The sequence below is a fragment of the Dipodomys merriami genome, unplaced genomic scaffold, assembly GCF_024711535.1.
Source record: "Dipodomys merriami isolate MVZ:Mamm:240054 unplaced genomic scaffold, mDipMer1.0.p SCAF_31, whole genome shotgun sequence".
NCBI lineage: Eukaryota > Metazoa > Chordata > Mammalia > Rodentia > Heteromyidae > Dipodomys > Dipodomys merriami.
Genome location: NW_027204604.1, coordinates 169,221 through 241,309, shown reverse-complemented (window position 1 = coordinate 241,309; position 72,089 = coordinate 169,221).

The window sequence follows — 72,089 nt, the reverse complement described above, 5'->3', positions numbered from 1 at the left end:
AGTATGGCCTGTGGTCAGAAATTCGTTAAATAATGTGAGACAGAAGACAAAGCACAGGAGCAGGCAAAGGCTGCTGTGGGTTTGGATCTCAGAGTGGCCTCTATTAATCATATGGCTTTGACTTTATTTATCTGCAAAGTGGGGACAGGGGTCAGGCATGTTCCTTTGAGATGATTCACTAACAACCAATATCCAAACACATGCAGAAACTCACTGTCTTCCTCCATTTCTACACAAACATCCATGAGCACTAAAGAGCTGGAGGCCATGTAAATTTTTAGGCAATGGGAAAGGGCTGCCTTGCCTTCCACCACCTCTGCTGCTTTTCTCATCTTACCTGCCCTCTCTGATCTCCAGTGTCCTGTCATGCTGAACTCACCCTGTTTTAGCAATTTCTAAATCTGTGTGTCCAAATTCACACACATGCAGACCTTGGATGCCAACACAAACAGATTTGGAATTAATTAAGGTGTTTATTCAAACTATAAAATCTTGTAAGAAGTAAAGCTCAAAAATAAATAAACCAATACTTGTTAATAAACCAAATTAGTGCTGCTAGAGAAAATAGTCTTTCACCTGAGCTGGCTCAATCTAATGTGAATAAAACAAGAATGAACCAGACATCACTGGCTCACATCTATAATCCTAGTTATTCAGGAGGGTGAGATCTGAGGATCATGGTTCAGAGCCAGCCTAGTCAAGAAAAGTATATGAGACTCTTATTTCTAGTAAACTACCACAAAGCTGGCCATGGAGCCTTGGCTCAAGTGGTAAAGCATAAAAGCTCAAGGACAGCTCCCAGGTCCTGAGTTCAAGCCCCAGAACAGGCACAAAAATAAAAAAGCAAGAGTGGAATTAAATCAAAATTCTTAGCAATCAAGAAGAAAACAACAAGCTGTGGTGCTACCTGCCAGAAATCTCAGCACCCAGAAGGCTGAAGCAAGAGAATCATGAATTTAAAGCCAGCCTAAATAACATAGTGAGACTTTACCTCAAAAATAAAAAAGAGATGTTTTAATGTTTTATATTGTAAAAATAGTGTACAGAGGAGTTACAGTTACATGAGTAAGGTCATGAGTACATTTCCTATCAAGCATTGTTACCTCCTCCTCTGTTTGTCCCCTACCATCCCTTCCCTCCCCACCTCCCCAACTCCTCCTTCACCGCACCCCCCCCCCAAGTTGTAAAGTTCATTTTCAACATGGTGTCTTGTACATCTCATTGTTACAATGGGTCAACCTGTATTCTTATTTCAGCATTTTGTTATTTCCCTTCCCCTCCCCAAATTAGAAAAGTGTATATACAAGATGCAAGACTATACTAAAACTACCAGCACAGCTATGTTTATCGCAGAATTATTTACCATAGCTAAGATATGGAACCAACCCAGATGCCCCTCAGTAGATGAATGGATCAAGAAAATGTGGTATATATACACAATGGAATTCTATGCCTCCATCAGAAAGAATGACATCGCCCCATTTGTTAGGAAGTTGAAAGACTTGGAAAAAGAAGAGTTTTTTAAAAAGAAAAGGAGGAGGAGAAGGAGGAGGAGGAGAGGAGGAAGAAGAGGAGGAATAAAAGGAAGAAGAGGAAGAAATGAGTTGACTAGTTTGTCTAGACTCACTTTCATTAGTGCAACAAATTAACATAATCATTACATAACATCACTGAAAATAGCTCTTTATACCTTTCCCCTAGACCTCTCCTAGTCTTTTTCATTTTTCCTTCACTCTTATTCATGTGTGGAAGAAATATTTATTGAGCACCTACTGTAAGTCAAGCACTGTTCTAGATCCAGTAGTTAGGATCTACAGGAAGTAAAGCAAACAAAATCCCTACTCAGGGAATTTACATTTTGATAGAAGATGTGCCTGAGGACACATACTGGTCAGTACAAGAAAGAAAGTAATGAGATAGAAAGTGACTGAAATAGATTGGGTCACGTATAAATGAGGATTAAGGAAGACTATCTAGAGAACCCTATTTATCAATCATAAGAAAAACACATGGAGGAGAGAATACTACAACCCAAAGCTACAGAAAGCAAAGGCCATAAGTAGCAGCAGAGGCCAAGTGACAAGTAAGGAAGTGCAGAATGATGAGAAATGAAATCAGAGACATAAGACAGGGCACAATGACTTGCACCATGATTTAGATGTTATTTCTTTCACCATCTGTAAAATGCTTTTTGATAAAATCAGAGCAGTCCAATGAGGTTCTTTGTTTTTAAATTAAATGCAGTATGAAACCAGACATGACATTATAATTAAATAGAGTTTAAAATATTAAAAGCCTACAGCATATGCATTATTACATTTTCATACATCTTTTCAAAAAAACCTAACCTGTGGTTCATGGAGTTTTGCACTTGGGAAGTATACAGTAAGCTGTCAGGTACCCTGCACCTCTAATTCCCCTCCTGAAATATCTATCTCTACACACAAGAAAATAAGCCAATCTTTCCCATACTAAGCCCCAGGCTCCTAATTTCAGACCAGAATTGGAGCTCAGTTAAGTACTTGGGAAACTCTCTGGGTTTCATCTACTTTGAAGCCAGCAAAAGAACCAGTCATGATTTTTTTTTCTGTTTTTGCTAGGCCTTGGGGATACATTTGAAGAGAGTTCACATGATGTGCGGGCATTGTAATCATGTCAAGCCCATAGAGATGGGGGAGGAAGAGTCTAGTAGGGTGCCAAAAAAAGTGAGCTGAAATAAATTATGTAGTGGGCTTCATATAAAATCCACCATGTGCCCAGATATTGTCTCCTTCTTTAGTTTATGAAAAGCATTTCCTTGCATGTTCCACACCCAGGGCCCTTGGGATTTCCTAGCCAATCCATTCAACTGCAGCACTTCTGAATTAAGTTCCTTCTCCCCAGCCAAAGCCATTAAGCCTGTAAGACAGAGACCAGCATCTCCATTCCAGTGGCTCAAAGGGATTTCCCTCTTCCATTATTCTCTCCTCCTTTATCCCCTTATGATTCTAAACAAGACCCAGCTGCCCCAACTTTAACATATAATTCACATCATCCATTTACCTTGATAGTAGAGGGTGAGAGCAAAGGCTGGAGCAAGGCCATCAGCTTAGAAATGAACTATTCCAGTAGTCTCCCATGGGCTCTCCTTCCTAAACCTAACAACATCCTATCCCAGTTTCAAATAATGAGGGGAAAATATCAGTGTCCTGTGCAACCACTTGCTGTGGCTGGATTTCAGTTCATCCACCTATAAGACAATAATTAAATAGAGAAGGGCAAAAAAGAAAAAAGAAACCCAGTATGAAATAACATGGTCACTTAGTGTCAGAAAACAAAGCACAAGTTTTCATGTTTTTCCATATTTGGGGTTTTCTAAAGACTCTGGGTTAAAACATGAGGAATGGCAAAGAAGATTTGGAAATTAAACAAAAACAGTGGTCCAAGAACAGTTACAAGAGTCTCTCCACTAGAGTCATTTATTCATTTTGCAGAGGGTTCTGTCATTCCAGGGCCCTTCCTTTTATCTTTCCAAAGAACAAAGTCTTGTCACAGGAGGAAAGGAAACTGCTGAGCAGCTGCTTCTATGTGAACCCCAAGATTCATAATCCCAGAGTTCCTCTCGTTATTGCACATGCTCCCTCTTTGTACATCCAGGTGATGTCTACTCCAGCTTACCTCCCTGCAAAAGGAATGTGATGTACCAAGTTGTTATTAAGACAGTCTATAAGAGCCAGGCATGGGTGGTTCCTGTCTATTCAGGAGGCTGAGATCTGAGGATCACAGTTCAAAGCCAGCATGTGCAGGAAAGTTCATGAGACTCTTATCTCCAATTAATCACTAGAAAACCAGAAGTGAAACTGTGGCTTAAAGTAGTAGAGCAATAACCTTGAACAAAAGATCTCAGGGGCAGCACCCAGGCTCTGAATTCAAGTCCCACAACTGACAAAAGAGAAAAGAAAAAAAAGATATTCTACAAATATATAATCATCTGCCTCTGATCTGGAAAACTTGATTGACTACAAGGATAAAATAAGTCAATATAAATACAAAATATAATCTCCATGCTTGATTTCTTATTCAAGGAAGTCTGAAATGCCTTTTGGATCCATGCCTGCCTGACAGAATCTAGGCTGTTAGCATCTACACAATACAGTGGGGACTTCAGTTTAATCTCTATCAGGTGGATTGAATAGAAAAGAGAAATCTACTTGTTTTAGACCCAGAGGTAAGACCTTAAACTGAACCCTCCAGTTTTACTTAGACAATGTGGGAAAAATATAGGTTGGAAGAAAGCAAATTCCCACAACTAAATTATACATGTAACAATGGGGTGCTCAATTGTTTCAGGCATATTAAGAGGGCAAAAAAATTAAAATAAGCCTGGTTGTCATATCTGTAATCCTAGCTATTTAGGAGGCTGAGATCTGAAGATCACCATTTGAAGCCAGCCCTGGGTAGGAAAGTCATGAGACTCTTATCTCCAATTAACCATCAAAAAGCTGGTAGAGCTCTAGCCTTGAGTACAAAAGCTCAAGGACAGAATCTAGACCCTGAATTCAAGACCCAGAACTGGACAAAAAAAAAAAAAGAGAGGGAAAAAATTATCAGACCATCCATTGTTTGTTTGTTTGTTTGTTTTGTTTTTACTAAAGGAAAGAAACGTCCAACCAGATTGTTGTCCCCATAATAAAAGAACAGAAAATGATGCTTCTTTGCTGGACTGCAAGATGCTGGAAGCAAAGGGAGACCCATCCACTAATAACAACCAAAATCTTCAGGTTTTAGCAGCTGCCTTCTCCTGCAATGTCTGCTTTATATTGACCTCTGGAAGCCAAAGCTACTTTCCTGGAGAAGCACACCGCAAATAGATCTGTGTAGGGTTTGGTAGACATTTCTGTGATACTGAAAATGCCCTAGACCAAGGTCACCACATACAGACCAGCCCCATCAGTAAGCATACCAGTGAGTGAAACAAGCCAACCTGTCAGTGATACATTTCTCTTCTTTCTGGTGAGTTCAAGTTCCCAACACAGCTTTTCCCTCTGTCTTTGGGTTTCTGGTTCCCTTCAGAACAATTGTTGGCTGTCTTTTTGTATCAAACCTAGGGGTAGTGGGGGAGGGGGAGCCCTATTACCCAGCTATATTAAGGCTTTCTAGATCCAAAGTATAACCCTCTGCCCTGCCAGTATCCTTTTGCAATCTCTTCTGGTCTGCTCCCTCTTCTTACTGCTCAACCCAATTAGTTCAGCACTTGGCAAAAACAAAAACTTAGAAAAAACCCTGGTTTCTTTTATCAGCTCAAAGGCAGGTTTATTCTATGACTTTGGACAAGTCACCCAACCATTCTGATCTTTGTTCTTTCAAAAACAGAAGTAGCCAACATCAATTGTCAGCACACAGCGATCCATGTGTCCAGGGTTGGTGTTCAGTGAATCATGAAACCCTCTGGAAGGATTAGTTTCTACAAAGCAGGCAAATTCCAACCTTGAAGAGGTTAATCCCTTCATAAAATGGCATAAAAATACCTAGACACTAGGTATTCAAGCAGACAGAATCTGACTCTAGCTAGACTGTTGTGCCCTAAACCTCAGCCAATAGCACAAGCCAAATCACCCTTAATAATTAAGTACATTTGGATAAGACAATGGCTGGAGCAACTTCCTGCATGATGGAAAATAAATCTACCTGCAGAGACATCTCTGATTGCATGATGGCAGAAAAACTAGCAGGGCAAAACTATTTCATAGAGTAATTGACCAGTACACCAATAGATTATTTTCACTGAGTGTTGGGTTTGGTGTTCCCCCACACACACACCAGGAGCAAAATAAAATCTTAGTATCTTGCCCCTTTGAGGTTTCAATGGGATTGACCCCATCAATTGATACTATCTCCTAGGTGAGTCTTTTGGATGGCAGGCATGATCATTTCTGCCCATGGACCTGAGCAATGTGTATGCAGGAAGGACAGACTGATGGGTCCTTTCCCACATGAATCTGTCAACTTCCAGTAGAGTCGGCTGGCATCCTCAGAACTGACCTCTGCCACTTCCTGGGGTTCTTAAGTCATTGCAGCCAGTGGACCCTATCCAGCTCACATGGGAGGAGCAGCTAGACGCCTTTTATGCTTTCCTGGGTAATGAACACCATCTCTGTTCTCAAAAGCACACATACACAAATGCCTGCATCCCATTTTGCCTTTAAATGGGACCAAGGTAATACCATTTGCATTTATCAATCTTACATAAGTGTGTGATATGTGTGTACAGGGGAACTCTTTTATCAACGTCTTTATGAGCCAAGCATTCCCTTCCCACCCAGAGTGGCCACTTAATATACCAGGGCTACATTTTTAGAGAATTACTCTACCATATGGAAACAACAAATGAAGAACATAAAAAGCAGAAAGAGCTATGCCCTGGTGTATAGTGGTCTCGAGTTCACTCATAATTCATATAAAAGTAAGAAACGCAGGGAACAGGAGAAGGTCAGTGGGGTCCATGGAGGCCATTCCTTTCCAATAAGCTCCTTTTTTCCTAGGGCAGCATCTAATTGCTTCTGTGCTGCTTACCATTGGGCCTGAGATTCTGTTCCAAATAGTTGGTATTTTCAGAAGGACAAAAAAAAAAGGTGTTTCTGGTATTTGTTATGCACTTAGGTTTTTGAGTTTCAAAATTGGTTGTAGTTGTTTGCAGTGGGCTGTTTGCTGAGCAGCAGTGGGTAGGTGCAGAGGAGCTTGAATTCGACTTTGCAGACAGGAGGAAAATAGCTACTTTTAACCCCAACAAAGGCTTGTTCACCATTTTCCATAGAGGACATGATACTATAGAGTGGCAGAGAGGCAGTCAAGTGGAATGGGTATTTTTTTAAAACATGTTTCTTCTTCCACTAGAACAGAAGCATTAGGAGAGTCTTGTCCATTATCTGCTTCCAAGTGATGGAAGTTTCTCTTCTCTTTCTCTTCTCTTCTCTCTCATCTTCTCTATTCTCTTCTCTTCTCCTCTCCTCTCTCTCATCTTTTCTAGTCTCTTCTCCTCTCCTCTCCTATCTTTTCCTCTCTCCACTTTCTCTTTCTCCTTGTCTCTCTCCTCTCTTGCCCTCCCCTTCTCTTCCCTCCTCTCCTTTTCCTTCTCTTCCCTTCACTCTGCTCTCTCTCATACCTATTATCTCTCTCTAGTTTTCTTTCCATTTCTTCTTTTTTTATTATTATTTTTCTCTTTTTTAATATTCTGAAAACCTTATTAAGCTCTTGGCTTCCTTGTCCAGAGATCATTTCGGTGTCTTTAGTTCTGCTCTTGGCCTGTCTTACATATACTGTCAGAGGCCTGGAAACCTAACCCTAGACAACATCAAACTTTTGTTTTTCTAGTCCTGGGGCTTGAACTTGGAGCCTGGGCACTATCCCTGACATTTTATGCCCAAGGCTAGTGCTTTTCCACTTGAGACACAGCTCTACTTCTAGCTTTTTGTGGTTAGAGATAAGAGTCTTGTGAACTTTGCTGCCCAAGTTGACCTCAAGCCATGATCCTGAGATCTCAGCCTCCTGCATAGCTAGGGTTATAGGCATGCGTCATGGGCACCTGGTTTAACACCTAAACTTCTATACAGCAATCCCTTCAGCACTGAGGAAACCTCAAGTCTACAGCTACTAAAACTGGAGATATGCAAAGAATGTAACTCGTACCCACCCCTAACACAGCTTGCAGCCTTGACAATAAGCTAACATTCATTCATATCAAGCAACTAATTAAAAACACTTAATGTTACATTGATATCCTGTGCATAAACTCTGAATTAACTCATGCCACGCAAACATAAACTAAGGTTTTCAAGTTCAACAACCAGCAACTTCAAAATGTTGCAGGTTCTCCTCCTTCCCAGACATAAACACTAGAGGGACCCTAATTGCCTAATTTGTTTTTTTTTTAACTCCTAAAATTCTTTGGTAGCATTCTCACTCGGCATATGAAAGGCAACTATGTTATCAAATTGATTTCTTATTTGGATGCAACATGTCATAGAATGATATTTCTCGCCTTCCAGTAATTGAGCATTCATTATCCAGTGAGGTGCTCTGTTGTTCCTGAAAACAAGGTTTAGGCTACAGAAAGCACTAGCCCTGTACCTGAGAGCTGGACACTTTTTGACTACCATGTGCTGTTGCCTGAAAATCAGGATGGAGTTTCAAAGGGGGCTATTCATTGCCTTACAAATCCCCCAGTATGTCTGTCTTGGGTTTACTAGTTCAGTGAAATTTTGATGGATTGAAAAACATAAATAAATAACTGTTGTAAAATGTCTGTGTAGCTCTCACCCACACATGAACTGAAGAAATGAATAGGCTCTCGGGTTATGAACACAAATACACTCGAATGGCTTTGTTTGGTGGGTGATGACTTCACTCTGGAAAGTCCTGCTACTCTTGGATATGGTTTGATTTTTCTCCTAATAAAATAATTTTGCATTCAAAACGTTAGGACAGAGTGGCATCGTGCTGACTTGTTCCTCTTAAATTATCAACAACAACAAAAAGGAAAGTATGTTGTTAGAAATAAAACACATAAACTCAGCCAAAGCAAAGAAGAGAGATTTATGAATTTTCTGATGAGTTTATCCCAAAGCTTTGCCCATGCAAAGAATGACAAACATTATGTTCTCAGACTCTAGAGATAGTAGAAGAAGGAAGACAGGTAAAAGAAAGTTAAAAGCAAAATTTTAAATGAGAGATGAAGAAATAACTCCTGTGTTAAGGAATTAAAAGTGAACAGCGTCCTAAATTCAAACTCTTTTACCCATACATACCCTGGATTTGGAGGTGGGATTAGGTAGATGAATTATCTTAACTTCCAAATCCTGGTAGCCCATTCGAGATAAAATGTACCTCTAATTTCTTAGGGCTGGAAGAAAATGCTGAGAACTTCCAGTTCAAACCTCACATTTTACAAAATAAAGAAAATATGACTCAATAAAAGAGTGGGATTTTTTTCAAGATTTCCCTGCTGATGAGTAGAGGTAAGTCTCCAATCCAGATCTATTTCCAAACTTGTTCACATTTCTTTCTTTCTTGTGTTTTTATAAACCTTTATAATCTCTCTTTGTTTTCATGGCCTTCTCCCTCTTCATCCTATTTTGTGCGTGCGTGCGCACACACACACACACACACACACACACACACACACACACACTTCTTCACCAGTTAGAACAAGCTAGCAAGAAAGAGCAAGGAATACATGTTGACAACCAAATGCTTGCAAATTGAATGCAAATCCTATGTATAAGTGCGTGGCACGCCCAGCTATGACACATGCTCTAATGTGACCTTTGGGAAACTTCCGAAGGAATTCACCAGTTTCCATCTCCCTGAATCCACCAAGGCATTGCACAACCCAAATCCAGCTGTGTGAACCCACCCTAAGGAAAAATAAGGAGCTGGAGAGCTGGTAGCATTTCCCAGTGGATTCATTTTCTAAAGCAATCCTGCTGTTGCCACCCTGACTGGGAAGGAGCCATTTCTTCTGTTGGGTTCCACTGGCCACATAATGGAAACAAATGCTCCCAGTTCAAACTCTTCCCCTCTTTGGCACAAAGCTCTCCCTCCAACCCCTCCTCCCTCCATCCTTTTACCCTCACATGTTCTCTCTCCCCTTTGTTTCCTCTAGCAACTGAAAGACAAACCCAGTTACTTTGCTATAAAAAGTCAAAGAAAAATAGGGAAAATACTTGCACTCTAAAAGATTTTTAAAGGGTACTTGGTGAGTGTCAGGTGCTCTTGTCACTAGCAACCCATCAGAAGAGTCTACGCTTTGAGATGTTGCCTCCTAGATGTTTAACGTCATGGACAGAGGAGTGGGGGTCACGGGGAATTTGGTGTCTGTCATTAGACATGCAATGTTTAATAACAGAAAAGCAAGTCAGTGGCTGCTACTGGGGAAACTGAGGCAGAAATGATCTATTGAAACCAAATAGCTCAGTGCTAGCCCGAACAATCGATCAAAACCCCAATCTCTACAAATAATATAATAATAGAAGACCAAAAGTTTAGGTCAGGCATGAAAAGGTATTTATGATTGCTATACCGAAGAGGAAACCTTGACTGAAAACAGGAAGGTATTTCTTATGAGACAGAATTCTTTACTTTCTGTTATTTATTTCGCTAGAAGTTTATAACTGTCTGATCATACTCCTGGAAGGAAATCCTCAGTAAAGGGATGGAATAGAGAACTCAATTCCTCCCCCTTGCCCCCACCTCAAACACACACACACACACACACACACACACACACACACACACACACATGGTTATGGAAACTCCTGATAGTTGGCTGAAAACAGGGAACTATTACATGACTTTGGAATATATCAAACTTAATGGATCAGCAGAGGCACTAAAAACAGATTCATCAGCAGGATGAATTTTAGCCAACTGTGGAAGTCATCCCATCCGTTATATATTGTAATGAGTCAAATCTTTAAAGGCCATTGGTAATGAATAGATAAGAGTGCTTTACAAATGTCATACCAAATATATTATTTGCATTTTCAAATGTATGAACATACTTGAAAAGTTGGTTCCCTTATGAGCTAAAATTAGGGAAGGAATAATCCCTATTTGACAGAGGACCTGAGCTCTACATGCAATAATGTGTAAAACTGCTGAGCAGAACACCTAACATCGTGAACAATCAACAAGCACCAGCTAATTATCTCAATCATTGTTGAATTTCTCAACAGGCCATTTCTTGATATTCCATAGGCTGAGCACCCCGAAGTATCCTGGTCCTAATTTTCCAGTATCAACTGCAGCACTGTGTTGCTAGATTCAATGCTCATACATGATACACACTGGGGTCACAGTTTCTTGTCATGACCTGCGGGTAAAAACTTAGAAGAGTAAGCACGCACTGGGCTCCATTTTTTTTCATAAGAGAGTAATTAAAACTTTAGTAGGTACAAGAAAGAGGGAGCAACTAGAAAGCATTGGGGTGAGAGAGACTTTGTACACAGATTTTTGTGTGTGTGGCTAATTTGGTGTGTTAGCATTTTCTTGAAATTTGTACTGTTTTCCAGCTGGCTTTCAGAAATAGAGAATTGAGGGCCAAAACATTTAGTGACTCTTCTAATGAAAGAAATTAAACAATAACTGTTCTGGCTTTTAGAAACAAAGATATTCCAGTTGAACTCCAGAAAGAAAAGCAACTCTTTCTTACCCTCTTTCATATTTATAGGTCTAGTGGTCTAGACTAATGTAAATACCAAAAGCAGCACCCTGTACTCTGATTTCTGATTCCAGCATAACAGACTAGACCAAATTTATGACAGCTTGTGACCTATCTCCAAAGCAAGTACCAGAACAGATGGATAAAGATGAAAAAACTCCTATTTCAGGGAAACAAGCAGAGCCTAGACCTTGAGAAATGTTCTGTGCACTATACAAGTTTACTGTACCAATTACTAGACATGGTCAGAAGAAAACAAGACCCAAGTTCTCTCTTCCAGTCAATGAGACCTCAGGATAATGGAGGAACAATTACCAAGCGGTATATGAATCTTATATTCTATATTAGCAGGCCATGGAGTGAGCAGAGGGAGCAGAAACACCAGCCTATTATGTGGATATGCAGGAAGGTACCTTGGAAGAAAACAAACTTCACTGATCATTAAATGGCAGGCATAGTCAAGCAGCTGAGATGGGTAGGTGGCCAAAGAGAGGCATTATATGAAAAAACAGATTATAAACAAAAGCTTTGTGTTGCCAGAGGCTCACACGTATAATCTCAGCTTTTGTTGGAGGCTGAGATAGGGAGGGTCATAGTTTAAAGCCAGAGTAGGCAAAAAGAAAAAAAAAAAGTTTGCAAGACTATCTCAACCAATACTTGGGCTAAAATTGGGAAGATCTTGGTTCCAGGCCAGCATGAGCAGAAAACTGTGCAAACCTCTACCAATGGAAAGAAATTGGGTATGGAGGCAAGTGTTTGTCATCCCAGACAAGACAGAAAGCAAACTCCAGGAGGGTTATGGCCTACCCATGGTCTAGCCAGGCAGGATTCAAGATTGAATCTCAAAGATACAGAGTCCAAAATTAACCCACCAGAGGCATATAGCTCAGTGGTAAAACACCTGCCTAGCAACTGTAAGGCTATCATTTCAAAATCTACCATTGAAAGAAAGAGAAAAAAAGGCAGAGATTTGAAAACATGACATACCTAGCAGACTATCCCTATAATGTCATCTGGCTTTGTAAAACAGACAATGTGGATACATGGTTAAATTAGAGTTCACTAAAGACTTTGATATTTACTCTGAAGGTGACAAAAAAATCCAGGGTAGTTTTTAGGCAATTTGGCATTGCATAGAGTTAACTTTAATAGACAAATTGGCATTGTACAAAGTTAACCGAAGCAACAGTGTGAATAGCTGATGGAACAGAGAGAATTCAATTTGAGCAAAGCACTTAAGAAAAGAGAAAGACAACATCAGTGTCAGAGATGGATTTCAGAGCAAGCAAGAAAGCAGATTCAATTGGCTACATTTATTCTGGGAACGGAAAGAGTCATAGTTGAGTCCACAGTTTCTATTGTGGGCAACTGGATAATTATATGATTTGTAAGTACTTCTGGTCTCTTTCTAATAGAAGAAAGAGAATGTAGGACACTGGGAGGTTCCCAAAGCTGAAGAGAAGTAAGAGGAAGACATTATTAACCTAAACAAATAAGCAAATTTATGTACCCAATCTATTGAGGTAAACATTACTCAGAGAGGTTTCCTCATTAATAGAAGAGTTGTTTGGACAACAAAGGTCCTGTCTAGAACTAAAAGGAGGCCCAGGAGTAATTCTGGGTCACCTGATGCCTTTAATGGCCAGCAAACACCTGGATATCCAAATGCATTCTAGATGAGTCTCAGTGGCTAGGATTTCATGTTGCTACAAGCTCACTGTCAACATTCGGAAAGCAGAAGCAGGGATTTACCAGGACAGGTTCAGCATATACATACATTTTTTAGAAGAATTATAGAATGTCTTAGAAAACAGAAGACATTTGGACCTTAGAAGTTCCTATGGTGGTAAAGAACGGAGAGAACTCAGAAGGTCTGTCAACATTTTCTTTTATTCCATTTTTAGAACCACGTCATTCAACATGATGTTTTCAATTATTTCTGCTTTTAAACTGAATTTTGCCTGAAAATAAATACATCACACCACTTCTTAGTGCAAACACCCTGTAAAAGGCACTGAGAATGTGGAATCGATTTTGAGGCTGCGCACGAGACCTTGCGTGTGGCAACTCACACCATTCCTTTACAAGCATTATCTTCAGCTGGTCATCTCCTGAGGAGGATTGCTTCATTGTTACTGATCTTCCTCCAACCACCAGAGCTAACCCAAATCCACCTTTCTCAGTGTTCATTGTTGTGGGTTTTGTTATTTATCTGTACTCATGCCCATTTTTTTTCTAGATTAGGTCCAATCTCATGCCTTACCAAGGGCCCCAACACACGTGATATGATCCTATCATCATGGCTAACTCACTAGGCTTTGTTTATTACTATGCAAGCAATACACAAACATATTGGGTAACTACAACCAGAAAGGAGGTGTTTTCTATTACAAATGTCTTCTTAGATGGATGTCTTTTTTTTTCCTATCGTAATAGAGGTAAGGGCATCATGGCAGAAATCTTCTTGGGTGTGGAATAGCAGAGTTACAGGTCCCACAAGAGTTCTACTTGACAATGCTAGGCCTGTGACCGAGGGAGAAGAATGACTTGAGAAAGGTTAAGAGAGAGGAGACAGAGAGGAGGCTCTGCAGATACTACTAACATGTAACCCTCAACAGTGAGGATGAATGTAGTAGAATGAGCAGCCAGTAGTACTTAGGAGACTCAGACTTTAGGAAATGGGTAATGCAATCAGAGTTAACACGATTCCAGAACTGTATCCATTGCAGCTTACCCTTTTGCATGTTTCCCAGATCATTTATACTGATAAAATTAACCCAAGGAACAGGGAGTTCAACTTCCTCTGCAACTCTGGGAACTGTGCAACCAAAAAAAATATCTACTTTCCCATAGACAGTGAGGAAACACAAGCTGTGGTCTCTTGCGAAATTCTGTCTGTGATTTTTCTCACTTGACTGTCATCCCATTTTCACTAAACACAAGCCTGAGCCAGCAGGAACTTGCTCTCCAAATTACTACCTGGGTTTCCTTTCAGGTGGAGAACCTACCACATTTATTCCATCCCATATTCCACTGCTAAAGCTTTACCTAAAAGATTTACTTATGCAGCAAATGGTGGAATGGCTTTGGTTGAGAAGCATAGGAGTTGGTTTCAGAGAAGAGTGTAGCCAACTGACTTTCTATCTATCTGATACACAAATAAATGGTAGAAATCCCCAGTGGCAATTTATAATCACTCAATCACTCCCTCTCTCTTCCTTATGGTCTAAAAAGCAGGAACTTGACATACGTCCTGAATTCCAGTCGCTGGAATCCCATGATTTCGCTTTCCATACATTTTCTTTTCTTTTATTATTGTTTGTTTGTTTGTTTGTTTTTACACCTTGGAGAAATGGGCAGCACCTGTCTTCAGATGGCTTAGACTTTCTTCTAAAGACCTTTTCTCCAAAGGCAAGGGTCACGCTGGGGAGCTCAGTTTACATAACTTCAATGGACAGAGATGACACATGCCAAACACTTAACATTTCACAACACAAACTTTTTATGAAGCAGCTTTATGTTTCAAACACAATAGAGCATTCACAGAGTATGTGATCATCCAACCACCTCCCCAAGTCCTAAGGGTACAGTTAAAATTCTACTGGGAAGAAACAAAGCTCCTTCATTTAATAGCATCATACCCACTGTGTTCCCTCTTATTTCTCCCCCTTTCCTCCTGTGTTCTCCAGGGTGGCCAGGCCAATATCTTTGGAGATTCACTTTTCCACCACTCCCAGGCACTAGGGGGAAACTCTCCTTTGATCTTGAGAATAAGAGCATGGACAGTCTTCTCTAGACCAGCACAACTAGCCATTATCTCAGATTAGATAATAAATGAGAAAATGCTTTCTGAACCATAAAATCCTAACTGTTGGTGATTGTTTTATTATTGTCAGTAATTTATTTGTTACTGTTGTTATTACTACTAATAAAATGAACCACCAGGCTTTCAGCTCTGGAGGCTAACAATACCTCCAAAAGGTATGGGATGAAAAATTGTGAGTTCAAACAAGGAAGACAGAAGGTGGCCACCACTCTTCCAGACTTCAGAAAGAGTTACCAGGTTAACAACAGAATCCACCTGGACCATACTAGCTAATGGAAAAGGAACTCGTCTGTTGATGTGGCTCTACCCTCTCTTGGATAGTATTCCCATACATCCATATGGCATATGGTTCCTGGAACTGCCCTGTGAAGCTCATTTCTCGAAACCTGGCATCATGGTTAGAGATCTATCTACCTTCTTTCTCATTCCTCCATTCTTCTCCCTGTGGCCTTTTCTCAGACCCCCTCCGCTGCCCATTACAACCAGCTCATACTCTGGTATCAACCCCCTCTCTCCTTCCCCTCCCCAAAAAAAAAACAGAAGAAGAAAATAAAGAGATTGTGATTCAAGTGAAAATCTGAGTAAGCAAACGTATTTGGCCTTAGGAGGCATGGAAAGTTGTATCCGCCGCCAGAGCTGGTTACCCGACTCTGCCTATAATTCTACACAGACAGGTCCATGCCACGGGCATGGTGCCTTCAGAAGCGTGTCATGGGAAGCACTCTAGAATTTATACTTTAGAGTATTTTTTTTTCAATAAATAAGTCCATTTCAGCTCCACATGGAACAAACTGCCAACTACTTTCTCAACCAGAAAGAGTTTGTTTTTGTTAAAAAAAAAAAAAGAATAATTTATAATGATCAAAGATAAACTAAAATATTAGTCTGGACGAAATACAATTTCAGGTTTAAACATCAGTTTTATGAGGGAGATAATCCTTCCCTCTTTTTTTCCAGACCTATAAATGCAATTTTTATTTTATTCTTGCCCCAGCTCCAAGATTGCCACAAAAGCTGAACATGAGGAAGATTAGTTTATTTCTTTTCCAGGGGGTACTTGGCAATAACACTTCACAGACTCACCTTGTGTGATTTAGAAGCCTAACTTGGACACACCCTGCCAGCTGCTGTTTGTCAATGGCTCTGATCTTCTGGGTTTCCAGTTTCCTGAAGACCCAGCCCATCTCTATCTGGAGATAGCGTCTTCTCAGTGTCAGCCATTGTGTGTCTCATGCACATGATCAACAATGAACACAAACCTCTATAGGATCATGTCATTGGAAAAGTCTAATTTTTAAATGCCAATTAGAAATATAAAACTTGTTACCAAGCCACTTATATTAAAGTCACAAGCCATTCTGAAATACGTCCAATACAAATAATAAACCTGGTTTATAGCATTCTACTCAAATCTCTGCTTTACACTTCAGAAGGTCCCATAAGTTACCATTCCAGAACATGAAGAGGGAAGCAAGTCAAGTGTCCAATTACCCCTGACGTTCCCTTCCCCATGAGAACTAATTCACAAGGATTCTTTAATTTAAATGCTGTGCCTCGTTTTTTTTTTTTTAATTCTACCTGGAAATTATTCATTGAGTCCATGTGAACCTTCGTAGTCTGACAACATAGCCAACTTACCCAATTGACTAAAAGATTATAAAGAAAAGACTTGACAGTGCTCATCAGCCGCTACAAAGCTCAAAAATGAACATAATCGAAAGGCAGATCTGGAAAAAGGCCAAGATAATCTTCTACCTGGCTTAGATTGCCAGCCCTCTGAGAAGCTAGGAAGGTCTCCACTTTACCCACAAGGGTGTGAATCAATACCCCACATATTTATACAAACATTTACCAACATTTCATCCTGTTATAGGAATGCTAGCATGATCCAAAAACTCATCCTTCTTGTTCAATGTAGAAATAACCTTCACCCATATCTGCGCACGCGGACACACACACACACACACACACACACACACACACACACACACACACACACACACACACACACAATTAAAGATATTATGAACATAGGACCCATTTTCTCAGAGTAGGGCACAATGTTTTCATAGCCTATATCTGGCCCTCTTATATGTCTATAAACATATTCTAGTAATAAGTTTTCCAAGAGGGGAAGCAACTTGGTGAGCCAAAGCATTGAAAGGAAATTACTGGGGCTTTCAATCCCTCCTCACCCACCTGCCTGCCACCAAATAAAGATAGCGTCAAAGCTGGCTTTCCACCCCTGCTAAAAATGGCAAGTATGTAATCAACTTCTGACTGTGTTATGCTTCCTTGGAAAGGCCTTTCTAAGAACAGAGTCATGAGACTTTTTCTACAGATTTTGAAACCAATACTTCCAAGTTAGAATGGTTAACCGAACTATTAAGGAACAATTCAAAAAGGAACATCAGAAATCCATTCCAAGAATGGGCTTTTTTTTTTTTTTGGTAATGGAGCTTAAACTCAGAGCCTGGAGGCCTTGAGCTAGTTGGGTTGGAGCCATGCCTTCAGCTCTGTTTTTGCTAGCTGTTTGGTAGAGAAAGTCTTTTGGACCCAGTCTTTTTGCCCAGCCTGGCCTGGAACTGCAATCCTCAAAATCTAAACCTCCTGAGTAGCTAGGGAAAACAAGCACGAGCCACTGCCATCGAGCTAGGAATGAGCTTTAGAAGCAAAAGGATCTACCTTTAAATCTTCTGACATTTATTAGCAGCCATTTGTTAGCTTTGTGACCTTGTGAAAATAAGTAAACGTTCTCTAGCTTGTTCCCACCCTGTACACTCTGATCATTCATCCCAATTTTCCTGAGCTAAACTGAAGGTATCTTTGTAGTTGTCAAAAGCATCTCTATTGTTTTAAAAGGTTTCAGGTTTTAGGCTCACTACATTCTGTAAGATGAAAATAATAGTCACCTCACAGTTATGAAGGCTAATAGCTATCACAATTTATATATTCATATGTATATAAAATGTTCAGCAAAACCTATCCCTTTTACATACTTACTCCATTTCTTTTCTTTTCTTTTTCAGTGCTGTGGATTGATCCCAGGGCCTTGTTTTTGCTAGTCAGAGGCTCTATTTCTGACATATGTTCCCTTATCCACTCTAGATATACCCCATCCAATAAGATACCCATTAACCTCACATAGCTCCTGAAAATTTAAAATGTTGCTAGTTCAAATTGAGGTATACTATAAATAAAAAGTGCAACAGATGTTGAAGGTGTACTACAATCAAATAAGAAAAAGTATTTCATTAATAATTTTATACTAATTACACATCCAAATGATATCATCTTGGGTATTCGTTGAAATAAAATATAGGGTTACAATCGATTGCATTCATTTCTTCCCACTTTTTAAAAATTAGTGTGCCTTAAAAATGCACAATTGAATCCAGGTGCCAATGGCTCACACCTGTAATCCTACCTACTCAGGAGGCTGAGATCTGAATATTATTATTTGAAACCAGCAGGGGCAGAAAAGTCTGTGAGACTCTTATTCCAATTAACCACCAGAAAACTGGAAATGCTGCTCAGACTCTAATCGGTAGAGCACTAATCTTGAGTGAAAGAGCTTGGGGACAGTGCCCAGGCCAGGAGTGTAAGCCTTATGACCAACAATAACAACGACAACAAAATGTACAGTCAGGATGGAAAGTGTAACTCAGTGGTACAGTGTGTGTTTATCATGCCAAAGAAAATAGGTCCAATTGCTAGCACCAAATGATTGAAAAATAAAACAAAATGTAAAACATATATACATAGCTTGCTTTATAGTTCTTCTAATAATAGGCTCTTCTGATCAGTCCACATATCTACTGCTCCTCTACACACCTTGTCTCATGACCAGCACCCTCAACTTCCCTCCACTGGGAGGGAATTCCCTCCACTCGGAGGGAATTCTCAATTCCAGACCTCAAGGCATTTATTCAGTACATTTCCCAGTGTATTTTTTTCTGGGTATTTAAAGGTAAAGGGGCAAAGAAGAATTGGCCCTGACTATATCTCTCAGGAATAGTTTCTCCTTAGGGATAGAAACATTAACCTTTACTACATTATGAGAATGGAAGAATCTGAGCCAACATTGGAAAATATCCATGTTGGTTGGGGCAGGGAGGGGGAGAGTTTGGTTTACCAGAAGAGATATCACAATCTCTCTCTCCTGCTCTCTTGTTTTCTCTCTCCTCTCCCTCTCTCAACCCCCCCCAATTACATTTGCTAATACTTGTGACTGCTTATGAAGTAACTCAGGTCTCAAAATCTGAATCCCAGGAAGAATGGGCCCTTCAACAACCATTGGTTCTATCTCTGCAAAAAGTATTCCTACTTTACTTTAAAAAAAAAAAACCTAACTTCCAGCCCCCAAGCATCCTCTGAAGATGTAAAACAACTCATACTGGCAGAGATATCCTGATTTATGGATTTGAACAGATATTGAACAAGTATACAACAAATGCACTTCAAGATATAAATAACTTAATTCAATCAACACCCATACCATACAGATAAAGCTTTTTTAAGCACTAAGAATTATTAATATCTTTATGAGGTGTTTAATACTTAAGAAGCATCAAAGGGGGTCAAATGATAGGGATCAAGTCACAGGGTAAATACCTAGGTAAACAAGTTAGAAATCACAGATTCTCAGCCTGTTTACATGAGACATTTATAAACTTTCTCTGTGTGGTTTAGACATTGAAACTCTCCTTAAGTTTCATATTCTCTACTTGATGTTTTACAAATCACAATTGCAAGTCACAAATTCTATCATAACTATGATGCTATGAATGAAGGTGCATCTAAAGTCTTTGCTGAGCCAGTTGTGGGTGGCTCATGCTGTAAATCTTAGCTACTCAGGAGACTGAGATCTGAGGATCAGATTAAAGCCAGCCCAAGCAGACCAATCCACCAGACTCTTATCTCCAGTTAACCAGCCAAATGCCAGAACCCAAGGCATGGCTCAAACTATAGAACACCAGCTCTGTGAGCACAAAAGCCCAGCGAGAGCTCAAGGCCCTGAGTTCAAGCCCCAGTATTGGCATAAAAAAGAGGTACTTCTAGCAACTAGATACCTGCTAACTGTGTTATATAGGTAAAAAAGAAAGATGGAAAAAGGAAGGAAGGAAGGAAGGAAGGAATGAAGGAAGGAAGGAAGGAAGGAAGGAAGGAAGGAAGGAAGGAAGGAAGGGAGGGAGGGAGGGAGAGAGGGAGGGAGGGAGGGAAAGAAAAGAAAGAAAGAGAGAGGAGGGAGGGAGAGAGAGAAGAGGGAGGGAGAGAGAAAAGGAGGGAGGGAGGGAGAAAGAAGGAAGGAAGGAAGGAAGGAAGGAAGGAAGGAAGGAAGCAAGGAAGCAAGGAAGCAAGGAAGCAAGGAAGCAAGGAAGCAAGGAAGCAAGGAAGGAAAGAAAGAAAGAAAGTGGACCCTTGGAGTTCACCAGAAAGAGTTTGGGCTGATGTACTAAAATTTTAACATTTTATCCACTTCCTTTAGCACTGTGTAAACATAAACACTGACCCTACATCCCAGAAAGAAATCATCTTTCTAGACAGTGCTATAGCTCCGAAAGAGGAGCATGACAGTAAAATAAGAAATATGTGTTGGGTAAATCTAAAATTAATGTGCTCCATGAAGTGGTTGGTGTCTGAACCGCACCAGCACTCATCAGCTTACTCCTACATACAGCTCACCCCACAGCCAAATCATCCCCTTCTCTTTGATAATGAGCCAACACACAGGGAGAAGCAATGGTTTGGAACCTCCGCCTCTAAGGTAGAAGAAAGTAGAGGGGTGGGGGCCTCTCACTTTCCCTTTCTAACCACAACAATTGGAGGAGACTTTGGTCTGGAAAAACCTATCTGCTACTAAATGGTACCCAGATGGAACTCACAGCTGCTCCCTTGTACCAGCTGTGCATAGGCCCATCCATCTTCAAAACATGCCTGGGCTGAGAAGGAGAGGGAAATTGAGTTGACAGAGCAGTTAGAGAGCCTCCCTTTTCTTCTGCATTCCTTCTCTTTTATCTCCTTTCTATTTCAGAGCTTCTTGTTCTCACCTTCATGCTTTTGCAGTGCTGACAAAGAAAACTGTCACCCTGAAAACCAGTGGTGAATAATGGCCCCAAGCCCTGAATACCTAACTATTGCATGTGAGTGTGAGTGGAGGGGGAGGGGTGGTATCTGCGGAGGGACAGGAGCAATTTGGTCCAACAGCCTGGATTTATGGGGAGGACTCTGAATGCAATCAGTGTATCTGAGTTTTGATACCTGTCCTCTAATTAAACCCCTGAATCTAATATGCACAGCCCTTCGGAATGCACTGTTCAAACAGATCTGATTCCTGCCCTAGGGCTTTTCAAGCCACTGATCACTTTGAACCTAATTAGAGAAAGCAGAGGACACTGCAGACATTTAATAAGAGGCATCGAGTTGCTGCTTCATCTTCATGACCTAGGATTTATAAGAGAATTTCACTGGCTTTGTAGCAATGTAAAATAAATAGACATTAGATGATGACAGGGAAAACAAAGTTGCTGCCAGAGCTAAAAAAGGGCTTGGCAAACGAAGAAAGGACTATTCCATAGTCAGTCATTATTTACTGTACAAACCTTTTCATAAAGCATAGCAGAGAGATACATAGAAATAATAGGCCCTTGCGAAAAGATGAAAAGAGCTTTCTGTAGCTTACATTACCCTCGGACAAAGGCCCTGATGAGTCCCAGTAGTTACAGCATCTTATTGTTCTATTCAGACATTCAGAAAATGAAGGAGCCCTGTGCTAGAACTTTTCAAAGAGGCTGAAGTAAGATAGCCCACATAAGTTCCGAGGAAAAGAAGAAGATTCTAACAGATGGAAATTGCTCGTTCATTTTGTTAATCGTTTCAGACTGCCATATTTTCCAGCCAGTTCATCATTCATTAGCCCTTAATGCTAATATGTAAATAATTCATCCGCTCCCAACCCCCCCAAAAATACATCAAAGTGTTCATTAGGTAAATTTTAAAGGTGGAAGGCTTTTGCTTTTTTGTGGAGAGTGCAATCTGAAGAAAGCGATAGAAATGGTTTGCTTCTTTATTATGTCGTCCCTCCCCACTGCAGAAAGATGAAATCATGGAGCCTCTCTAGCTAAATTCATTTCTAACCCATTCAACAACAAGAAAGTATTTTAGACGTTAATGAGACATGTTTGTGTCTCTAAGATCTATAAAAGATTTGTTTTTTCTTTTTTTCCTTTTTTCTTTTATGTTTTAATTGAAAAGGTGATGTGCTGGGGTTACAGTTACATAGGTAAGATGATAAGTCCATTTGTTTTTAATCAGTTACCTCAGCCCTCTTTATCTTCCACTTACCCCTCCCTCCCCGCCCCCTCCCCAAGTTGTAATGTTCATATCCCACCTAGTGTCAAGTGAGTATCAATGTTGCTGTGGTTCATCCGTTGTTCTGCTGTTTCTCTGATTCCCTTTCCCTTTCACATACTGCATTGTCTATTATGTAAAACACAAGGTAACAGCTAAGAGAAATGAAAAAAAGTAACAATAGCGAAAAAAGAACGAACTATATACAGGGTCTAATGAGAAGCTCTTGTTTCCATGAGTTGGGGTTCATGTTTATATGCTTCATTATATATAGTCCTTTGCAGTAAGCATTTGGGTTCTTGAGATCCCCTGTTAAGAGTATCTTCTACATATTCTAGTTCTCACAAATGGGGGAGATCGTGCAACCTGCTTTTCTTTGGGTCTAGCTTAATTCACTTAATATAATTTTTTCTAAGTCTTTCCATTTCCTTATGAATGGAAGGAGCAATGTCATTCTTTCTGCTGGAAGCATAGAATTCTGTTGTGTATATGCACCACATTTTTTTGATCCGTTCATCTACCGAGGGGCATTTGGATTGGTTCCATATCTTGGCTATGGTACATAATGCTGTGATGAACATCATCGGACTGGTGGATTTAGTGTGGCCTTGTTTGGGGACATTTGGCTAGATTCCCAGAACTGGGATTGTTGGGTCATAAGGGAGCTCTGTGTGTAGTTCTTTAGGAAACCTCCACACTGCTCCCCAGAGTGGTTGAACAAGTTTGCCCTTTGGTTCCCTTTTGGTCTCATCCTTGCCAGCATCTATTGTTGTTAGATTTCTTGACTATGGCCATTCTGACTGGTATAAGGTAGAAGTATTTATTTTTTCTATAAAATCCTATGTTGATAACCATGGCCTATACATGACCAGATAGACATAATAGAAAGATCTGAAGGATGAAGGTACATATTTAGTAATGATAATTGACAAGTTATTTGACTAATGGAATCTACCAGTTGCATTTCAGATGCTAAAGCCTTGGTCAGACTTAAAGGTAGCTTTTCAAGTATGTATGTGTATGTTATGATATGTGAATCTGTGTGCATGTGTGTGTATATGTATATATATATATATATATATATATATATATATATATATATACACACACACACATATATAAAGATGGAAGAGTTTGGAGAAACTGCACAAAAAGTGGGAGTAACTGTGCTCATCTAGGATTGATGAAACATGGAAGAAGACAGTCCAAAACTGCATTTTCAAGGCAAATGCACGAAGGACTATCCTAAGGTCTGGGGGTATTCAGTGTAAGGAACATGCTTAGCATGCATAAGGTCCTGGATTCTATCCTAGCACTGTAAGAAAATACATTTCTTTAAAGTGGGAACATTGATCCCATGATCAACACATTTATTTAGCAAGGGTAGTTGGCAAAATAGTAGGTTCTGATTATTCCCTCTCTCTAAAGCAGAGTGGGACCATGTAAAGGGCATGGTCCTGCCCGTGTGTCTTCATGACTCCAGCAATCCAAGTAAGTCACTTGCCTTTGCCACGCCACCACTTCCTTAATGATGCTTTCTGCTCAACATTGTACTTGCATGATTACAGGAAGATACTCTGAAAGTTGTGAAGCCCCATAGAATATGTAATGTAATTTATTCTAATAGGCATTCATCTCAGACACTGCACATATAAGCAAGAGATTAACCATTTGCCAGAAAAAAAAATTTAGTGCAGCAACATTTTTGAAGACAACTCAATCTCTTTTTAAAGACTAAGAAGTTATTTTAGAATGGTACAATACTTCTCTCTGTCATGAATATGAGCATTGGCTATAGAAATAGTCTACTGAATTACATGTTAAAATTCAAAATTTTCATAACTGTATATATGTGGTTGTTGAGACATATGGATTGTCAGTAGTTACTACATTCCATTCTTCTTTTTGTCTTTCTCACCCTAATTTATATAAGCAATGAGAAGCATTTATAATGAAATCAGAACACTTGAAGGATTCCCAGATGATACTGACTCAGCAGGATGAAAAAGAATGTGAGTTAAGGGAATAAAAAGAGAGCTGGGAGCCAGTGGTCCAAGCCTGTAATCATAGTTACTCAGCAGACTGAGATCTGAGGATCGCAGTTCAAAGCCAGCCTGGGCAGGAAAGTCCATGGGATTCTTATTTCCAATAAACCAGATGTGGCACTATGGCTCAAGTGGTAGAGCATTAGCCTTGAGCTGAGGAGCTGAGTGACAGCACCCAGGCCCAGAGTTCAAGCCCCATGACCAAAAAGAGAGAGAGAGAGAAAGAGAGAGAGAGAAAGATGCTGACAATTGATGAAAGAGGCACTGTATACTTCATTTCTGTTGATGTGACACTGTCATAATCCACTGCTAGAAAATCATTGTCATAAATACAAAGACCTTTACTGTTTGTGTTATGACTGGAACTGTGGTGCTGCAGGTGTCTTTGTATAGTTCACAATCTTCTCAACCTTGTATGGTGCCTCTGAAATATTCAGCTTTATCCTTTACCCCTTTATTTTCTGTAATTAAGTTTCTGAAGAATATATGAACTCCCATTTGCAATGTGTCAAACACCTAACTGAGGATATTTTAAAAAAATATATCTCTAGGCCCCAGTATGAATTTTAATGGTAAGTAATAACCCCAAACTCCACTGTATAGATGTGTCTAATATAAACATCGATGTAGAGGCTGTGATTTCTAGCCTGTTTTACTAAATATTTACTGTGTGGCTTCATCCCCAACACTTAACCCCTTTGCTCCTTCTTACATCATTTATAAACTGTATAGTTACATTTCCATGAAAGTTCTTAGAATGTAGGCAATTGATGGACAATAAATCTACCTTTTATAGGTGCTCATGAGTTTTAAATTAGCATAATAATTAAATTTTTCAATGTGACAGCAACATGTCAAATCACAAAAGAGTAGATTGTAGAGAGTTTGATTAAACAAAATAATTTTTTCTATTCCTGCTTGTATTGTTTAGCCTCCCCTCCAAAGTTCTAAACAAACATTAAAAGTATGTTAATACTGGAAAGCATCCAACTGTCCTCTAACAGTCATATAGTAAAATTCAAGAAAGCCATTAAATAATGAGGTTTATATTGCTTGGTGGGTGGGGGAGCTACATTAATATGTGAACAGCATCATAATTAGAATAAATGATGATAAAGGATGGATGGATAAATATCTGTATTTACCCATAGAATAAAACTAGAATGGCAACAGAGGGCAATAAGGTGATCAAAATATACTACATGCATGCAAGAAAATAGCATAGTTGGGCTGGGAAGGTGGCTCAGTGGTAGAGCGCTTGCCTTGCATGCCCGAGGCCCTGGGTTCGATTCCTCAGCACCACATAAGCAAAAAGAAAAAAAGCTGGAAGTGGCATTGTGGCTCAAGTGGTAGAGCGCTAGCCTTGAGCTGAAGAGCTGAGGGACAGTGCCCAAACCCAGAGTTCAGGCCCACGAACGGACCCCCCCCCCCACAAAAAAAAACAAAAAAAAAAAGAAAATAGCATAGTGAAACCCATTATTCATACACTCAGTATATGTATTAAACAGTTAAGGAAAAAGTACAATGGCATACAGCACAAGGTTTCAGTGCAGATGTAGGTTTGCTTACCCAGAGATGATCAACATTTTCTGATTTATGCATTTCTGCTTCCACCAAACTTAAAGAACAATCATGAATTGCTTCAGTTCAGAATTTTGTTAGGAAGGCTGAGCTGGAAATGTTTCTACCTCCCCACAAACAAGTGTTTTTCAGGAGGAATCTCAACAACCTGGAGAAATAGTCAATATTCAGCTTCAACAAGTAGCAAACTGCTTCATGCCCACTGGCTGAGCCTGTTAGATCTAGAGTTTTCCGTCTTTCAGTAAGCATGGAGGTTAATTTTTGTGTCTTATATTAGTTTAGTTCTTCAGTCATTCCCCTCAGGATAAGAGGATGAAAGTGGAGACTCGATGGCTCAGAGTAGATAGAAAGGACCCAAAAGAAGAAAAGAACCATACAAATTAATCCTATAGGCTTCCCTATATGGTCTCCCATCTAAAACGATATATGGACACCATAGCCTGTTAGGATCTACAACGCGAGTGTCCGCAGAGGGAAGAGAAAGAGAGACCCATCCAGGGCTCTCCACAGGCATCTAGTTCCCACTCAGTTGGGGATCAAGCACAGCTGGGCCTGCAGCTGTCCCTGTCAAACCCTAATTGTAATGAAGACAAGGGGACAACCAATAGGACTACTGAAAATAAGTTACCTGATTCACAGAAGTCATGGAGGAAAATCTTCTTAAGCCCTTGAGAAGGAAAGATACATTTCAGTTCACAGAGGGATTTGAAATGTGGTATGTTCCTGTCTACATAGATAGCTCTGCAGACCTGCCTGGCATGAGATCGAACTTTAGCATCAGGGAGAAGGTGAGGGGGAAAACAGCAGAGGGACAGCAACTAACTGGGACCTGTTTTGTGTATAAACACACAGAGAAGCATGCTCAGGGTTACAAACAAAAGGTAATTGCAAGGGGATGTATTAATCAAAAATAAATGTTCTCCTCCTTGTGAAATGGCTTACTATTGAAAACCCAAACAGGACATGCACAGTCTACCACAAAAACAGCAGCCTTGAAAGATTTGTTAGAAAGCAGAAAGTTTACGAAGTATTTAGTTTCTGACTTCTTACAAAAAGCAAACCACTGAGGGTCTCCAAAGGATCTGAATTATGTGGCCCCCTCTCCCTCCCCATCTTCTCCCATCTGCATTGAAGAGTTAGTAGGCAGGGACTTAGGGAGTTGCTATACTTGGGGCATTCTTTCTGAAGACGCACCTAACACAGAAGGGAAATAAAGAATTCCTTACATGGATGACTGGATCGAGAATATGTGAGGTGTGTGTGTGTGTGTGTGTGTGTGTGTGTGTGTGTGTGTGTGTGTGTGTGTGTGTGTGTGTGTGTGTGTGTTAGAACTTTATTCCTTCATTAGAAAAAATGATATTGTATCATTTGTAAAGAAATGGAAAGACTTGGACAAATTATCCTACGTGAAATAAGTCAGTCCCAGAGAGAAAAGGGATCCAAGTTTTCCCTTAAATGTGGAAGCTAGGTTTAGCTTCCAAATTCACAAGTAAGTAAGTTGGGTGGTATGCAAGTGTATACAAATGTATTAACTGAAATAGGATAGATTCAAGGGAGATCTCAAATAATGCAATTCCTTAAAAAGGCATGATCAATGTTCAGCAAAATAAAACACTACAGAAAGGGGATACTAGAAAGGGTTAGATAAATGAAGAGTAGAAGAGGGAGAGAATGAACTCAGGAATGCAATATATAGCCTCAAAAATTAAGAACAGTAAAGGAAAGGGTGGTAGGAGAGGGATGAGGGAGAATGTTGAAAGGGGTGACATTGACCAAGATGTATTATATTCATAAAGTGCCTTGTTAAATGGCAACTTTAAGTACAACTACTTAAATATAATAATAATAATAATAATAAAAGGAATTAATAAAAAAACTCCATCCATCCAGTATCAAAGAACTAAGAGGATTAATACAAATCAGAAATAAGAATTACACCTCTAGAGTATGAGACATTTTCTTCCAGCATTCAGCAGTTGAGTGCATGCAGTAACTGTGAGGATACATCGAAGAATAGATGGTTGTACATGTTCTACTCCAAGGCTCAGCACATTTAATGTGACTACATTAGAATCTAGCTATCCTATTGACTAAATTCCATGTGAACATGTTGAAAGTTGCTTCTAGATACTACTGAAAAAGGGTTTGTTGCAGTGTTCTGCAGTGGAGAGATTGCTTTGCAACTTCTACATCTGACCCTAAAGTATTTTTTTTTCATATGACAAAGAAGAAAACAAAAATATCATTTCATCTTGATTATTTGAGCTGGAAATAACATAGTGCTGAACTGAGTCAAAGGCCACACCTACAAATAGTAGAAGCTGTGAGATTCATTTCTTCTTGTGTGCTAGGTTAAAATAGGTGCTTCAGTGAGAGTTCAAGTCCATGTAGTACATTCTTAATTTTTGTCAGCTAGAGGCAGTGGAACACACCTATAATCCCATGTTTTGGGGGACGTAGGGTTCAAAAAGAATTGTGGTTCAATGTTAGCATGGACAAAAAAACATTAGTGAGACCCATATCTCAACAAAGAACCCAGGTGTATACTTCAACTAGGTGGAAAATCAGGTAAAAGGATTGCAGCTGGGAGATGGACAGGGCCGAAGTGTTTAGGTCCTAGCTAAAAAACAACCCAAAGCAAAAACAAGAAGCACTAGAGATGTGCCTCGTGTTATAGAACACTTACCTAGTAAACATGAGGTCCTGAGTTCAAACCCTCATACTGCCAAAAAATATAAGATCATATTTGTTCATAAATTATGGCTCAATGTACAAGGATAGACTTTATACTTCCTTTTGATAACTGCTTCATGAACTGAGGAAGGAATAACCTAAAAGGAGGCAAGGGGAAATAGATGCCGGAAATGAAGTCCTGGCAAGAAGTCTTCTGTTCTCAGTGTCTGTAATGGTATTAATGATAGTTTCCAAACAAATGTTTAAGGGCTCTGGAAAATTCTTCCTGGGCTACATACTGAACCATTGAAAGATGCAATTTTGGTCTTTACAGTCTATTTGGGAGTCCAAGGTTAGGTCCAATCTTTTTTTAATCTTTGGAAATCTGAAATGACATTACTGTACTTCCAGTATGAGAGTTTGACCACAGTGAGCAAGAAGGTGACTTTTCCTTTAATTATTTGACATCACCCTCTGAGCTACTTCCATTTTCTTTGCCCTGCTAGCAGAGAGGAAAGCAAACCCTTTCAGAGGAGGTGTGGGCCTAGCTGGGTGGTGTATTAAAGATGCAAAGACTGGGAATGAGTGGCTCACACCTACCTATAATCTTAGCTACTCAGGAGACTGAGATTAGAGGACCATGGTTGAAAGACAGCCTGGGGAGACAAACCCAAGAGACTTTTGTTTTGTTTTGTTTTTGGTTGGTCGTAGGGCTTGAACTCTGGGCTTGGGCGCTGTCCCTGCGCTCTTGAGCTCAAGGTGAACATTCTACAGCTTGAGCTATAGCCACTTCCAGTTTTCTAGTGGTTTATTGGAGATAAGAGTCTCATGGACTTTCCTGCCTGGGCTGGCTTTGAACTGCAATCCTCAGATCTCAGCCATCCTCAGATCTCAGCCATCCTCAGATCTCAGCCATTGGCGCCCAGCCCAAGAGATTTTTATCTCCAATTAATAACCAAAAAGAAGTGGAGCTGTGGCTCAAGTAGTAGAGCATAAGCCTTGAACAACAAGAAAAAAAAAAGCTAAGGGACAATGCCTAGGGCCTATGTTCCACTTCAATACTAACAGTGAGAAAGAGAGAGAGAGAGAGAGAGAGAGAGAGAGAGAGAGAGAGAGAGAGAGAGAGATTGATTCAAAAGAAAGTAAAGAATGGAGCAGAGGGCTGGAGCAATCCCAGTGACAGTGACACAGTAGACTCACTCACTGCAAACCAACCCAGGTAGCTGACCACAGCAAGGCTCACATTTCCCTCTCTGCATTTGATTATTAAGGCACATATGATCCATGCCATTCTTAATACTGAAATGAAGATGATTTATAAACTTGAGAAGCCAATTGTCCACCCCCTGCCATATTCTTTCATCACAAATAGCAATCACTCTTTGTTTTAAAATAACAGATTTAGAACAAAAGAGAACACTTGCTTGAAATATGCACCAAACCCAAACTCTAAATCCTCTGATGCTGGAAACAAGGTTGAACAACATGAAACTTATTCCAACAGCTGTTTCCCTCCATGAGCTATTAAGGAGAGAATCTCCTGGTGCTACTTAAGCAGCTGTCACATTGGAGAGAAGTGAATGTAGCGATTGATGCGATGCTCCTGGGAGGTTAGAAGCAGTCATGGTTTCTTTGAGCAGAGATTGGAGGGGTGGGGGCGGCAGTGGTAAGGAACAGTGGGTGAATTGTATGGAATGTTGATTCAGGATCCTACAAAGACTCCATTGTTCCTGTTCTCAGGTTGAATGTACACCTGACAAGTGGAAATAGCATCATTAGCAGACCTGGGAGTTCTGCAGTTTTCTCATGTGTGCCAACATTAACTCTGATAGCTCTCTCTCTCTCTCTCTCTCTCTCTCTCTCTCTCTCTCTCTCTCTCTCTCTCTCTCTCTCTCTCTCTCGCTCGCTCGCTCTCTCTCTCTCTCTCTCTCTCCCTCTCCCTCTCCCCCCCCTCTCTCTCTCTCTCTCCCTCTCCCTCTCTTCATCTCTCTTCCTATTTTTCCTTTCCCCACTCTTTCCTCTTCTCTTTCTTCAGCCCTTTTTCCTCTCTCCTACTATTTTGATAGCTGCCTGCTGTTTATGCAAAGCACTTGGTTTCCTGACAGCTGATGGCCAGGTGGTCTCCATATCAATGTAAACAAGTTGACATGAAATGGATCTTCCAGGAGTTGGGACTAGGGAGCTGGTATCAACAGAGCATTCCACCTTTAAGAAAGATAATTCTTTCATCATCAAGGCCCAGGGAGAAAGAAGAGCTGACACAGGTGTCCAAGTTGCCTGCTTGTATTTGCTTTTGAAATGCCAGTGATGGTGACATCACCCTATCAAAGGACTGTTGTATGCTGATACCCATTTGGGAGAGTTTGTCAGTATATAAGTATGCACGATTACAGCTGGGATCAACCCACTGCATTAAAAAGATGGAAAATTTAAACCACAAAAGAAACCATTTGGGCAGAGAAATGTTGATGGAAGCAAACAAGGAACATGCATTCTGAGTGGAACTTTCCATAGTTTTCAAATCTGGAAATGTAGATGGACTAAGGGTTCAGAAATACACATATAGTTGACTCTTAATCATGCCTACCAATAAAATTCAGCTAATAGAATGCAGATTGGGTTTTCTATTTTCCAATTGATATGTGAATATTTTGGAAACAGGCTTATTTTGTTAACTCTTCTTGGCTTAGCTTTCCCTTGGTTTGGCTTTGGTACTTCATTAATCTTTGGGAGCCATATAGAAGTTCAAACTACAAGTCAGAATCGACCTTATTGTTTGTCTGAACCTGGGGTTGTCAATGGGATAAAATATTCTGTAGAGAGAAAATAAGTCACACTTGTAGGTTTAGTTTAGTGGCATGAATGATTCTTTCAAGAATCTCAGTGAGTTAGAACAGCTAGCTTCTAGGCATGAACTATATCTCCCATGCACAAATAGCACTAATCTCTTATTTTTGACAGTTGCTCTGAGATTGAGTTAGATCTTTACCATCTTACTATGAGAACTGAGTAAAAATGAAAATTTTCATAAAAGCTTCTTGAGTTTCTGAAACACTAGAATGAATTGATGTTGGGAAGATCCAGAGTGTTCTTCTAAAAGACTATTCTGAAAACTCAACATCTCCCTATAAAAATGCACGGGGGGAGAGGAGGTCTTCATTTAAGATAGCAGTCCAAATCATTATACATCTTTTCATTTGGCGCAATTTGAAATTAGTGTCAGAAAAGTGCATTCTCTGTACTTTTCATTGAGCACTAGCAGTGAAAAGGTCTAAAGACACACGTTTTTCTAGGCCTGCTCCATTATTTCCAGTGAACATGCAAACTCCAAGCTACAGTCCAACTTTATCCCAGAAATGGAAAGGAAATAATAAAGAGCACTACACGTGTGATAAAAAATATATATCTTGTTAAGATTACTGGGGGAATTAATGTTTGAGCATGTTGAAGAATAAAATGGACACATTATTTAAGGTCTTCCCCATTTAAAGAGATAAAACAAACCACTAAACTTGAGCTTAAACTTACACCAGCTGTAGCTTTCCATAGATAGCTCCTAAAGTATGGTTTTGAGAGGCATTTATTTCTAAGATGTGGTAAGAAAATATTTGGGATAAGAGAAACTAAATTCATCTTACTGCTATACACCAGGGGACACTTTTTCATCTTTTCCACATCAAGCTGCATGGTGTTTTCTACCTAGAAATGTACTAGAAACCAGAGCACTGGTGGAGCCATAAGCCATCTGAGAAATATGATAATCGCTTCAGGCAGTTCTGGTCTAGGAAGAGAGAAAAAGGTGAGAACCCTTAGAATCTATGGTCCACTAAGAAAACTGTACCACAGTTTGTCAACAAAGATCAAAGGTCCATATACAAAATGGACCTTATGTAATACTGAGTAATTTCTACTCAACTGTGCTTCACAGATAACAGCCTGACCTAGAATTACAAGTATTCTCAATCAGTTCTGTTCAAATGCCCTTGTTCTCTATAGGCTTACAACAAAAGGTTAATGCATCATTTATTTGACACTATAAAGATAGGAAATCATCAGTCTAGATAACACTAGAAGAGGTATCATTATGTTCTAGAATCTAATCGAATTCTTGGCAAGTAGCTGATGATCACAAACAAGTGATTCTTTGAAAAGCATGAGTCACACTTAATCCTACCCATTCTGATTGCATACATTTCAGTCTTAATGCACAGGACACTCTAAATGTAATTTCCTGTTTGGTTAATACACCAACTTGGCAAGAAAGGCCTCCATCATTGATTTGTACTATAGTGAGAATAACCTTCAGAGAGAGAGAAAGAGTTGAGGAGGGTAGAGAAATGTTTATCTATGGGCTCATAAATCCTGCTCCCTTTGGGTTCTCTTGATCCATCATCTGCCCATTCCATGAACTATTACTGCAAATCTGTCTGGTATTGTGTTAAGTACTGAAATTCCAATATTCCTATTCTTTGTTCTCATGGAGAAAAGTTCTTGCACTCTGTAACAACTCCTTTTACTTATGATTGTGGACATGGATTCTAAAAGACTAAGGCCTTTAAATTTTCAAATTCTAGGCTCATGGGGCATCACAAAAGCTAATCATCTTGCTTTATATAGGACAGGATGGGCATGTTAATCTCCATCATACCTTTTATTACTGTTGTTTGTCAGGATGCTGGAGACGGAACACAAGGCTTTATATGTTGTAGGCAAGTGTTCTGCCACTGAACTACACTCTGCTCTTTCAACATGTTTTATGTCTTTATTTGTAATGATCCATAAAAGTCAAGAGACAACAAAGACCAGCACAGTACTGATCCTGAAAGTATATCAGGATATTTCCCATTAGTGGAAAGTTATAGCAGAACAAGACTTGATTTTTTTAAGCCTCGGGCAATGCATGCACACAACTCACATTGTAAATACCTCGCTCTTTCCAAATTGTTGTTCTGATTTCATTCCCAGTGATGTGCATTTGTTCAAGCTAATACTGGTTTGCTGTCAGGCTTGTGCCCCAGTCCAGGCCCTGCCCAGACAAAAGGTGCATGCAAACAGTTCTGAAAGGCCAAGCAAATTTGAAACAGCCCATTGCCCATTAACTCATTTTACAAAACAACAATGAAACAGGAAATAACAAAGCATGATCCTTGAATTAGTACTTCAGCAAAAAATACTCAAGAGTTTTTCCACAGTCTGTAAATTGCTCCAGCTGTGTTTTCACGGTTTATGAAATTGAAGAGAGGCAAACTCTAGAGACAAATTAAAGTCTTGGATCTGGCCAGAGATGATTTTATAGCAAAGGTGCTCAGTTATAGTATATAGATACACACAGAGCTACAAGCTCTACTGAAAATACAAACATTCTACCTTATGCATTGTCCACCCAGGGGGATAAGGACATGCATATGTCAAAACACAGATCAGCCCAAGGAATAAGGTCTAGTTTATGGCCACGTTTTACCAGGAGAGGATGAGAGCATAATATTTTATTTTGAACCAACTAATAGAAGGAACAGAAGACCACGTGAGACAGCTTCACTGTGGACAGAAATGAACATGGATGAGGAGTGCCATCTTTTGGCTATTGGGTGTTTTGACATTCTCTACATAAAAGTGATTTTTGCCTCAGTGAACATCAAACTTTGCAGATTCAATTCAGAAAACTTTTCCAAAGATCTTTTCCAAGTATCTCTGGGTCTCATTCTGCTTGGCACCAGCCTTCTCAGACTTCCTTGCGTTCTGCTTGGATAGTTATGGACCAAATGAATTTTGGTAGCTATCATTGCTCCCTGTTGCTCCCAGGAGTATCAAAGAAGTAGCCAGAAAACCAGAAAAATATTGAAATGCAGAGTGCATTTTTAAATCTCAATGAATCCCCTGGTTGGACTGGCACTGAAGGAACGAATAGACTGATTGATCTAGCACAGTCCTTAGAGTCTAATAGCCCTGAACTTAACCCAAGCTATGACATTTGGGAAGAGATTTATGGTACCTGCTTGGATAAGCATGAAGTTTTCCAGAGAAATAAATTAAACATGTACGTAACCCAAATAGCACACAGGTATTCATGCGTGTCACAGAGACTCCCCACATGGAGAAAAATCTAAAAATAGCCATATACATGCCCCTCTGATTGTGGTTTAAAAAAAGTGGGGAGAAAGATTTTAGAAGTTAAGAGTTGACCACAGATAAAGGGTTACCAAGCCATGGAGGGACGGAGAATAAAAACTTCTTTATTCTCCAGAAGGAGAATTCCCAAAGAACATAGTGAAAGGTAGTTCTCACTGCTATTCTCTAACACAGTAGAGCTTAATAACACGGTAAAAAGAGCCAGTATTTTTAAAGACTACCTTTGGCAGCATGTTTTGAAAAACCAAGGTTTCTACCATCACTGATAGCTTTGAAAGGCAGAGCAACAACTCTTTAAGTTCCCATGGATAAGAAGGAACGAAGCACTGGGATTCTCTAAGCAAGGTTTGTCTGTCCTCTGCCTTGTCCTCAAAGGTTTTTCCAAAGTCAGAGTGTGGATCCTGAGTCTGCCACAGGTCACACCCAAAAGCCCTAGTTGAAAAGGCCTGTCCCTGTCTTCTTGTTCCATAGGCAATCAGAAATAATACAGGTGGAAAAAAATCAAAGAACCGAAAAAAAGCAAGGTGGAATTAAGAGCTAGATGCTAAATCCATTGCTCCAAAATGCAACAAGCCGGGAGGACCTAGTCTGGTGTTTGACATACATCACATGTTTAGAAACTGCTCATTCTACCTTTTCCCTTTCCCTTCCAACTTTTCTTTCTACCTTTTCTCTCTCCTTCTTTTTTCCTTTCTTCTTTTTTTTTCTTTTTTCTTCTTGTGCTGGTCCTGGAGCTTGAACTCAGGACCTGGGCACTGTCCCTGAGCCGTTTTGCTAACGGTTAACACTGTACCACTTGAGCCACAGCTCTATTTCTGGATTTTGTAGTTGTTAATTGGAGATCTGCATTTCATGGATTTCCCTGCCCGCTTGCTTTGAACTGTGATCCCAGAATCTCAGCCTAGGATTACAAGCATGAGTCACTGACACCCAGTTTCCCTCTCTCCTTTCCTTCCTTCTCCTTACAAGGACTGTAGGACGTAGCTCTCTGAAACCTAACTCCTATGTGTCTGGGTCTCACATTGATGAACAGTTTTGGAAAGTCTGAGGACTGCTGTATTGAGACTCTGCTAGGAGCTTTTACAGTCAAGGTCTTTCAAAAGTCAACCCTCCTCCTAATGATATCAACCATCTCCATCCAATAAGCCATGTGGTTATAAGACACAGCCTAAGTACCCCCCCCCCCCCGATGAACTATACAGGCTACATACACAATTACAAATCAAGGAGAAGCAGACAAATGGGCAGTTTGTTTGACCCTCAGGTCCACTGTGTGTTTATAGCATGTTCTTTCCAATTCAAGAATGACAATTCAATTCAATCCAAGAATGACAAAAAAATAAAAAGCTTTGACCAGAAGTGATGTAAATGATCACTGCCATCAAAATGGCATCTTGTATAAACCCTGCCTCCACATTCACAGCTCCAGGTCACTGAAATGCTGAAAAATTTGGTTTGTAATACACACCTGGCCTACATGCAGCCAAGAAGACAGTGAAATCCATTCTTCTATTTTAAAAAAAAATGTGTTGAATTCATGTTAAGGTTTCTATGATACTGTCACCCAAAACTATCCCTATCAATCACCCAAACAACCATTAGTGTTATCCTTGTTTGACTGACAAAGAAACTGAAGTTCAGAAAGGTGAAGTCAATCTCTCGACCCCCCCCCCAAACAAAATCCAAGCTTGATGGTACATTCTTGTAATCCCAGCTACCCAGGAGCATGAGGTAAAAAGGATCAAAAGTTCAAGACCAGCTCAGACAAATTTAACAAGACCCTAACTCAAAAACAACATACACATATACAAAAAAAAAGTCTGGAGGTATAGCTTTGGTACTAGACTATTTATAAAATGCTTGAGGCCCTGAGTTCATTCTCTAATTCCACAGAAACAAACAACAAAAAGAGAAACAAAATTTTGTGTTGTGTCAACAGAATGGAAGGAATTGATGGGCAGAAGAAATTCTGGGAAAACATGGGAAAATTTGGAAGAGAAAGATGTAAAAGGGGTCAGGTTGAAGAAAGATGAAAGAAAAGCTTATATACAACAGCTAAAAATCATTCCAAACTGATCATTTAAAACCATTCAAGAAAAGGTCATGTGTTAATAACTGGAACTATTTCTAGTTACAATCATGGGTACTTTTCTTTGTACTTTGTGATTTATTTTAACACTTTGTGTCTTTCGCCTTATTTGTCTCAACTAAATATGAAAAACGGGCAAGAAACACATTTCAAGTCACTGTTTTGTCAGTTAAGAAATCCAAGTTTGAAACAGTTGAAAGTCTAGGCTGGGAGCCTGGCTCAAGTGGTAGAGCACCTGGCCAAAAAGTACAAGGCCTTAAGTACAAACTGAAAGACTTCCAAAATAAAAACTAAATTATAAATAGTCCAGAGTGAATTGGGTACTGGTGGCTCACTCTGTAATCCTAGTGACTCAGGAGGCTGAGATCTGAGGACTGCAGGTCAAAGGAAATAAGTCTGTGAGACTCATCTCCAATTAACCACCAAAAAGCCAAATGTGGAGTTTTGCCTCAAGTGGTACAGTGCCAGCCTTGAGTGAAAAAGCTAAAGGACAACTCCCAGGCCATGAATTCAAGCTCTAGTGCGCGTGTGTGCCTGTGCATGTGTGCTCAAGTTGGCCTTGAACTTGCAATCTTCTTATCTCAGCTCCCTGCCCCATCTAATGTTCGGATTAGTGCATGGCTGAATTGTGGTATTTTTCTTTTACACTTACACATCCCGGAAAAATCAAGCAAGACTAATAACGTTACTTTACTCAGGTATAGTTAAAAATGCATGGTTAAAAGGAAACTCAGCCCAACTGAAGCCAATTCTGTTAACACTTATTTTCGTTGTTTTGCCAGAGAAACAAAGTACTAAGACTAGACGATCAAAGGAGAGCAATTGAGTCACAGCCACATGCTCAGGAAGCAAAGCCAAAGAATTTTTTTTTTCTTTTGGATGGAACCGTGCTCAGCATCTAAAACATAACAGACTAATTATTCATTTTTATTCAATTCTTTTTGTTTCAATTGATGAATTTTATTCCAGATGGAAATACTGCACTATAGAAAAGGAACATGAAACAATGCTATTGTGTTATTATTCTCTGAAAGAGCAAACTTCACCTAGGGAATGCACTAAGTTAAAATTATATATAAGTATAGATTGTGGATCACATCAGAAACAATCTGCTTTTCTAGGAGCATGAGACAAAGTCTCCAATTTTATGACCAAGAGAAAAATAACAGTTTTAAAATAAGTTACCTCCCCCTCCAAAAAAGTCATGAGGGGGGAGGTAAAAGGCAAATTTAAGATACAAGATACAGAAGTATTAATGATGGGATTCTTTGGAAAATAAATGTGTTATGAAAGACTACTTTGAGGCTGCAATATAAAGAATTGAAGGAAAGGTGGTGGGAGAAAAAAATGACCATCTAAGGTACTTCTGAAAGGAGTTCTGCTGTTTGTAGTATCAGAAGATTAATAGGGTTGTCAGGGTAGCTAGTTTTCAGAGCACAGGCACACTTCCAACTTGAATTGACATTCAAGATATAATAATGGTTTTTTTGCTTCCTAACTAAGTTGGGCCTGGCTGTATTTTTTTAACTAGACTTTATTTTTGTAGAACAGTTTTAGGTTTACAGAAAAATTGTAAAGATAGCAAAGAATCCGTATATATTCCACACCCAATTCCCCCTATAACCAGCACCTTGCAGGAGTGTTGTGCATTCAACATAACAAACCAATATTTCTTAAGATATCTTTCGATGGGGATCATCTGATGATTTCCTCATTATTTAAGCTACGGTTCTGGGTTTGGAGGAAGAAGATCACAGGAGAGCTGTTATCATCTCATTAATATAAGGGCACCTGCCCTCACCAGGACTTATAACTGAACCCCCATCAGATGCAGTGTTGTGAGTTTTCTCCACTACAAAGTTACTTCCTCCCTACCTTTTATGCTGTTTGCTCAGGAAGTCGCTGAGCAGCCCATTGTTAAGGAATAAGGAGATGTGCTCTTTCTTCGAGGATTATCTACACACATTATCGGAAATTCTTCAAGAGAGATTCATCTCTCCTTTGTGCATCTACTTAAGGATAATTTTTTAAAGATTAATCTCTTCTCTTTGTGCATTTATTCATTTATTTACTCGTATCAGTGTGGACTCGTGGACATTTGTGTGCTTTATGATTCACTATTACTGTTTTGCTTTTACTCAGATTACTAGAGTAATCTGATGCTCTGTCAGTTTGCCTCTGTGTCCCTTTGACAGAGCTCCATCTCTATAGGCTTTCTTTCTGCCTTTGTTTGGTTGGCTGCTGGGTTTTCTGAACTTTTTTCCTATACTTTTCTATACTTTCTGATACTCCATAAGACACTCCAAGCTCATTTTGTTTGTTTTCAATTGTTCTGGTTTGAATGTGCTCCCAAAAAGTCCCAAATTAAGTCCCCAAATTAAGAGATGTTAAGAGATTTGATCTTCAGGAGGCCATGAGGGCTCTGCCCCCATAAATATATTTAATTTTATTAGCATGAGAGTGGGGTCCTTATTGGAGGTGTGGATTACTTATACAATGACAAGTTCAGCTCCCCCTCCCCCCCTCTTTCTCTCTCTCTGTATCTGTTTCTGTCTCTGTCTCTCTCTGTCTGTCTCTGTCTCTCTGTCTCTCTCCCTCTCTCTTTTTCTTTCTCTCTCCCCATTTTCCCAACCCTCCTATGCCTTTCTGCCTTCTGCCATGAAATAATGATACTGTAAGAAAGTTCTCCCCAGGCCCAGTCCTCAATCATGGACCTCCCACCAGCCTCCAGAAGTGTGAGTTAAAACTTGTCTGTTCAGGGGCTGGGAAGGTGGCTCAGTGGTAGAGCGCTTGCCTTGCATGCATGAGGCCCTGGGTTCGATTCCTCAGCACCACATAAGCAAAAAGAAAAAAGCCAGAAGTGGCGTTGTGGCTCAAGTGGTAGAGCGCTAGCCTTGAGCTGAAGAGCTGAGGGACAGTGCCCAGGCCCAGAGTTCAGGCCCCACGACTGGACCAAAAAAAAAAAAAAAACTTGTCTGTTCATTATACATTATCCAGTATTCTATTATAGTGACAAAAAATGTACTTAAAGGCTTAAAATTGGTAGTGCAAGATGGGGGGTGCTATAAAAGTACTTGAGAATATGGAAAAAGCTTTAGAACCACGTGATAGTTGGAAGACTTTGGAGAAACAGTCTAGGAAAGATTTTAAAAAAACACAAAACCAGTTCTTTTCAACAAGACAATAAAGGCTCACCATGATGGCACATGGCTACAATTCTAGCTATTCTGGAAGTAAAAGTAGAATGATCAAGGTTTGAGGCCCGCACAGGGAATGACAGGTGTGTGCCACCATCCCCAGCTTCTTGGTTGCAACTGAGTCTCACTAACTTGTTACTAGGGTTGGCCTTAAACTACAATCTCTGCTTCCCAAATAGCTGGCATTACAGTTTTAAGCCACCACACCTAGTCCTAGCTTTCTTCTACGAACTGAGAATGTCTGTCCTATGGAGACACTTGGAAGCAACTAACTTGTTTGATTTCACAGACTTTACAACTGGGAAGAAAGCTGCCTCAATGTGCACCCTGCCTTGAGTATCATCCCATCTCACTATGTGGTCTCAAGACAGATGCATGCCTGACATGTAGAAGGAAAAGAAATGGGACCAGTTGGCCTGGTTCACTGAGAGCCAAGAGGAAAATGAGAAAAGCTGAAATTACAGAGGTAAAGGGGAAAGAGGTGCAAGTCACTTGGGTGGTAAGGAGGCCATCTGAAAGGTTTGGCATTTGTTCTAAGAGACATGGAGGCGTATCGCAGGACTTAGCTTCCCTCCTAATTAGAAGGGGAAATGGCCATGATCCTGAAAACACATTGTGAATCCAAACCAAAGAATGCAAGTAAACCAGAGTTTCTGACTTTCCAACATGGAAGCAGTAGAAAGCAGCCCACTCATCTTCAGGAAACCCATGTGTTTCTTTGCTCTGGGGTGCTTGGGGGAGCTCTGCAGACATGTTTTGGAACCCCCTTTGTGGGGAATTCCCGGGTGCTGTCTTTAAAGATCTGAGAAAAATCAAGCATCCAAAAATCCCTCACCTCACCCCAGCTCCTCCAGGGTACTCCAGGGAAAGATATTTCATTCTGAGGTGTTTCATTAGAGTGTTTGGTAAACTGATCTAAAGATTAACAGTGGGGATTTTGATGGGTAAGGGTGAAAGCACCACGTGGGAACACTAAGAAGTAACATTCACGAGAGAGAACTGCTAAGCCACATAGGTGGCAGTTACTGTAAGCCAGCCTCTAAACTGCTCTTGCTCAGAGTTCTTATTTTTCCTTTGCAAAACCCCATCTAGTAGTAGCACACATGTCTAGGGGTGCCTAATCAACAATTAGCAACAGTTTAGAGGAGTTTGGGGTTCTTGGTCTAATACAAAGCCCTCCATAAAACCCTCCAAAGAGAATAAGCTTCTCTCTCCTCCTCTCGCCCTCCCTTTCCATCTGTTTCTCTCAGGATGCACCCAGGGAAGTCCTAGATTGCTCATAGAAGAGGAAGACACACTCATTCCTATCACTTAGGAGCTCCGTGCCCTTGGTCAGATAATTTACCCTCTATCCTCACACTTCCTCCCTATACAACTGGAAGAAAGCGAGAACACCCACTCCCAAGGGCCACTGTACAATCTAAATGAACTCATGAATGGAAGATGCTCAGAACGTTGCATGGCAAAGACTTAACATTCCCTACACTTTTTCTTGCCTGCCTCCTCATCTTTCTAGTATAAAGTCTGTGGGTATTGATTGTCTTGTTCATTTCTGTAACTCTGACATCCAACAATGACTTGAGCTGGTGAGGCTCAATAGCTGCTAGCTGGAATAGTGGCTGCACAAGGCTTTACGTACCATCGCTTGCATGCTCAATTAGGGAGAACACAAACCCTGTCACTTATACTTCACATCAGCTTTCAGGAATCATAGTGTACCTCTAAGCATGTGTGATTGACCCACAGTGATATTTTCCACAGCTCAGTAGTAAACATGGGCTCAATCAGTGTCATTGACTGACTGAAATCTCAGCCTTCAGGTGTGATGGAGAACCATTAGGCCCAACCGTTTCCACCTGTGATTCCTGAACTCATTGTCTTCATCCATACACAGAATACTAGAAAAAAAGCTAAATATTCAACTTCGTCAAAGACACACAGATTGTTACCAGAACTTACTTTGGGCTGTTTTATCTGCCTCATCATGAACTTTTCAACTCCTTCATTAAAGGGGAAATGGTGTTCAGTGTGAATGAAATGAAATAGAAATGATGGATGAGCTGCTGTTGAGAGAACTGGAGCTATGCAACCGGCTGACTCCTCTGTCTTCAATGGAAATGGAGAAGAATCAGTTGTCCAGAACTCCCTGCAACCAGACCTCCATTGTGTACACACACTGCAATTTTTACCTCTTGCTGAGTCTCCTGTCACTGTATCAATGAGGAGAAATGTGAACCACCCCTGAAAATTGATCATGAAGAACAACCAATGAGGTCTCAGAGAAGGGACTGAGACACAGCTGAGAAAAAAGCCCTACTGGGTCACATGAAGGTACCTTGGTCCTGTGGCAACGCCCCTTCTGACTCAGATATGCTTGCACCTGCCAAAGAGCAGTCACTCCAATACTTCTCCAGGCTCCAATGGTGGCATCTCTGTACCTCAGACAGGAAATGCCACCTGCCCTGCCCCTTGTGAGAGTCCTTTTGATCTTCCCAACAACCATAGACTGATAGGATGAGACCAATGTCCAAATAAACTCTTCCTTCTTTTTTTTTTTAAATTTTATTTTATTTGTGAACATAACATATTGTGAACTGTACAGAGGGGTTACAATTACATGGGCAGGATAATGCATACATTTCTTACCAAGCATTGCAGCCTCCTCCTTTGTAAACTCTTCCTTCTTAAGAGTTATTTATCCCAGATATTTATTTTGCCACAGCACTAAAATGCTGACTAACACTAACAGAATAACAATCAGAAAGAACAGAGGGAAAAAAATGACTGCAGACAAGAGCTAGGAGTCATATGTGTGGAGACATTCATTTGGATAAGTAATTCTTGTTATGTTTGCTATTAGAGATTTTGTTTTGTTCTGGTGTGTGTGTGTGTGTGTGTGTGTGTGTGTGTGTGTGTGTGTGTGTGTGTGTGTGTGTGTGTGTGTGTGTGTGTGTGTGTGTGTGTGTGTGTGTGTGTGTACTGTTTTGTTGTCAGTCATAGGGCTCTGGGCCTGGGCATTATCCCTGAGCTCTTCAGCTCAAGGCAAGCACTCTACCACTTGAGCCATAGTGCCACTTCTGGTTTTCTGGTGGTTAATTGGAGATAAGAGTCTCACAGACTTTCCTGCCCAGGCTGGCTTTGAACTACTATCCTCAGATCTCAGCCTCCTAAGTAGGATTACAGATGTGAGCCACTGGCGCCCAGCTGCTACTAGAGTTTTTAAACACCCTGAAGTCACCTCCATGATCCACTAAATCAGATCTCTTAGGATAGACTCAAGTTTCCTGAGGGAAGCCAAGTTTGACAACCAACGGTTCAGACCATCAGCATTTAATGGGAAGGCAGAGAGAGGCAGCAGGAAAAGCCAAGCTCGACAGCAGCCCCCTCACCTCCAAGCCTACAACCAAGACAATGGGCACCTTTCATGTCCAAGCTAACGTATGTGTTGGCATACAACTCTCCTGTTTCTAATGTTGACCAGAGAGCAGAAGACTCCCGTGAGTGATTGCTTAACTGTACTTCTTTTAAAAATATACATAACCAAAAGGCTAGAATCACATCAATGAGACAATTTCAAGACAAAGAAGTTTCATAAGAACAGACTATAATTAGTCTCTGCTCAATCCACAGGGACAAAAAAAACCCTCCAACTATAGCCCAACCACCACGGTGTACCTCAGATTCCAGAAGATTGGTACAGGTTAGATTTAATTGTTTCTAAGGAGAACAGGAAATATTTATTTAGGATTAGTGGCAACTGCTTCAAGGGTACAGCTGGGGATGCTGGAAGATATAATTAAGAAAATTGCATCAGGGAGGTCTGGAAAGCCACCAAAAGGTATGGGTAGAAGTTGTTTGCATAGTTTGTTTGGGCTTTTTTTTTTTTTTTGGTGGGGGCAGCTGGGTGTTAATAGGCACTCCGAAGGAGAAAAAGATAAATATACATTCTAATTAGCAGCTGACTTAGAGTTGCAAGATCAAATGCAGGTAGAATCCTATTATAGCTACACCGCAGGTCCTCAAAATTGTTTTTGTTGAGTGATTACATCATAATGAGTACCTACTAGAAATGATCATGCATATCTCCTGTCTTTTCTTGTACTGTTCCCACTCCTCCCCTTGAGAAGGGAACGTCCTTCTAAACTGAAGCAGTTGGGAAAAGAGTAGTAGTTAACTTTATAATCATTGATGTTAGAACTATCCAAAGTAAAAAAAAAAAAAATAACCATGTAAATATTGGACAGGAGTTAGAGTTCTTCGTGTTCTCTAGTCATATGAAATTTAACATGTTTCAGCAAAATAAAATTGTAAAGGAAGAACACCTTTTTTAAACTTCTAACCCTATAGGGTTTGTACATACATTTCATATTTATTTCATTTTGGCCTGGATCATATTAACTGCCTTACCTGCCTCTTGAACCAGAATAACAGCATTCAAAGAACAGAATATCGATGTTATCCATCTTCTATGGACTGTGCTCATGGAAGGTAAACACTGAAGGCTCATGAACTTAAATTATGGTGGCTCCCCAGAGATCCTCTCTGGGGAGATATGATTTTTCTCCCCCCTACTATTTCAACAATACTACCATCAGGGTAGCTTTGCAATAGGCCCACCAGATGAGAGTTATAAATTGCAGGTGTTGTCCTTTTTCAAAAACAGTAGAATTGTAAAGCTCTCCCAATGCAGTCCAGTGACTTGTTCAGTAGAACTCAGTCAGCATGTTGATCCTAGTGGGATACCCAACTGGGTCTCAAACTTCCACAACTTTGAGCTGCTTCTAGCTATCCCCAAATATCCTTTTTGTTCAATTAAACCTTCCATGTATATTGAATTCAGAAAGAGGTATATTATATGTGATGGTAAAAATATATTGATCAATGTCACCTCCCATTCATCCTTCTACTCTTCATCATCAGCATGAAGAGCTCTCACTGGTGGGAACTCTCTTATTCCTCCAAAACAGCCTCTAGACATAGGAAAGAGGTCCCAATTCAAATTCATTAAAATTAAAAGAAATGAACCATCTCTTCTCTTACCCACACTCACATGCACAGAAGCTACCTGTGTTTCCAGCAACCATGTTGAACAACACAGATAGGATTTCTCTCAATGCATGAATTTGCTTACTAGAGAAACTTGCTGAGTAAAAGGAGCCCTCTGGTGAAGAAAAGGATTCTCTAACCCCTGAATGAACATGATCCCATTTACCTGCTCTATCAGAGTTCTCACTGAGATTTCTTATCCAATAATGACACCTCCTCCCCGATTTATCACCAGAAGACTGGAAATAACTAGCAAGGATTTAGAACTCTCCCATGTGGCCTAGAAAATAACCATTCCATGTCAATGTCAAACAGACCAAATTTGGCACTTCCTAAATATATTGGCATAGTTCATCTTTGAAGGCGCCTATCCTTCCAAAATTTTGTGGCCAGGAAAAAAAATTAGTGATGTGAAACCAGTATTTTTTAAATGTAATTTTATTGTCAAGATGATGTACAGAGGGGTTAGTTACATACATAAGATAATGAGTACATTTCCTGTCGAACTTGTTACCCCTTCCCTCATTTTTGCCACTTTTCTTCCCTCCCCCCCAACACCTCCCAAGTTGTACGGTTCATTTCCAATATATGATCTTGTGAGTATCGCTGTTGCATTGGTTTACCCTTCATCCTTGTCTCACTATTTTGTTGTTCCCCTTCCCTTCCCTAATTCAGATGGATGTATATACAATGCCCAGGGTACCAAAATTAAATACAGTGACAACAGGGGATAAACCATAAGGGGGGGGGGACACAAAAGAAACAAGAACTCACATAGTACATAAACCACAACAAAGAAACACCTCTTATGAAGCCAATATTTTTAAATTTCTCTTGTGGGCCAGGTTTAAAGTATACCTGGATACTTTATATTTTATTGCCTTTAATCTTCTCAACAATTCTGTCCACATCTCATAGGTGAAAAATATGGGCTGCCATGGGATTAAGTTTCTTGCCCAATAAGGGCTGACCAATTATTCTAGTTGGTACAAAAGTGCACAAAAGTGGGATTATACTAGCTCAACTGAGGAAACCGGTCACCATGTCAAATCACAAACAATCTCAGAAAAAGAAAAAAAACTCCAACTGAAGTCATTCTAAGTCCCAAGTCCAAGTATGGTTCCACCTAGACAATAATTCCCTTGTGGTTATATAATTTGAAAAAAACTCCTCCCTACATTCCTCATAATTTTCCCATATTTCTTTCCTCTGTTTCTAGTTATCATTGGATTGCAAATCATATTTGAAGATTTAGAGTCTATGTGATCAGATTTTCTGTTTTTGCTTATTCCCAGTTTTCTTCCTACATAAATCCATCGTTGTGTTGACATTGCTGTTATTAAAACACTCCCATAGGGGTTCAGGAGTTTGTTTACTGGCTTGGCAAAAAGAGTTTGTGTACTGGTTTGGCACCTTCTCCAACACAATCCAGCATTTCTGACTTGTTTCCTCCTGTGATTTGGCATTTCCTTTAAAAGACTCAGGTGAGCACATTTCCTAGTTTATTTCTCAGTTGTACTCTTTGTGGGATCTGTGTGCAAGAGGGAGAGAGGAAAAAAGAGAGAGAGACAGAGAGAGAGAAAGAAAGAAAAGAAAGAAAGAAAGAAAGAAAGAAAGAAAGAAAGAAAGAAAGAAAGAAAGAAAGAAAAAAGAAAGAAAGAAAGAAAGAAAAGAGACAGAGAGACAGAGAGAGAGAGAGAGAGAGAGAGAGAGAGAGAGATGAATAGATGGCAGGCCCTTCAAAATGCTAATATCCTTTTAGCATTGCCCAGAAACTTCAATGAAAAGCAATTTCGAGCTTCACCTTGGACCTAAAGAATCAGAATCCTCAACAGTGCAGACCAGCAATCTATGTCTTGACCAGCCCTCCAGTAACCTACTTGCACATTAAGACTTACAAGCACTGAATGAACTACACTAAACCATCAGCTTATGGACACAGGTGAATAAAAGTCACCTGCAATGTGCTAAGGAGTTGGGGTGGGGCTGGTAATTCTACCTCAGTGAGAGAGCACATACTTACCTTCAGGAAGCCCTGGGTTCAATTCCAACATCAAAAACAAATAAAGAAGAGAATTGTCTGTGTAGAATTTTTTTAAAAAAAGGCCTAATGCCCACAACACATGTAGATTAATAATAACAGACAGTCTGGCTATGAAATGTAGTTATCAGAACTTCCCAGATGATTTCAGTGTGAAGCTGGGGATGAGAATCAGTGTATTAAAGAAGGAGAAAAATGTTTTCTGCCATTCTTGGAATAATTCTCTGCCTTTGAAAAATAATACAAAAAATACCTTGGGGCTGGGAAGGTGGCTCCATGGTAGAGCATTTGCCTTGAATGCATGAGGCCCTGGGTTTGATTCCTCAGCACCACATAAGCAAAAAGAAAAAAGCCGGAAATGGCGCTGTGGCTCAAGTGGTAGGGTGCTAGCCTTGAGCTGAAGAGCTGAGGGACAGCACCCAAGCCCAGAGTTCAGGCCCCACGACTGGACCCCGCCCCCCAAAAGATACCTTGACTTATTTCTAACAAATTTTCCAATCTTATCATCTTTTGGAAAAAAAAATAAACCAGGAAAATAACAGTAAAGTATGATTGCTTTTGAAGTTTTCATTGAATAAAGGTCTCTTCCAGGAGTGGTAAACACCCAAATGCAAATTGTATGTTCATAGCAAGTTTCAATCCTTCAACAAATGAGTAATCTAATAGTACCATAGGCAGGATGATATTTTCTTCTGAAGGTCAAATCAGATGACAAGAATAAGTTGGCAATCAAAGGAAAGAATTTTTGATATGTTTTCTATTACTCTAATTATGGAATGTGATGATAGGCCATTCGCTATTAACATTGCTACAACTCTGTGATTTGTGGCCAAATATTGAAGTTTTCTTGATGGTGTGGTGATTTTAAGCACAGCCAAATGATTGGAGATAAAGGAAAAGTGTTGAAATGGGGCATTTTTGCCCCCACTGGGAGCACAACTCTCCTTCTTGGCAGTTAGAAGTGATGGTGTAACCAGAATAGCCCAAGGCTGTGTTTCAAAGTCCAACAAGTTTGACAGCATTTGACTGAATTAATCTTTGGCCAGTTCCTTTAGCTCATCCATTTGCTTGAAGTTAAATTTGATGAAAATAAATTTAATCAAAACTGTTCTCCCAGTTGATTAGATTTTTTTAACTTAAAGTACAATGTGCTTCTTATCATAACTGGAGAGATGATGGAGAGGACACCAAAATTAAATTCTCCTCCTGAGAAAGCATGGACTATGGTGACAAATTACTTTTTGCGATGGCCTTTATAGCAGAAACCCAGTGAGATGCATGAGACAAGTTCAAGTTAACATTTTAAAGACAAGAAGCCACAGAAATTACACAAACCCCAAACTACTTTTGCAAATGGTTCCAATCCTAAAAGAGAAAGGTCTTGATTATGTAAGTAGGCACCCAGAGAAAGAAGTTAGACCAACTGTGTCTGTCAACTTCATGTCACGAACACAAAACTTGGAGATCACCAAGTTCTAACGAGGAAAAGTTTATTATAGGTGACAGTTCAAGAGCATTCTAGAACCAACCAGTCTACAGCACCAACCATGAAAATAGGCATAGCTTAGGTATCCATAATCACAAAAAAGAAGATAAAAGCTATGAGAAATTATTAGTAATGCTCAAGAGAGATAGAATACCATATTCTTTCCAGGCAGCCAACTATAACCCCAGCACTTACGAGGCTGAAGCAGAGGGAATCATAAATTTCAGGCCAGGCTTGACTATACAAATAGATCCCATCTTTAAAACAATGTCATATTCTCTGGACTTTAAGTATTTATTCCAATGTAGACAGAAAATTACATTATTTTAGAGTAGCATTTAGAGTACCTTCCCTTCTCCTCTACACAATGTTTTCCAAAACATAAAATGTGCTCTTCTGCTGGAACATAATGTTAACAGTGTAGCATTGTATAATAGAAACTCCGATAATAAGTCTTGGGAAATTCAGGGCCCCCCCCCACAGCCCACTTTTGTCTCCCAACCTGAATCCCGTCTCTGTGGAGGGATTTCACATGCTTGTCCACAGACACATTGATGTGCAGATCTGAGCACCAAATACAACCTTCCTACTTAGCTGCCTCCTTGACTGATCCTCATACCTAGGAGTATAAACTCCTAGGATTCTATACTAGTCTCCTAGGTATGAGGCACCAATACAGTCCATTCCCATTAGTCCACCAACAGTAGGACATCCAGTTTTTCTGGTTGTCTGGAATGAGCAGTGAATGTCTAGAACAAGTAGGATCTGAGAGGACTTGTGCCTCTGACCCCATAGACTTACTACTCCTTTCTGTGGGTGGGGCACATCGGGAGAGCAAACAAAACAGAGGCCCCTAAAGAATGGAGATGAGGAGGGAGGGGGAGGGCCAGGTGCTAGGGGTCAAGAACATACTGTGCACTCTTTCTCCAGCAAATATTCATTCCTCCAGTTCTTTGAACCCTTCAAAGGCTAGGGGGCTCATCACTTCATACTCTGCTGCAATAGTTCGTATGGGCCCACAAACCCAAAACAGTTCCAAGAGCCAGGAAGCAACATAAATGAGTGAAGGAAGTTGATACGGCTCCAAAGAAAGTTGTGGGGAATGTGGTGAGCTGGAAACTGCACAGCGTTTCCAAAGGAAACAGCCTCCAGGCCCAGGGAGTCAGTGTTGCTGGATCTTCTAGTTAATAAAAAAAAAAAAAAAGAGCCAAAGACCTAAAATGTTATACAATTAGTTCATCCTTACATGGTGGCAATTAATTCAAAAATCAAACACTCTTTGAAAGCAACAAGCTACCTCTGCTAATAGGTTTTAGTTGATGGGCTACCAGTTTTCCACCTCTGCAGAAAAGTCTCCTTTATTGCTTTGTGGTGAAAGGGGCTTCCTTCGAATGCGCGTGCGCATCTGGAGTGACCAAGAGTGACCAGGGCTACTCCGCACATGGGCTGTGGAAATGAGGTCACATTGCCCCCACTCTCTGCTCTTTTGGAGACTACTTTACCAAAACCTTCAGCAGCTACTTCTATAACATGCCTTCCACCAGCCACCTGTAAGAGTCCCTTTCTTGTCTGTTTCATAAGAGAGCAGAATAACGAAGGGGAGTTTTCGGAACTGATTGCTTCTCCTTGCTAGGAGGAACTTTCCTTTGTTTTCTTTGCAGGTATGCCAGGGTCCAAAAAAGAGGAAACGATGACTCAATCGCCAAGCTTCTTGTACAAGGCCGGCAATTGCAGCAAGAGGAGAGAAGGCTAGTGCTAGGAACAGCATTCTTGATTAGTCAGAGTATGAAATGAGGTGTGTATTTGATCTACAGTCAAAGCAGCGGATGGAACACAGCAGCCGTGACATGGTAGAGGTAGGACTTAATGGATCATCCTGAAGTGTCTGGGACTCATTAGCCATGGTGCAGCTACATGCAGGTTTTAATTGATTGATTTGAGTTTGTGGTCAGAAAATGACTGTGGGCTCCAGCTTATCTATAATTATCAGTAATCAGAACCAGACGTCTCTCTCCTTAACAGGGCAAGGCTCCTCCAGCATGCTTGAATTTTCTACTTTTTAGACTTTTGGTAACCACTGCCTAATAGGTTTCATTGCCATAACATGATACCTAGTGACCATTGGAGGAGATGAGAGGGGAAACGCAGGGAACTGATCTAAAAGGGAACAAGAATGTGCTCCATCATTAGCTGAACAGTGTGGCTGTTTGGACTTTACAAGTTTCAAATTAATAGGATCTCACTCACTCTTTAGCAAGTCAATTACAGGCAAAACCAAGTGAAGGATAAAGAAAATAATTCTTGTAACTCAATCCCAACCTCCCCTTTTATAAGCTCAAAAAAAATATGACTTTGACATTAATTAGAGGCCAGAATTGTTTCTAGGAGTCAGTGTCCCCATCCTGGGTAAGGCTCTGCTATCTGTTCAGAGACCACCCAAATCAGAAACCTGGAAGTTATCAGGACCACTCCTTCCATCTGCCCCACAGCCCCTCAGCCCTTACTGCATCTGATTGGCAAAGAATGCTGCTTTGACCTTTGACTTCAGTGTGTCCTGGGAACAAGTATCTTGGAGTCACACAGACCTGGGTTCAAATTCTATTTCCTGTCACTTAGGAAAGCTTGAGCAAAAGCTTCTACAACTCTAACCCAGAGTTATTCTACAGACCTAAAGGGCATTAAATCATAATTGATGATATGATATTGTATCAGAAGCAATGTTGATAGGTAGATGCTTAAGAATGTATTTAAAATATTGTTGACTTGGTACGTCTCTATTCTACCAATACAGCCCCAAATCCAGGAAAGTGAATGACATGACTAAATGAAAATGGAAGAATGGGGAAAGAGCAGAATAGACCAGGGAGGAGAAGAGTAAAGAGAAGGAAGAGGAGGAGGAGGAGGAGGAGGAGGAGGAGGAGGAGGAGGAGGAGGAGGAGGAGGAGGAGGAGGAGGAGGAGGAGGAGGAGGAGGAGGAGGAGGAGGAGGAGGAGGAGGAGGAGGAGGAGGAGGAGGAGGAGGAGGAGGAAGAAGAAGAAGAAGAAGAAGAAGAAGAAGAAGAAGAAGAAGAAGAAGAAGAAGAAGAAGAAGAAGAAGAAGAAGAAGAAGAAGAAGAAGAAACGGAGAAGAAGAAGAAATGGAGAAGAAGAGGAGGAGAAGCAATTGTGGTAATACTGCCTTTGTTGCTGCTGAAATAGTGGGAAATCCCTGTGCTGCGTCCCTGGGGCTAGGACCAGCTATCTGGAGTTGACACCTATGTAATAGTGGCCACTACTGAAGCTACCAGAGTGTGACAAATGAAAGCCACCACGGTCCACTGTGCTAAGTTGTCCCACTTCAATCCTCTCAAAGTTATGCTTCACTACATTGATACCCAAGTTGTTGTTTTTTGAGAAATCTTTCTTGGCATGCGATGAGAAAACAAGTCCTTTGACTTCTTTTGTTAGAGAACCTGACCTCTCCTATAATCCTAAATCAATCATTGTGAGATTGATTAAAAATCAGAAGACCAAATCTCAGAGAAGTTTAAAGAAAAAGAAATCAAAACAAATAAATAAGTAAACAAGCCCTTATTCTTTCTTTTTTTTTTTTTTGCTGACGAATAGTATAATCACATCTGCTGCACATTATCTTTCAAGCTGTGTATTCTTTCAATCTATTACATTAAAAAGTATACACCTGCCTAGGTATTTTGTAAGAACTGTAAATTACCTCACAGTAGGGTATTAGATCAGTAAATAATTGCTTACAGAGTACCGCCAGAGAAAGGAATGCAAATGGGTCATAAAAATATAGTAAAGCTCTTATTCTTAAGTCACAAAACAGCCAGGATCCTCCAACCCATATTCCAGGTTACTTAACCATGTGTCTTTCTTCTGGATTTACTAAGATGCTAGTTTATTTTCCTTTGAGCTCATTCTGTGTGTATGCGTGTGTGTGTGCGTGTGTGTATGTTCATGTCTGTGGTATTTTGCTGGGGATGAAACCCATATCCTCACACATACTAAGCAGTTCTCAATACCAGGCTACATCCCAGCCCTTGTGCTTTAGTTTTTCTTTCAAGAGAGGGGAAAAAAAAACTGACTCATTTCTATTATTCCAATCTAATCAAGAGACAAATGATGAGGATTATTAACATCTTTCCTTACCAATGACATTGTACTATATGTTCTTTTCCTTTCATTGGTTCTGAGATTTTTCAGAACCAATAGAACCCATCATTAGTTACAGATTAGAACTGGGATAAAGACATGAAAGATAGTGCTTGTCCCTTTTTTTTCTATTTACCATGAAAAATTTCCCCAGCAGGTCAGATTCTGTGTCAGGCGTGTAGATACAATAGTAAAAGGAGCGCAGTCTTCACTCTCAGAAAAAATCACATTCTTGCAGGAAAAGATAGAAAAGTAAATAAATGAAGAAATAGATACATGTCAGGCAGTAACAAGTACTAAGCAAAACTAAAGCAAGCTAAAAGTTAACAAAAGATGAAGAAGGGGATGTTTGACATATGAAGGCTAGGGAAGGTTTGGGGGTGGGGGTAACATTTAAGCAGAGATGGAATAAAGTAATAGATTCCAGACAAATGAGACAAAGAAGTCACAAAGGCCCTGAGGTAGGAAAAAGTCAGGTCTGTGCTAAGGATAGAAGTCCTGAGTCTTGGAAACAAGAAAGAAGAGATGTAGGAGTGGAGATTTGGAAGATTGGGAGGGAGGAGGAAGGGAGGAAGGAGTAGGCAGAACCTATAGGACCTTCTAAGTCGCTGCAATTTAGACTTTAAGGGCCTGAGAGTGGAGGGTTAAAGCAGGAATGATATAATATACGTTACATTTTTACATAATATACGTCTCCCTTGGCTGCTCTATGGAGTAGGAGGTAAAGGTAGCAGTTAAGGAGCACCAGTAGTAAGTTAAGCAAAAGATTATGGCAGCTCAGCCAGAGGTGCTGGTGATGCTGATGAAGGTGTCAATGACAGGCTATTTTTCAAAGGCAGAGTCATTAGCAGCTGGGTGACTTCAGCTGAGACAGCCTTATTCCTGGCCCATTTCCACCACCATGAAGATAGCAGGACTGCTGTATAAATTAAATGGGGATCAGTCTGAAGGCTATACTTTTCGTTTTGGTTTGTGTTGTTTTGGAATTTGTTTCTCAGGACAAAGACTGAAACCTTATGCAAAGTTTCATTGCCTATCTATTCAAAGACCAAGATACAGCATGTTATCTTTCTTCAGAATTTTGAGCCTAAATCAAGATGATTTACATTTGCCTATTTTATCCTTCAAATAAAAGAAGTGATTGCTATAACTATGTCTGCCTGCTTATATTATCCATGCTAAAACATCACAACCTCAGAAAGTATAACATAGTGAGCCCAGTAAAGGAGAGGGAGTCATTAGAGAATAAACACTAGAAACATTAGAGAAAGTATCTTTCTAATGTTTATATCTACTGAGAAATATTGCAAAATATTTTAATTTCCTTCATTTTTTACATGTTCCAAATCAATACAATTAAAAGGGCATTTCAGAGGAATTGGAAAAAATGAGACAAAGAAAAGAAGTTGAAATGACAAGGGAGAAAAGGGTATCAAGTAGATTTTAATTTATTCAAACTACTTCGTTCACATTCTGTACCAATGATTGGAACTGATTCATGAGACTGAAAATGATAAAGGGATAAGACAAGATGAGCATTCCTTATCTCCAAAATGCTTGGAACCAGAAATTTTCCAGAGTATATTTTTGGGTTTGGGAATATTAGAAGATAGATAGGTAGGGACAGAGAGATAGCATATGTGACATATGTGTTGACATACACAGTGTATATAATATTTGTAAGCCTCGAAATTCCTTTGTATTCCAAACATGCCTTACATATATAGCTTGAAGGTAATCATACAATATTTTAATGCATTTGCATTTTAACTACAATCTGGAATATGAAGTCAGGTGTAGAAATTCCACTTGTGACACATTGTTAGTGCCTGAGATTCTGGAGTACATTGGGTTTGAGATTTTTTGATGAGGGATACTTCCCTTGTCCTGGGGAATCTGTGGTTTGTTATTGCAGAAGAATATACAATAGCAACAGCATCCAAGCAAGGACTGCATGAGAGCAAGACATCTGCAAGGACTAGACCTATGGTGCAACTGTCCTTCCTTTGAAGCACAGTGCTAGGGAAGCATCTGTCTTGAAGCAAGAGCCACTGATGTGTACATGAAATGATGCAGAGCCAGTGAGTCTGAAATGTAATCTGACCTGGACTTCTTATCCCCTGATGGTCACACCGATACATTCTTGCTAAGTAATAGCCTCAGCAGCAGAGTCCTGGAGGTCTGGCTGAGATCAGGTGCAAATCATCTATCTCACTGCCATCAATAAGCAATGGTGACAAGCTGTGACACATGGCTAGGAAATGTCTCAGAACCATAACAAGCAACACTGTTAATCTGTACATTCCGTGCCTTGGCTCCCTCAAAGTCCCCAAAGTCCTCAAAGGTGACTGTATCTTCTAGGTTCCACTTTGGATTTTCTCTGTTCAATTTATCAGAATAATTAGGTCCTGCACAGGCTAGGATGGAGTGAAGAAAAGACAGACGACTGTTTCATTCAGATTCACAGTGAAACCGTTGGAAGTTAAGTAGTTCTACTGCTAACCCTAATCACTTCTTAGTACCAGTCTAGTATATTATGAGGTGAAGTGTTTCCATCTCTTTTCTCGACCTTGGCAAATATTCAATTCATTATTATATCTTGGTGTGAAGATTCTGTAAGGGATTGGAGAAAGGAACACAAACCTGCCATGGAAATGAGGAAAACTGGAATTGGAAGATTCCAGAGACTTGATAGCTCTGTAATCCAAAGAGATCTAACCTATACAAGTCTTTTCTCCTTCCTAAGTTCCCCACCTCAAATCTAAACCACATTCAGGCACTTTGCATGATTTCTAGTCAATGGACAGAGCCCTTCCTAGCTCACACACATTTGCACCAGTCAGAAAAACAGGTGTTTCAAGAGAACTTTTGACAGATGCAGCCTTGTGGATGCAATAGCTTAGCCTCCATTTACCCTGCCCATGATGCCCTCAAGCTGACATGAGGAACCTTCTAATATGGCTGCACCAATAAAGTAGTCACCAAAGTGAAGAAATTTTTCCTTGAGTGTCTTGTCACCATGTTAAATTAGAGATGTCAGAACTTACGGTTAGTCTCCTCTTCACTCAAGCTGACCTTTTTTTTTTTTTTTTTTTTTTTTTTTTTTGGGTCCGGTTGTGGGGCCTGAACTCTGGGCCTGGGCGCTGTCCCTCAGCTCTTCAGCTCAAGGCTAGAGCTCTACCACTTAAGTCACAGCTCCACTTCCGGCTTTTTTCATTTTGCTTATGTGGTGCTGAGGAATCGAACCCAGGGCCTCAGGCATGCAAGGCAAGCGCTCTACGACTGAGCCATCTTCCCAGCCCAAGCTGACCATTTTTTATGCCCATCAATGATTCTCTGAGACACTTCTGCCCTCAATTGTGGAATCAATATTTCTTCTGGCTAACATACAGGCTGACATCAAATAGTTCCAATTCTCTTTTGAAAAACAAATATACTTTTCTCCCTCCAACTACAACCTTCTTTTAGCCTGTGGATTTCATTCCTAGACTCTTGAAATAGATTTACAATCTGTTTTATATTTTAGCCTCTTATTCTTCCAACACAACAACGGGAATCATATTTCTTGACCACTATTCTTAATCATGTTAATCCCCTTCTCAAAATATTACATTTGCTAAAAGAAGGAGGCGGAGGAAGAAGAGGAAAAGAGGAAGGAGGAGGAGAAGGAGGAATATGAAGAGGAGGAGGAAGAGGAAGAGAAGGAAGAAGAGGAAGAGGAGGAGGAGAAGGAGAAGGAGAAGAAGAAGAGGAGAAAGAGGAAGAGAAGGAAGAGGAGGAAGAGGAGAAGGAGAAGAAGAGGAGGAGGAGGAGGAGGAGGAAAAGAGAAGGAGGAGGAGGAGGAAGAGGAGAAGAAGAGGAGGAGGAGGAAAAAGAAGTAGTGGTGGAAGAGGAGGAGAAGGTGGAGGAGAAGAAGGAGGAAGAGGAGGAGAAGGAGGAGGAGGAGAAGGATAGAGGAGGAGGAGGAAGAGGACAGATAAAAGAACAAATAAAAGTCCCAAGGCTTGCATTCTTTACCAATGTTAACCTCATATACATTCCCTAGTCTTCAAAAACTTTGGAGTAGGTTGGTGTAAGTTAGATTGTCCAATAGCAGACAAGACTCCAATTCTGTTGCTTTGAGATGTATAGAAAGAGTCTTTCCTTCCAACACCTGTGGGAACAAAAGGCAGACAGAACTAAACAGAATCAAGTCAAGCTGTGGTTTAAACTTGATAGCCTTATCCAACTCTACAAGGCCCTGTAGAACTGAAGGTCCCTTTGGAGTTCACCCACCTATGGCTCAAATGACCCTCCACTAGTCATTGCGCATCACCACAGCAGGATATAACCCTATGTACAGAGAGCAATTCCTTCACTTTTCTGGGCAGCCTCACTTCCTGGCAAATGCTAAGGAAAGAGAAGTGAGTGGGATGAACTACCTCTCCTGTCCCTGCACCTGGTGTGTGGACTGCAGTAAATATGCATCCTCGCCTTCCCTGTGATACACCTGGTTCCCCTCACACCGGCACCTCTGCTTATCTTGGCTTTCCTGATGGCACAAACTAGATGCTCGCCATCTAGGGAGGTTTCTGGCTCTTATGCCTTTAGCATGCTACACATGCTTTCCTCAGTATTCTCAAATCTGTCCTTTGACTGGCATTTCTTATTGTTTGAACCAAATTCTTATTATGAGCCAAAATTCTCCCGCTCCTCTTCCATTGGCTCATTTTTTATTATCCATGGGTTATTAAGTCGTTCATATAGGAGGCACAGGAAAGGGTGGGAAGGATGGAGGAAACAACAAAGAATGGGATGGTTAGAAAAGGAAGAAACACCATATATTGTGGAATAGATCAACAGACTATTAATGAACGATTTCTCTAAAGTTGCTCATACTTTTACCTATGATGGTATTTAAAGTAGAAGTCAAATGAAAATAGAATATCTATGAATTAAGAAATTATAAATGGAAATAAGAAGATGATTCAACACATAGACCCCCAGATTCAGAATGCCATAGACTGCACAGTAGACTGTGCAATCAACTAATGCTTTTCAACTGAGTATGAGGCTTGGGCCTTAATACATTCCTATGGCTAGAGAGGACAGAGATTATGGCTCCACTATCATGCCATCCATTTGAAAGGACGTTGCATGGAGGATCTTTGCAATAACAGAGCAATAGATTTTTTGTATTGTTGATACGATTTATCTAGAGTTATCATTCAATTTAATCAAATTGGTCAAAGCTGCTTTTGACCAGACTTTGAAAATGTATAACTAATTGCTCATTGATGCCACAATTTCAGGAAGAAGCCCAGTTCCAGGAGCCTCAATAGGCCAATCTTAGCCATCCAACCCTAGGATGCCAATTAAAGACATAAGTAGTAATGCAGGGCAGAAAAAGGAAACTCTTCAATTTGGCCATGTTGAGAAAACAGATAAAGGACTTCAGCAACCCCCAAGTCGATCTATCTGTGGGGTGCTGACATCTGCTTCCAGCTTCTGTATACAGGAAAGGGGCAAGTCTTGGTCAAATTGTCATAAAAATGAGAAAGGAACCTGAAATTAGTACTTGTCCTAGCCATTTATTAATTTTCAGGGAAAAACTGAAGAAAGAGTTGATTTGGAAGACAAATCTTGAAGCTCTGTGTTGGAAATGCATGATGAACATCCAGACAAGCAGATGAGTATGTTGTCAAGGGAGAGGTCTGGACTAGTCCTTTAAGTATGAATTAGATCACATTACTTCTTTAAGCCCTCTAATTACTTCCCATATATAAACTAGGATGCTGTCAGCATTTGGATACTTTTAAAGTGGCAACAAAGGATGAAATCACCAAGTGGATGAAGGTACCTAAAAATAGAGATGAAACCCCAGGATGTGGCCCTCTAACAGAATTTCTCACCACTCTCCAAGTACTGCTCAGAGAGCAGACCAGGACCATGGGCACACAATTGTAGGGTTCGAGTTACTATACATTAAGAGGTATAAGGAAAGCTGGAAACAAACCGTTTCCTGTTGCTGGTATTCTCAAGCTGTGGGTGATCTCCCTACATTAACTGGACTAGAACAAGGCACAACATACCATTGTTAACATGATGAAGTGACAAGTCTGAAGGTTCCAGGAAAGACAGTGACAGCCTCCCTTGGAGACAGATTTTTCACTTTGAGATTGGCAAAGCTACAACCAGTTACAGGGATTTTGAACCTCTTTTATCAGTACATTTCTGCCTCCATATTCTTGGGAGCATAATAGGACAACTGTAATGATTGGGATTGGAAAGAAGCCAATGATTGTCATGAATCAGGTTCTTGATGGTCTTAGATAAGTTAAACATGACTAGTCTGAATGTAAACCATTTTCTGGCCAATTTGGTCATATTATCTGGAAATTACCCAAAGCAATCATTCTTTGACCTTAGGGTCGTAGGCTCTCATTTGCAAAGAAAGGTGGAGATAGGAACCAGGTTTCTAAGTAGCTTGATGCTTATTGGGTTTGCTTCCCCCCTCCTGCCCCCTTTTTTTTGGAAGTAAGCTATTCAGTTGAGATCCCTGAAGACAAAGACTTATTAGTCTCACAGAAAATCCATTTATGCCTCTGGACCCAGAGGACAGAATCTTTGGAAGTAGTAACTGGTCACTTAATCCATTGTAATCAAGTTCACCATACCAATTCCAGGAGACATTACGTCATACTCAGCCACTCAAAATTAGGGAAACCGATTAGGAAAATGGAGGCATGGTAAATATTCTTGTTCCTTAGCATACTACCTTCCAGGAACCTTAAGAGATCCAACAGTCTGAAAAGTCTTAACAGTGTTTCTAGGAACACTGTGGTCTGACCTAACACACCAACAATCGCATCATGAGGCACGTCATTAGCTATATATCCCACATGGAGAAATATCTAATAGAGTATGTGATTCCTAGCTGAATTTGAATTTTAAATTAATAATACATAGTTGTTTACTTGCAACACATGATACACTTACATGAGAAAAGCAACTCAGTTTATCTGAAAGTCCACTTTCATTAGACATTTTATATTTTTCTTTGTTAAAGCTGATTTCTGTTTCAGGAGAAATAATGGATGGGAATAATTTAATGAGCCCTTATAAGCATCAAATATAACAAATACATCATAAATATGGTAGTAATGGGTCACCTGGTTGCTGTCTATATTGCTCCCAAAAGGTATATTGCTTGACAGTGATATTAGAATCCACAAACAGGGACTGAGAGTTGGTGCAGAATTCTTGCAAAATTTGTGCATATTTGATCACTATAAAATTTGTCATTGGTACAGAGTTATTCCCTTTTACCTAATAGAAAGGATCAAAGCACCATTTGGGTAAATGGGCAGCACTAGTGGTACAGGATTTTCTCACAGGGACCCTACTATGTTCTTACTTTCTAGAAACCTAAGAATCAAATATGCAGGAAGCAGCTAATTGTGAAATGTGAGTCCATTTGCTCAAATGTACCTGTGTGCCTTTAAGAAATGGAAAAAAATAGAACTAAATATAAAACCTAAGTCAGGCCAGGTGGCAACGCCTCAGTCCTATTCCTAGCTACTCAAGAGGCTGAGATCTGAGGATCGCAGTTCAAAGCTAGACCAAGCAGGAAAGTCCATGAGACTCTTATCTCCAATTAACCACCAGAAAACCTGAAGTGGCGCTGTGGCTCAAGCTAGCCTTGAGCTAAAGCACTCAGGGACAGCACCTAGACCCAGAAATCAAGCCCCACGACCAACCAAAAAAACCCAAGTCAGCTCAGAGAATATTACCAGTGCCATGTCCAAATGTTGTGTACTTCTGATCATCTTACTATGTAATGTCTATGAATTACTAATAATAATAATTAAGTATTCATAGATTATATATGCTTATATTCCCCTTACTCCTTTCTCACAAAACATGGTATTTTACTATCATCTTTGTTTTAAAATTATTCATTTGGATAGCCAGTTACTGAATGTCCACTATATGTTTGGAATACGATAGTGAATAATATCAAGTCTAACTTTACATAACTGACCTTTTATGGAATAATTTTTCTTCTGCAAAGAATGTTTTTTAAAAAATAAAATGGCGGTGGCTCAAGCCTGTAATCCTAGCTACTCAGGAAGCTGATATCTGAGGATTGTGGTTCAAAGTCAACTAGGGCAGGAAAGTCCATGAGACTTATCTCCAATTAACCACCAGAAAACCAGAAGAGGCCTTGTGGCTCAAATGGTAGAGCACTTGTGTTAAGCTGAAGAGCTGAGGGACAACACCCAGGCCCAGAGTTCAAGCCCATGACTGACAAAAATAAAAAATAAAAATAAAATAAAATTTTAGATGGCAATATGGCCATGAAGGCAATAGAAGAGGAGGGTAGAGGAAGACAAACCCTTGCTAGTTTAGACGGGGCAGTGATAGCATCTTTGAGGTGGTAACTTTTGAGCTAGTCATGGAGCTATATAATAAGAAGAAAACTACAGTGGAAACAGACATGCTTTGAAGAACCCCTTGAGGAACAAATGAGCTGAGCTACCTGCAGAACAACAAAGGATCTCGATGGCTACAGCAGAGTAAGGGGGAAACAAGTGCAAGGTTCTATGGGCCTTGAAGAGCATGGTTGTATTCCAGTGCTAATGGGAAGACAATGGAGGGGTCAGTGTAAGGAAGTGGTGTGATCACAGAAGAGACTGAGCAAAGATCAAAGAGGAATGAGACAAGAGTAGAAGTACTTAGAAGGCAATCATTGTCTGTGCTAGAGAGGCTGGAGCCTTAGACTCCAACAAGGAAAGACATGGTCCTATCTGCTGAAAGTAGGAACTTGCTGCTGGCCAGAAGTGAGAGGCAAGTGAGAATGATGCACAGCACTTGTGCCCATTCAAATTAAAATACATTCCTACAATCACACTTTAAGTACCAGAGCCAAGATTCAGACTCAGATCTTTCTTATGCTCTAGTATTTTTGGCTTGGTGAACAGATTTCATGTCTACTACAGTGCTTATTTATGCAAAGTCTCCCATTTAAACTGTAAACTCTTCAATAAGAAGGATTTAGTGATACCTAATATCTAATTGTGGCAGCCAAAGACACATTAATGATGCCTTTTTGAGTACATTTGTAATGAGATATGACAAGTCTACCAGGCTCCATGTTTCCAACCAACCTTTGCTGATTTGCCAATCTGATTCCTTCAGAAGGCCATAAACACTGCCTGTCTTCTGAGCCTTGGACTCTACTATGGAAGTACAAATCTCGTTTTAAAAGGCTGCAAACTTTCCACCTAAGAAAACGTATGGGTGCAATTACAAACATATGTTCATGGAGATAAAACACATGCTTAGTTTTTGTTCTACAGAAATGTTTTCTTGATGGAATCAACAACAGCCTTGATTTATTGGAGAAATCAAACAAAAGCATATCTCATCAGCTGTTTCATAACATCCTGTACTTGATTAACACAGAAATACCCCCAAATGCAGTATTATTTGCTAATAAATTAAAAAGCAAAACCCAACAGTTTCCAATACCAATGTAATTCTCATTCAACCTTGGCATGATTTTGTTCTCTTTGCTGGAGCCATATGGTCTCTTGAGTTTCCCCGACATCCTTCTGAGAATGTTTAAACTTGACACATCAGAAGGTTTGATTAACTCAGGCACCATTATTAAGTATTCAGTTCATTTTTATTTTTAGTGTTGGCTCTTAAACAATATATCAGCAAATGTTTTTGTCCTCCAAGTAATAATCACACTTTGTATACAATATTAACACTCTTCCAATGACAACATATAGCTCAAACAGTATTACTCTATCAATTCTAGTTCTTCAAAGTACCTTTTAGAGCATGCAAGGGATCAGAATGCATGAGACAAAATAGGAGATAGATTCCACTTGTCATCTTTCTTGCAACTGTTGAACTGTGCATACAGAGGGTATCCACTTCAATCTGAGGAATTTGGCATTCCTGAGAAATATCTGAGAAGACTTATGACAATAAGTCTTTCCCACTCTACCTACTGAGCAACTTAAAACACACTGGCTCAAATCTCTCTCTGATGAATACCAAGGCCTTCCAATGTAAACTAGTAAACCCTTACTAGTACAGTATTTATCACTCCATTCTACCAACTGACATACATCCTGAGTGAAAACTTTGGGACATTATTTTTTGGTGGTGAATTTTTTAACTCATCAAGCAAAATATTTTCTAGAAGTCCTTCTTGGATAAACCCTCATACACACATGGAGGAAGAAGGAGAGCTTCCAATTACCTAGAATTGCATTGAGCAAAATAAGGTGCTACAATGTTCCTTTATTTTTATAATTTTTATCTCTAAAACTAAGGGGAGAAGAAGTGAATTTTTAACCCTACTCATTAAAAACACAGCCTTACAGGGGAAAATCCCATCCTAGTTTTGGTAATGATACAGAAAGAATAACTTTTCTATAACACTTCAAATTATTCCAAGTGAATTGTGGAAATGTTTGGGAATTGAAGTTCCTGAAAACTTCCAAAAGAAACTGGAGAAAAAAAGATCTATCAGTGGTAAAGTGCTTGCCTTTCCTGCATGAGGTCCTGGGTTAGATTCCTCAATACCACATAAGCAGAAAATGTTGGAAGTGGCGCTGTGGCCCAAGTGGTAGAGTGCTAGCCTTGAGCTGAAGAGTTGAGGGACAACACCCAGGCCCAGAGTTCAGGTCCCACAACTGACAAAAAAAAAAAAAAAAAAAGAAGATAAATTGTGTTGAATAAACCTAAACATGATCAGAACAAATTTAGTTTCCAAATCTAATTGATCCACTGTACCAAATTTGCCTTCTTGTTGGATAAAAGAAGTGAAACAACCATTTTCAGACAATAAAAAAATAGAGCATCTTGAGTATAAGGAAATAAATGATATGATCAACATGGCTTTCTGGCTAGAGGCACTTCCTAGACTGCAGTAAAAGTAGAATCTCAACAGAACACATCCAACTCATTGAGTTTAGGAGACAGAGAAGTAAAACTAAATATAAGTTAATATAATATTATACAATGAGTTATATTACATAATAGAAAATTATATAATATCAATTATATAATTGATTATATAATATACTGTAATAATATAATAGTAATTAATGTTAGTGTAATTTGAAGATTGAAAAAAGACATGAATAATGCTACAATGAACTTAGCCATTACAGCACTATTCACCATAGCCAAGGTATGGAACCAACTCAGATTGCTCTCAATGGACAAATGGACCGAGAAAATGTGGTACATATAGACAATAGAATTTTAACTCATCCATCAGAATGAATGATATAGTATCATTTGTAAGAAAATGAAAGCCCTGAAAAAAACTATGCTAAATCAGTCAAGCCCATAGAGGCTAAGGACATTTGTTTTCCCTTACAAGTGGAAGCTACATTTAGCTTATAAACTTACAAGCAAATATGATCAGTTGGTTGCAAGTGTATACAAATGTATTCACTGAAATAAGGTAGATTCAAGGGAGAACTTGAATTCATTAGAAATCCAAAGTTAAAGTTCAACAAAATAAACCCCAGGAAGCAGGGGCTTGGAAGGGGCTGGGTGGAATCAAGAAGAAAAAGATAGATGAATGAAGAAACGAATGCAGTCAAGAAGTCAATGTATATCAGACAAAATTAAGAAAAGTGAGAGAAGGGGTGAGTAGGGGAGGGATGGGTGAGAATGTTGAAAGTGATGACGTTATTCAAGATGCATTGGATTCATAAACTGCTTGGTTAACCGGCAATTCTACTCAAAGATAAATAGAAAGATAGAAAGATAGATACTAGACAGGTAGGTAGATAGGTAGGTAGGTTGATAGATGATAGATAGATAGATAGATAGATAGATAGATAGATAGATAGATAGATAGATAGATAGATAGATAGATGAAACATAGGTCCCATGGTTTCCCTTATTTGCAATATCTAGTATATGTCTGAGTCAAGCAGAAAAGGTCAGATAAGGTGATGTTAGGGAAATGAACCATAAGATATGTATTCAAACTTTTTTTTTCTTTCATGCAATTGTTTCTAACACATTTATAAGATTATTTCTTCGTTGCTTTGTATGTCCCTCCCCCACAGTATAACCCCTGCTTTCACTCTATTTGATGTCGGTATAATTTGTGGAGGGGAAGGGGAAAAACAAATCGTTTAAATAGGGATACAGGTGGACCCATTGCAACAATGAGATGTACAAGTCATTATGTCAAAAACGAACTTTACAACTTTGAGGGGGGGGAGAAGAGGATTGGGGGAGCAAGGAGGGGATGGGAAGGGATGTGAAGGGGAAACAAAGGAGGAGGCTACAATGCTTGATAAGAAATGTACTCATTATCTTGCCCATGTAATTGTAACCCCTCTGTACAGTATTTTCACAATAAAAAAAAAAGATAGATGATAGATAGAGGCACTCTTCACCAAGGGCATGTTAAGATGGCAAATTTTACTCCTCTGTATTTACTTTTAAAAATGAAAGCACGGGTCTATACATTGTGCACAAATAGTCACCGCAATTTTAACCCATATTAGCCACATTAGAGATAATTCAAATATTCAAAAACAGCAGATCAATTAATAAATTCTTGTCTGGCCAGAAAATGAAACTGTAACTGGAGTGTCAGGCCACAGACTGGCTATTCTCCCCAATAAGCCAAATAAGGAGCCAAGGAATATTGAAAAGCAGATGAAGAGATTTGCTAAGATAGCATGGGCTTGCCTCAGGCCAAGGTAAAGGTAAGCACTTTCGTCCATTTTTCCATAACAAAGAGTACTTTTAGGTTTAAAGAGGAGAAGACTTGTGGGCAGAGAGAGAAAAATAGGCATAATTATTAAACCGTTTCTGACTGAGGCATGACCTGGTGGTCAGAGGTGGGGTTCAGATGGAGTCTGCTTGTTCATTATGTCAAGATTAGTCAGGGGAGGTGAGGCCTTATTACAATAAGAAAGTCATTGTTTCCTGGCAGGTGGTCTGTCCAGCAGAGGCTCTGCTGTTGCTTTCCTTGCCCTACTTGTAAAGATCTAATCAATCAGTCCTGGCCTTCCTAGAACACAAGGTGATAGCAGGAGAGGAAGAGAGGCTTGGAGAAGAGAGATAGAGGCAAAATGGAGGCAGGAATGTCAAACTTGTCTCCGGCCTCCAGGTCCCCTTTGGACATCTTGAGGCCCAAATGACTAGCCAGTGCTTTTCAATAAAGCAGTTCCTAAGTATCTATTAGAAAACACTACTCAGCAATAAAATAACAATACCCTACAATACACAATACCATGGATGAATCTCAACAAAGATGCTGAATTAAAGAAATCACTCACAAAAGAGTCCATATTGAACAAATTATATCAGGACAAACTTCTTCCACCAGCAAAACAAATCCACACTGATGGAAATAAGAACAGTCACTGTCTACACTCTAGGTGAGATACAGAACCTCAGAACCTACTAAAGATATTTTAGAAAGAATTACAAATACATAATAAATTTTCAAAAGGTAGGATTAGGTAGAGACTTACTACGAAGAAACTTGACAGAAATTTGAGGCAATGCAAATGTTTTGTATCTGGATTGTGGTGGAATGGGTTACACACAAACATGAGTGCTCCAACTCCCCCAGCTGGAAGATATTTTGTATGTAAATTGTAGCTTAATAAGGTTGATGAAATAATAAAATCCAAAGCATCCAGCTAATACACACACACACACACACACACACACACACACACACACACACACACACACACACACACACACACACACACACACACACACATACTAATACATCAAAAGTCTACTAAATTCCAAAAAAGTATAACCATAACCAAAGATTAATTTTAATAATCTATGGCAGAGTCTTCAATATATACCATCTTAGTATTTTCTATGAAAAATAAAACAATCATAAATTGAGCATATTTTGATTATGGACAATTGTTTACCATGTCCATCTTGTAGCCAGAGGCTGGAGAGGCCCAGATTCTTTAATTCATGAAAATTACAGGTTTGCTTTTATTCAAGAGTTCAAATTAGGTCCCTTCCAAGAATTTTGCATGTGTGGCCAGGAGGGACAAAGTTTCCTTCTGAGAGTCAAATATTCACATTTGGGGAACTTTTGTGATACTCAGCAGAGATGGGAGGGAGCTGATTTGTAAATGAACCAAAGGAATTGTCAAAAAAAATTTAAAAGAGAGCTGATAACACTTACTAGAGAGCTCAGAGTACTTATCCACAAAACAAGAGGAATCCGCTGCTCACATAGTTTGACGAGGGTTGTAGGACACTAAGAACTCTTCGTCTCCCTTTGGAAACTGGAGGCACAAGCTTGGTGTTATTATGAATGACCTCATTCTTGTGGATCTGAGGCCCTCACCCCACACATTCACCTCAAAATCATTTCAAACCCAGATATTTTTTAAAGAAAAGGTAAGAGAGAAACATTACAAAATGCTAAAAAATTATTTACCTTTAAATGTCAAAAATATGGATATATTTTCTCTAACGTTCTATATTTTCAAACACTGTTTTTGTAAGTATTACTTTAGCAGTGGGGGAAAAGAAAAGTTAGCCAACCTGTTATTATGGTCTGCATTTATTGGTAAGGAAAAAAAAAAAAAACGTTTAGGGACAACAAATTGTTCTGTTGTATTCTCCTGACTTCTATAAATTTCTTGTTGCTTTTGTTGGAAAATTGCTGTGTGTTTTAGCCTTTTCTATTAATAAGCAAGATGGGCCTCCCCATACCACAAACTATTTTATACTTGCTGGTGTCTTTTTCCACTGCACGTGTCCAATACATCAGTGTTCCCTCCTACCTTCTGCCAGCCACAGAGACCACAGCCACCTGGGGAAATGAGAAAGTACCTTCCTTGCTTCTACCCTTCCGTGGAAGGAATTAAGTCCACTCTATCTCAATCTAATATGCTCAGGGTGTTTACAGAGAAGGTGTTTTTACTTAAAAAGAAAGACCACAAATTCTAGCCAGCATAGGAAATAACAAACAAAAAAAAATACCCATCATTAAAGAAATGCCCATCCCTTCCACATTAGATTGGCCTTTTGAACTGAGGATAGTGAAGATGGGCTACAAATACTGAAGGTGTCATGTTCAGCCCTATTCTTTCAAGAAAGATTTTTTTTCCCATGATCCCTTCACACCTTTGTAAAGACAAATGAGCGTAAAACAAGTGCCAGTAGGTTTTAATATCAGAATTTAAACAGACGCGTTCCACAGTGGAACGCAGGTGGAGGGCTTAGAAATGTTTTTCTTCTCTCCTCTTTAACAGACACAATAGTAAATCGACTGTCAGAAGTACAATTATTAGAAGGCTTTGGGCCATCTCATGTCATAAGCTATCTCCGCGTTGATGAAAAACATCACTTTTCTTTCAAATAACTCTCAAAAAAAATCTACACATTTTCTCAGTTCAATGATGATAAAGTAGCCGTCTGGAAACCTGGAAGCAAGCACCTATGCTGATCTAGCTCATTTTTCTTTTGGGGGACCCTTGTACAATATTACAGAGACACTAATACACGCTATCCTCCAACTGACTCAAAGACCCTATGAGAGGTTTCTGTGCACATGCCATGTGAATATGGATTCACTGTTCTTTCTAATATGTCAAATATTAGAGTGCATTTATAATGGGTCCTAAAAAATCAAATGGAGAATGGCATGAACATGCCATTCAGAAGGAGAAGGAAAAGGCCATTTGGTAAATATCCACTGTATAACATGCAAGCATGTGTCTTCCCCAGAGTTGAGTTCAAAGGAGCAGCAGCAACACTGTAGACCTTGTCAGCAATTAAAAGTCTTGGACACTATCCAGATTTTGTAGCTTCATAAGACCCATTTCATCTCCCCCCAAATCCTGCTGACAGACAAAATTTTCTCAATTTTACATTGGAATTGAAGGATCAGAAAAGCGAAGCAAGAGCCAGGCATAGTGGTGCATTCTTGTAACCCAACACCTGGAAGGCTGAGGTAGGAGAATCACAAGTTCAAAGGTAGCCTGGGCTACACAGCTACTTAATAAGAGCCCCAGCCCAGAAATGTAAAAGGAAACAAAGAAAGAGAGAAAGGTTAAGCAAAAGACATAAAAGTCAGTCACTGGATAGCAATAAATTTAGCTAGATTTGTGTTCATTTGAAAAGTCATTTGATTTCCACAAGGTGAAATCCTAAACTAGCCCGAAGCCAAAACACATGGGTTTCAATTGGGCTCTGTCATTAATGTCCCTCTGTCTTTACATGCTAGTTAACCTAGATAAGTCTCAGGGTGTTTGGGGTTTTTGTTTTGTTTGTCTACTCTTATTTAACACTTCACAAATGAAATTAATATAGGAAAAACACTTTGTACCATACATAAAAATTGGCCAGCATTAACCTATTCACAGAGTCTTTTGTGTAATTCCTTTTCCTTCCATTTTTACCAGGATACAAAAAAAAACAAGCATAAAACAGCCATGAGCCTGTATGTGAGTGGCTAATCTGCCTGGGTGGGAAGGACTGGCTGGAGAAGCAGTGGGGGGTGCGGGGGGACATCAGTTTTCATTAGCAACATTTATTGGTAGTCAAGGAACAGACCATTTCTTCTTCAATTACGGCAAGAGACTCTACAAGGACCACTCAGAGAGTTGATTTGTCTTTTTGTCTTTTGAGGGGAAAAAAAAAGAAGACCACTTCATTTGGAAGGCAACAACAGTTGTCACAAACCTCTCTTTCCCTTCTGAAGCTAACACAACACTATATTAGGGTTTCATCATGCTGGTTATTGAACTGGACAGCAAAATTTAATTATGTGCCATAGGGTTAACAGTGACTGGCAGACTTTTCATTCTCTTAAAGTACCTACAAGTTAGAACCTACTCAAGATTTCAACAAAAAAAAAAAAAAAGAAAGAAAGAAAGAAAGAAAAAAGCAAGGAAAGCCCTATTCATTCTGTGGATTTCATATTTAAAGGAATAGGAAAAAAATCATAACAATACATCTATTGTTGCTTGTCCTGTGCCACAACTATGACTTCTAACTACTTCTTACACTGCTATGAGGGCCTTTGTAAATACAAAAAAAAAAAAAGTAGATCAAAAAGAATTATATTTCTAAACTGAAAATGTGGTCTTAAAGTTAAATATCACAGGAAAGAGGTGTAGCCCACAGGTTGGCTCTCTCAACACTGCCTTTTCTCATCCTAAATCCAATACTGTAAAGGCTTCCTGATCCTTTAACAGCAGGGGTTAGGCAACGCTTCCTATCTTACAGGAGACCAAAGTCTGTAGGAAACCACAGATCTTTAGAGGAGTTAAAAAAAAATACCCTTTCTCCACAATGAAATATGGAATAAGCCTATGGGAAAAGAAGGCAGTACAGCAGCCTCTATCCCTTGCTGTAATGCTAAGGGTGAAGATTAAGATCCATGACAATGCTGGGGAAAGTTCAAGCCCCAAGTCCAGGCAAGGGCTGGGACTCTGAACCCAAGAATAAGGATAAAGGTTGAAGGTGCTAGATACAGTCTCACAGGGAAAGCTGAGGAAACAGGGAATCAGTATATGCATGAGGAAAAAGAAAAGAAATAACAGATTCCTATTGATGAGTGTGTGTCAAGATGGCTTCCAATCAATTTCTTCATCCCAAGCACTGGTAGAAAGCTCCAGATTTGGACTTCTCCTTTTCTACTCTAGACTCTGAATGCAACTCTCTTTCTAGCCCCTGCTGCCCACCCAAAGCCCAAAAAGTGAGCTGTTATCTTATTTTTGTGCCAGTACAAGAGCTGGAACTCAGGACTGAGGGTTGTGGTGGCCTACCACTCGAGCCACAACTCCACCTCTAGCTTTTTGGTGATTAATTGGAGATAAAAGAGTCTTTTTTGTTTTTAGGATGCTTCTATTATCTTTAGTAGCAGTACAAAGGAATGGAGAGATAGGGAATCATAAAGGACCCTGGCTCAGGGTTGGCTTCAAACCTGGATGTTCAGATCTCAGCCTTCTGAGGAGCTAGGATTATAGACCTGAGCCACCTGCATCTGGCCCAAAAAATGAGGCTTTGAAAGTAGTCATATCACTTCTCTTTTTAAACTGCCTCACTTCCTTCTACTTGTTAGATAAAGTTACGCTTCCTTGGCTTAGCATGCCAAGCCCCTCAAAGGCTCATCCTACCTCCCATCCATCCCACCCCATCCCCACCATCCCGCCAGGCGGAGCCACTGACAGCTTCCAAATCACATTCCCACCTTTGAGCCTTAGTGGTCGGAAGAGAGGCACATGTTCTCAACTTGTTGATAAGAATCACCTGAACGTTTCGTTAAAATCAAATTTTCCAGAGCTTACCACAAACCTACCAATGTAGACTCTCCAAGGAAGGGATCTGGACATTGTACTTTCAACAAGAGTGGCGGGTAAAACTTATCTCACTACTACAGAGTAAGCTGTATGAAAGCAAAGAGTCTGGCTGCCTTTTTCATGGATTTATCTCCAGAAGCCAAAGGAAGTGCTCTTCCCTTTGCCTGCAATAGTTGTCCTCCTTCTTATTTTTCACTTGGCTAAATTCTGTGTTGCTCAAATAGCACTTAGTACAATTTGGCTAACATGACAGGGAGATAAAAAGCAAATAAATTAATGAGTTTTAAAGCAAAGAAAGTTGGGAGAAGTGAGGCATGAAGTTATAAGTGCTAGTCTAAGATTCACCCCTCATTATGAACAACAACTGGGGGACCCAAGCACAAAGATTGCAATGGCTTCCACATCTCTGAACAACCCCAAATGTCAATGTTAAACTCCTACCCTCTACCGTGATATTATTGAGATATTTATTATGCCTTTCACTTGGATTTCTCAGCCTCCTAACTGAGAAATAAATATCAATTATATTTGTAAGTTGCCCAATTATGTAGCATTTTTTTACAGGGAACTAATGAATTAAAATGAAGATCCGAGACTTCGAAGATAGGATCACAGATAAGTGTCAAGGCACTAGAAAGACTAATGTCACAATGCAGACAGCGTGTCATTAAAAATCAACAGAGACTAGGTATGGTGAACATAACTATGACCTAGTACAAGAGGCTGCAGCAGCAAGATCAGACCTTTGGGTCTGGGCTACATAGATCAAAATCTAGCTTCCGCTACACAGTGAGGAAGGTACAAAGGAGGAAGAGGGAAAAAAGGGTTGGGTAAGGGGAAAGGGAAGGGAAAGGAAGGGAAGAGGAGAAGGAGGAGAGAGAGGAGAAAGAAGAGAAGAGAAAGGAAAGAGGAAGGAGGGTAGGAAATATATTTATTAGAGATG